Genomic DNA, 72,089 nt, shown 5'->3' on the forward strand with positions numbered 1-72,089 from the left:
CAAGCATGGCCTCAATCTTGGTGGGGTCAGCTTTGAGTTGTCCGTCGGAGACAATGTGACCCAAATAATCCACTGACGTACTGCAGAATGAGCACTTGGATAACTTGACAAAGAATCGGTGAGTCTCCAAAATGGTCAAAACCTGATCGATGTGGGAGCTGTGGGATTCCAACGTCGGACTGTACACCAAAATGTCATCAAAGAACATAATCACCGATTTCCGCAAGAGGGGCTGAAATATGCAGTTCATGGCAGATTGAAACGTTGACGGGGCGTTCGTCAAGCCGAAGGGCATAACGAGAAACTCAAAATGACCGTCGTGAGTGCGGAAGGCTGTTTTGTATGTGTCCGGCTCATGCTTCCGAATTTGATGGTAGCCCGAACGGAGATCCAATTTCGTGAAGAAGCGAGCGACTCCTAACTCATCAAACAGCTCGTCTACCGTAGAAATCGGAAAGTGATCTGACACTGTTGCCTTATTTAAGGCTCTGTAATCGATGCAGAACCGAAAAGTACCATACTTCTTGCGAACCAGCAGGACCGGGGAAGAGAAGGGACTCTGGCTACGCTGAATTACTCCCTGATCCAACATATCCTTAACCTGTTTCTCAATTTCGTTTTTCTGGAAGTAAGGGTATCTGTAAGGGCGGACGTTCACCGGCTTAGAGTTGGGAAAAAGGTGTACCCTGTGGTCAAACTGTCGCCTCGGTGGAAGGCCAGTAGGTAGCTCAAACACCACCATATGCTTGGTGAGGACCTCTGCGATTTCCGGCGGCAATTCCGCGGGAAACTCGACCCCTGGCCGCGGTGGGGTAGAATCAGATTGGGGCGATGTCTCAATCAGTTCATACAATTCGAACACGGACGAATGCGTCATTAAGGATGCGAACGAGGATAGAGACAATTGAGATGGGGCAGTTGTCGTTCCGGAGAGGATGATCAGTTCATTGTTGCAAACAAACTCCATAGACTTCGCAACAAAGTCAGTGGTGACCCCGCCCAAGGATTCCAACCACTCCATTCCTAAAATGACGTCAGGGCCGTGAACCGAGAGGACGTGGAGGTCAATAGAAAATTGTGTCCCTTGCATTGTTAAACGAGTGCCCATGCACATATGGGACCACAACAGGGATTCACCGTTACCAACGTAAACCCAGAATGGTTTGATGGAGGTTAGGCGGAAACGTAGTTTCTTCGCAATCCGAGGGTGTAGGAAATCGTGAGAGCTCCCAGTGTCCACCAAAACTGATACGCATTTTGATCCAATAAAGCCCGAGAGAGTGAGAGACTTGGAGCGACGACGGCCATCAATTGCCAATAAGTGGGACAGGTCTGCCGTTATCACCTCGTCCGGAGGGGTCTCCGCTGGGAGGTCAACTGGGTCATCCTCATCTTCGTTGACACCCATATAAGCCAGAAATCGATGGTTGCAAACGTGGTCAATCGTCCATTTTTCCGGACAATAGAAACATAAGCCTTGTCTCCTGTGCTCTGCCTTTTATCCTACAGATAGGCGAATGACGGGGGTTCCCGAGTCCCGGGAGCGCTGAACAGTTTGCGCGGACATGCTAACCGGAACCGTCGATGCCTGCCCTGTGGGGGGCGCTGCCGGTAACGCCTCGGATTGACGGTTGTCCCGCGAACGCCATTGCCGACGGGAAAAGGGAGCCACCGGTTGGGTCAGCTCGGGTCTGTATGCTGCAAGCTGTACTGCTAGCGCGAATGCAGCAGCTAGCGATGCCGGGCGGTGAAGTAGGACCTCGTCATGGATTGGTTGTTTCAGTCCGACGACATATAAGTCGAGTAAAATGTGATCAGGGACACCAACAGCTTTGTATTGGAGCATCTCAAAAGCTAGTTGATATTCCGATACAGTCCCTGTTTGCTGCAGCTTTTTTAGTAGGCCTACATGGCTGACGTAGCACTGGGGGTCAAAGCGACGACGCACGTCATCCAAGAAGTCGGGCCATGTCACAAATTCGTAGTTGTCGCAATAATTCCATATCCAGTCCGCGACAACAGGTTCAAATAGTATAATCACGTAGTGTAAACATTGGGCTTCCGGTGTTCCCACGTGATCGAAGTACAACTAGATTCCATGAATCTAGTTGTTAACCTCTGTCCCGTCGAACCGCGGGGGTTCCATTCTGACCGTATGCGGTCGCTGATCGGTGGTGGACGCCCTAAAGTGCCCAGTCGTGCGCGGTGGACCTCAACAAGAAGAGGCACTCACCAACTGAGGACGTGAAATTGGTATTCGGTCGGGCGATTGTTGACCGGCCATGTTATAATTCCATGGCTGAGGAACCGATTGCGGCTGTCGAGAGTAGCCCGCCGCTGTGTCTCCCGAATCTGGAAACGCATACTCGGTCGTCGAGCACGCCGTGGGTCTGCCTAGGGTTTGGGAAAACCCGGTAGAGGCAGGTGGTGGCCTGTGCTCTGTCACCGAGACTCTGATCGATGGAGTCTAGACGTGAGGAAATCGCTGTGCTGGGAAGGCCGTGGAGATGGGCGGCGCCGCTTCAGGCGGATCGACGATAGTCGACGCTGGAGGAAGAAGCGAGGGCACCGTCAAACGCGATGTTAATTCGGCGATTACCGCCGTTAGCTGCTTTATCTGCGCGACCAGATCGTTCGCCGGCTGTTTTGGCACCGAGCTCGACGCCGACGATGCAAGGGTTACACCGATCGATTCGGTGCGGCCCACGCCCGAATTGCCTGATGACATGATCGGGGGTGATGAAACACGGAAGGAAGAGAATCAGTGAAAGCACCAGATGTGTCACGACCGCATTTTCTAAGGATAGAAAACACGGTTGATCGCGACTAGGGGAGGATTAAAGAAGCGGGGAAAGAAATAAGGAGAAAAATAAAATCAAGCATTGGTTGCGAGACATGACTAATTAAATGTTGATACATAGAAGAAAGATACTCGATCATGAAGACTCGAGTAATTGTTTGTAAAAATTTCAAAATATCAGAGTTTTGAACAAAATAGACTTGAGTCTTTTAAAATGCACAACGGAAGCAAATGAACGCGGTTCCATGTATGAAGACATGAACCTCCGAGAGTCAAAATCTGACTGAATTAAATGTCTTGTCTCAATAGCACTTCCTCCACCACTTCGCTGCTCAACCTGCACATTTAGAAATATATGCAGGGCTGAGTACAAAAAGTACTCAGTGAACACATTGCCGAAAATTTCACATATACATTTGAAAATATTGTCAAGCCATCATCACAGTAACACTCGGGGTGTTGTTGAAAAGACCCGAGCTTACTAAAAATATCACATTGGACTGCAGTCCCTTTTTCCTGTACTTAGCCATATCTGATCACATTGTGCCGTTGAGATGGTGTTCTCACACGTCACCTTACATACATGTGCCGGGAAGGTGGCCACCTTCCTCGGTCACCTTCTCTGCCCAACATGTCAGAGGTATCCTTGTGCCGGGAAGGTGGCCACCTTCCACGGTCACCTGCTCTGCCCAACATGACAGAGGTAGCTTGTGTACACTAGTCCGAGCGGGGACACCACCCTCACTGGGACCCGAATTCGACTTATATCATCATTCATAATTCACTTGGCCGTAGCCAACAGATAGGCATCATACACAAAATATTTATGGCATGACAACATCACTTGAAACAGCAACGAACATAGGTTCGAGTTTTCATAACATATCACCTCAAAATAATTTGCATTTTTATCCACATTAGTATGTAGGATAAGAAAGTTCACCTTGATCGTTTAGATTCCTTAACTTGAATCTTTCGTTCCGACTTTACTTGCGAAAGCACCCTTTTTAAAAAAAACACAATATAATAATACACTAATTAGACTCAAGAAAAAAACTACTTAAATTAGAATGCATGCACCCTCATTAAAGTCTTTTATCTCGTTTCTCGATTTTCACATATTTTCAATTATTCGGCGGCCTCCCAAGACGTCGCTTGAGACTCCGGTCGGCCGCTTACGCCCATAATTCCTCCGTTGGCTCCTCGTATTTCCCTCCACGATGTCGAATTAAAATCCCAAAAATTATAAAAGTGCACAATTAAATTATCGCAACCATTTCCTCTCGAAAAATATATTTATTTCGGACTTAGGATAAAATTATTCATCCTTTGAAATATTCCGGGATTATTTAAATAATTCATCACAAGTATTTCCCCTCGCAATTATATTTATTTTGAAACTTGGGGTAAATTATTCATACTTCAAAATTATTTCGGAATTTAATTAAATAATTTCGTCACGATTAATTATCGGCCCAAAGATTTATTTAAAAAGCCCCAAAACTTAATTATTTCCCTACCTTATATCCCCAATTTAATTAAGAAGCCCCAACAAAATAAAAAGAGCCCAAACAAAACATTTAATTAATAAGTCCCAATTCTTTTAAAACAAAAGGCCCCAAATTCTTTTTAAAACAAATGGCCCAAATTTTTTAAAAATTAACAAGCCCCATTTTTAACTCCCACATCCCCCCCACGTATCACTCTTCATCTCTCTCTCAATCATTATTCATCTTCTTCCCCCAAATTGCACAAAATAGAAAAAAACCCCTTCTCTAAATTTAGAGTTTCAGCTCCCTCACCCAGCTTCACACCTCGCTGCCGTCGATCAGCCATCCCTCTGGCGTCGCCGTCGCTCCGTCGCCGTCGCTCCACCGCCGGCGTGTTCCTTCCATCACCTATTTCCTCTCCCCCTCCTTTCTCTCCCTCGGCTCCCCCTCTCCTCTCCTACTCTCGGCTATGCTCACGCCGCCGCCGATTCGTCGTCATCGTCCAGCCACTGCAGCCGCTGCTGTCGCCACCGGAAGCCGCGACGCCGCTGCTGTCGCCGTCCGTCGTTGCCGCGCAGTCACCTCGCTGGGAAGACGCTGCTCGCCGGTGGTCGTGCAGCCCCGAACATCACCGCAACTAACCCGAACAACCCCGCACCACCCCGAAACAGCCCCCCCTCGTAAGTTTCTAATTGATTTCATGAATTAAAGTCTGATTCTTGAATTCGGTTCGCTTCGATTTAAACGACTAAAAGATTGATTCCAGATCGTAGTTACTGTTTTGGATTGTGCGATTTGGTTGAGTATAAAAAAAACATGCTATGCATTTCATGGATTGAAGGTTTAGATCGGGAAAGGAGGTTTACCTCGATGACACGATATTGGTTGTGAAATTGTAGGACCGGAAGGAGTAGCCCGCTAGATTTTGTAGACTCAGTTTCTTGGATTGAAGTTGAGAGAATGAAGCTTGTTGTTTTTTTTTTTTTTTTTGTTGATTGCAGGGAACGATAAGAGAGAAGAAGGAATAACTGATTTGAAGATTAATATAGAGGGGGCTGGTTTGGAGGAAAAAAATCTTAGAATTTTTAAATATATTAATTTACTAACTTGGTGACCAAGTTAGATTTTTTTTTTTTTTAATTTCTTTTTTTTTTCCGGTTGTTACAATCTACCCCTCTTAAAAGAAATTTCGTCCCGAAATTTAGGAGTTATCTAGGCAAAATCTCGAGATATTTTTCCTCCGTTTTCTCTTCTAGCTCCTATGTTGCTTATGCCTGTCCGTGGTTTGTCCACAAAACTCTTACTGTAGTAATCGATTTATTCCAAAGTTGCTGCACTTTTCGATCTAGTATTTCCACCGGCTTTTCTTCGTAACTCAGGTTAGTCTCTAGGGCGATTTTTTTTTTGTAGCGAATCACATGTTTTGAGTCGAACACGTATCTTCGAAGTTGGGAGGCGTGGAATACGTTGTGTACGTTCCCAAAGTTGGGTGGTAATGCCAAGCGCTATGCTACTGTGCCCACTTCCTCTAGAATTTCATAGGGTCTCACGCGAGGATATATAGAGTTGATCTAACTGTTTTAACTTTGATCGGAACTGAATTTGGGATTCCAAGAGAAATATTCGAATCGTTCTTGCTTTGTGTAGTCTCCAAGGTAGCCATGAAAATAAAACGATTATAATTATTTCAATTACATGAGTGTTTGGTTCACCACAAACTTTCACCAGTAGCTTGCAACAAAGGTTTTCATGAAGTGCAAAGACTAGGCCCAATTGGGCTCATTATGCTCACTCCCAGAAAAGAAAAAAATACAACGTCAAAGAGCTTGAGCTATACCCATAGAGCTTGGGAATTTATTGTGGGAAAACTTACCAGATGGAATAAATTGCGAAACTGAGGGTATGACGAATAAAAATGCAGATGTCAATAATAGGTTGCCAATAATATAATCAAAATGAACAGTGAAGTAGAAAAGTTTCAAGTATCCCCGGATGATAACATGAAGACCTGAGATGGTTGGTTACAAATGGATTTGAAAAGAATAGGAAAAATAAACAATTGCAATTTGCTCAACAACACTGTGATAGAAGATCAAATCAATGAAATTTTTAGAGTTTGTAAGCAGTTCAGGGAAACTGACTAATAAAGAGGGCAACAAGAGGAAACTAGCCAAGGGAGAAGCAATGTGCCCGCTTTAACATGGAGCTTGCAGAAAAGCTCAAATCAAGAGACAACAATCATATTTGAATTCAGAATATGAGAATATTCATGTAAAACAAATAGCTTGTCAATAAGTATGTCTGAAATCACAAAGGGTCAAATTAAATGGTTTAAGGTCTCACAAGATGGCTACTCCAATATAGTAAGACTGAAAATGATTGGGCTCAAGTGGATTTGAGAAAGAAGAATAACAAGGAACTACCCTTTTTGGTCAACAACATCGTGATACTATATCACGTTAACGAATTTACAAAGTTTATAACCAAGTCACGGAAATTAATTAGTAGAGAAGACAACCAGAGCAAACTAGTTCGGGAAGAGAGCAAATTACTTTAGACTTGGAGTTGCTAAAGAGCTCAAAGCATGATGGAATAATTATAGTGGGATTAAGAAGAAGTGACTATTCTTTATAAATTAATGAGTGTCAGCAAGCACATTTGAAAACACTAAAGATCTACTAATGATCTTTGAAGAATATATTATCATTGAAGAGACAATAGTTTAGGGAAACATGTTCATTATGAAGGCTATAAATAAAGCAGCTCCTAGTATAGAAGTTTGGTGGCAAGAATTCAGAGAGTCAAAGTATTGCTTTTATACAGAACGAGTAAAGAAGGACCGTAGTCACTGGTGGTTATCAGAAAACATGAGGGAGCAAGCTCAAAACTGAAAGTGATTCACAACCTTGACATAGAAGAGGGAAAATAATGGCACATTACCTTGCAAAAGAAGGCATTTAATATCTTAATTCAACAAAAAGTATTTTGATCAAGGGGGTGCGAGAAAATGAAATTCATGGGAATCCAAGTAAGCGTTGCTGATGAATCATCTTGGTTAACTACAATGGTGATACTCCCTTGTTTAATTCCTTATAGGGGATGGTAAATGAGTTATGGGAAACTTTCGTCACAAGCTACTTTCACCTTACGATCACGTCAGATGACCATATGTGGAGATTATGACTCCTTGGTACTCTCGGTTCGTCAGAACTATCATCCTCGTAACACGCCGTTTCTGTTTACTTATTATTGTAAAGCTAGATTCTTTGTTTACATTGTAATCATATTCTCTTGCCATGTATGTGTTCATCGCTTAATTGGATCAAAGGTATAATCCTTTGGAGTGATTGGATTGTCAAGAAAGACAATGGCTAACCCAGATTATTCATGTCATTGGGACGTAAAAACATCGTTTTGTTCTATGTTGGATTACTTTTCTCGTGACGAAACTTTTTTCTTATCGTGTACTTTCTTATCGTCGCTCAAGAAAGCGAGAAATGTTCATACTGTACTTCTAAGTTCGAGTTCATATTGTGTTCTAGAAGGAACGCATAACTAAGTATTCTAAGTTCTTGGAAATTTTGATTTCCCCATTCTAGCAACATGATTTAATTACTAACTCAAAAAGAGATATCATTTCACCAACTCAAAAAGAGATATCATTTCAACAATTGGTACCATACTCATATACTTTATACTTTCATATTCCAGTACCTTTTTCCATTTAGGAAAGTTACTTCTTTTATTCATGCATTCACAGTCTTTAGCCAAGAAAAGACATACTAACTCTTTCTTTAAGCACGCTACCAAATCAAGAAACACCAACTCTTTCTTTAAACTCAGTATTTTCATCTGTTCACTCAAATTAACTGCATGCGTTATTTCTCAATTTCACACTTTTAAATATCTTGACTTTCTTTTGAAAAAAAAACAAGTTACCTTTTTCCTCGTTGAGCGCAATGGGAGGGAAGTGCTAAGAGCATTTTCATCGATTAGACAGTCTACTGGAACAAGTCTAGACCAAAGATTTTCGAAGAAGACTCTCGGGTTCAGAGCGAGAAAGAATGCTCTGATACCACTCTGTCACGACCGCATTTTCTAAGGATAGAAAACACGGTTGATCGCGACTAGGGGAGGATTAAAGAAGCGGGGAAAGAAATAAGGAGAAAAATAAAATCAAGCATTGGTTGCGAGACATGACTAATTAAATGTTGATACATAGAAGAAAGATACTCGATCATGAAGACTCGAGTAATTGTTTGTAAAAATTTCAAAATATCAGAGTTTTGAACAAAATAGACTTGAGTCTTTTAAAATGCACAACGGAAGCAAATGAACGCGGTTCCATGTATGAAGACATGAACCTCCGAGAGTCAAAATCTGACTGAATTAAATGTCTTGTCTCAATAGCACTTCCTCCACCACTTCGCTGCTCAACCTGCACATTTAGAAATATATGCAGGGCTGAGTACAAAAAGTACTCAGTGAACACATTGCCGAAAATTTCACATATACATTTGAAAATATTGTCAAGCCATCATCACAGTAACACTCGGGGTGTTGTTGAAAAGACCCGAGCTTACTAAAAATATCACATTGGACTGCAGTCCCTTTTTCCTGTACTTAGCCATATCTGATCACATTGTGCCGTTGAGATGGTGTTCTCACACGGTCACCTTACATACATGTGCCGGGAAGGTGGCCACCTTCCTCGGTCACCTTCTCTGCCCAACATGTCAGAGGTATCCTTGTGCCGGGAAGGTGGCCACCTTCCACGGTCACCTGCTCTGCCCAACATGACAGAGGTAGCTTGTGTACACTAGTCCGAGCGGGGACACCACCCTCACTGGGACCCGAATTCGACTTATATCATCATTCATAATTCACTTGGCCGTAGCCAACAGATAGGCATCATACACAAAATATTTATGGCATGACAACATCACTTGAAACAGCAACGAACATAGGTTCGAGTTTTCATAACATATCACCTCAAAATAATTTGCATTTTTATCCACATTAGTATGTAGGATAAGAAAGTTCACCTTGATCGTTTAGATTCCTTAACTTGAATCTTTCGTTCCGACTTTACTTGCGAAAGCACCCTTTTTAAAAAAAACACAATATAATAATACACTAATTAGACTCAAGAAAAAAACTACTTAAATTAGAATGCATGCACCCTCATTAAAGTCTTTTATCTCGTTTCTCGATTTTCACATATTTTCAATTATTCGGCGGCCTCCCAAGACGTCGCTTGAGACTCCGGTCGGCCGCTTACGCCCATAATTCCTCCGTTGGCTCCTCGTATTTCCCTCCACGATGTCGAATTAAAATCCCAAAAATTATAAAAGTGCACAATTAAATTATCGCAACCATTTCCTCTCGAAAAATATATTTATTTCGGACTTAGGATAAAATTATTCATCCTTTGAAATATTCCGGGATTATTTAAATAATTCATCACAAGTATTTCCCCTCGCAATTATATTTATTTTGAAACTTGGGGTAAATTATTCATACTTCAAAATTATTTCGGAATTTAATTAAATAATTTCGTCACGATTAATTATCGGCCCAAAGATTTATTTAAAAAGCCCCAAAACTTAATTATTTCCCTACCTTATATCCCCAATTTAATTAAGAAGCCCCAACAAAATAAAAAGAGCCCAAACAAAACATTTAATTAATAAGTCCCAATTCTTTTAAAACAAAAGGCCCCAAATTCTTTTTAAAACAAATGGCCCAAATTTTTTAAAAATTAACAAGCCCCATTTTTAACTCCCACATCCCCCCACGTATCACTCTTCATCTCTCTCTCAATCATTATTCATCTTCTTCCCCCAAATTGCACAAAATAGAAAAAAACCCCCTTCTCTAAATTTAGAGTTTCAGCTCCCTCACCCAGCTTCACACCTCGTTGCCGTCGATCAGCCATCCCTCTGGCGTCGCCGTCGCTCCGTCGCCGTCGCTCCACCGCCGGCGTGTTCCTTCCATCACCTATTTCCTCTCCCCCTCCTTTCTCTCCCTCGGCTCCCCCTCTCCTCTCCTACTCTCGGCTATGCTCACGCCGCCGCCGATTCGTCGTCATCGTCCAGCCACTGCAGCCGCTGCTGTCGCCACCGGAAGCCGCGACGCCGCTGCTGTCGCCGTCCGTCGTTGCCGCGCAGTCACCTCGCTGGGAAGACGCTGCTCGCCGGTGGTCGTGCAGCCCCGAACATCACCGCAACTAACCCGAACAACCCCGCACCACCCCGAAACAGCCCCCCCTCGTAAGTTTCTAATTGATTTCATGAATTAAAGTCTGATTCTTGAATTCGGTTCGCTTCGATTTAAACGACTAAAAGATTGATTCCAGATCGTAGTTACTGTTTTGGATTGTGCGATTTGGTTGAGTATAAAAAAAACATGCTATGCATTTCATGGATTGAAGGTTTAGATCGGGAAAGGAGGTTTACCTCGATGACACGATATTGGTTGTGAAATTGTAGGACCGGAAGGAGTAGCCCGCTAGATTTTGTAGACTCAGTTTCTTGGATTGAAGTTGAGAGAATGAAGCTTGTTGTTTTTTTTTTTTTTTTTGTTGATTGCAGGGAACGATAAGAGAGAAGAAGGAATAACTGATTTGAAGATTAATATAGAGGGGGCTGGTTTGGAGGAAAAAAAATCTTAGAATTTTTAAATATATTAATTTACTAACTTGGTGACCAAGTTAGATTTTTTTTTTTTTTTAATTTCTTTTTTTTTCCGGTTGTTACAAGATGATACGAGGGTAGTCGTATCGGTTCCGGCAGCGCGAGTCGCCGGAGGAGAGTTAGGTTCGTTCGCGGGATCCTCCCGTCGAGCAGCCTAGGGTTCTCAAGCAAGTAGGGTTTATCGAGAGGAACTTTGCGGAAAATTAAAGTGCGGAAAATAGGAAAATTCTGTGTATTGATTTCTTAATCTTTCAATCATACAGAGCCTCCTATTTATAATGCTAAAGACTCTAGGTTTGGTTCGACCTAATTCGATTCGGGAAAAAACCAACAAGAAAACCCGAATCGGACTCAACTTAGAAGATCAAAAATAAAAATTATGCTAATAACGTAAAATAAAATAAAAAGAATAAAAACTACTAAAAGTCTAAAATATCTCTAACTTAACGTGAAACATAATCTTTGAACCACTCGGGTTTCCTTGCGCGCCTCGTCGACCGTCGCGGTTCCTCCCTCGCGACCTCCTCCTCGTCGTTGCTGTCCCCTTCGTGATCTCTTATCGCCTCTGGCAGCTTTGCTTCAGGTTGAGGCAATGCGGTAAGTGTCTCCGTATCAGTCGGTTATAATTGTATTCAACTTTTTCATATTTGACTTATATCTATTCCAATGATATTCATATTTCTTTTTTCTTCAAGACAGATGGATAAAAATTGATTCAAACGTGTCATGTAAGCCAAAATCGATATTTTGTCTACTAAATATCTTTGTAAATCCATTTGACTGTGTTCACCAAATTAGTTCACACTTATTTTCAAATATAGTGGCGTACCTAATTAATTTATATTTTTCTTCCATTAAAACTTGTCCCACCTATTTAGACACAAAAAACATGCCCACTTTCTCGTTTCGCTCGTTTTATAAAACATGCATGTTAATTTCTATTTTTTGTACACTACCTCACAATTTATTTTGAATCATTTTACATGATAATACCCCTAAACTGATACTATTATTTTCCTCAGCCTCATTTCAAATAACACTAGCTCAAAAAAGTCAACTATAAATTTAGTGAAATTTTGATATGCTCTGCAGTTTTATTATGAATACTGTCGTGTATATGAAGTTGTGAGTTGTGTGAAATCGTGTGGATGTAGTAGATGAAAAATCATACGCGACGTAAAGAGTATTTTGTGGACACCTTGCGATTGGTCGACACTCATCACACGTCGTTACTTACTGCACCAGTAATAGAGACATGATGACCACGTGCTTCAGTTACCATCTTCTCCAAACAAAATCATAACTCCATTTTATATATATACATGCAAACCCACACCAAGCTAGGCAGATCAAAAAATTAGAACAAGTTCTCAAATCTAGTACTCCATATATTATTTTTCTCAGCACTACCATTTATTCCATCCCACACTCACAAATATAATTGAGTTATTCTCTCTCTCTCTCTCTCTCTCTTGATATGGTGACATTAGAAACATCTTTACTTCCATCAAAGCTAAGGCTATCCAATTGCCCTTCCTCTCTTCTTATCACAAGGAAAGACAAGAAGAAAGAACTAGTAAGTTTCTCTCATTTTTCTTTTTTTTTTTTTGTATGGGAATACTGGTAGTAAAAACATAAGTTTGGTCAATCCCGTAACTTTAAAAAATAGCGGATTGTATACATTTTTTCAATTGTCCAGTGGCGAAAAATTCTGGCGTTCTACGTGCCTTTAATTGATATGACATGCACATGCGTAAATCTTAAAGATGCATGTGGCTAACAAGGTTCATTAATTGATATCGTTTTAGTTTATAAAATTAAACGCTTAGCGTTCTGTCTGCCACATCAGACATAATTCTTGCCAAATATCATATTACGGCACAATTGAGAAAATTGTAAAAGTTATGATATATGAAATCAACTACGGAGTAGTATTTTCTAAAGTTGTGGGATTGTCCAGAAATTTACCAAACTCCGATGATTTTTCCGACAATTTGTCATTTTTGATTTAATTGTTTTATAAAATTGGTTTGTTGATGAGCAGGTAGCCAGGTTGGTGGGGCCTGCAATTTTTGAAGCATCAAAGCTTAAAGTTGTGTACCTAGGGGTTAACAATAATCAAGAAAAAATGGAGCACCAAAAACTTCCAAGAACTTACACACTCACACACTGTGACATCATCTCTAAGCTCACTCTTGCAATCTCACAAACCATCAACACCTCTCAGGCAACTTTTGAAAACCCTAATTTTAATTTAAATTACACATATAGTTGTAATAATTATGATTTCTCTGGGCTTTTAGGTGCAAGGATGGTACAACAAATTACAAAGAGATGAAGTGGTGGGTGTTTGGAAGAAGATCAAAGGAAAAATGTCACTGCATGTGCATTGTCACATTAGTGGTGGACACTTTCTTTTGGACTTTTTTTGCGAAGCTCAGATATTATATCTTCTGCAAAGAACTCCCTGTGGTAAGTTTCACATATAGGGATTAAACGCTAATTTCTCGTGGATGCTGTGTCGTGTGGTTTGTGATTGTTCTTTGGAAGTTCTTCTTCTACTTAGAGCTGCGGCAAGCAGTGGCAGACGCAGAAAACGATATTAGTAGGGGGGCTCCGTTGTTTTTACTATTGTGTAGGCATAAATTTTAGTAATGTCACATATTTTAAAACTGGAACAAAAATGCAGGAGGGGCTTAAGCCCCTTAATTCTCCCTCTTCAGTGTGTCCAAGACCAGGATGAGGTTGTTTACATGTTGATTTTGTTGCTTTTTATTGGTGCTTTTATATTGTCGGGGTAATTATGGAGAAACACAAAGAATTGTGCAAAGTTAAGGTATTTGGTCCGGACATTAACGTTTCTAACTTTATAACACACATTTATTCCATATTGGGTTGATTATAATTTATATACTCCCCCATGTCCTCATTAAATGTGTCATATTTGACTAGTGCATATTATAAGAAATTGTTTGACTTTGTGAGTGAAAAAGTTAGTGCAATGTGGGTTTGATACGATTATTATTATTATTATTATTATTATTATTATTATTATTATTATTATTATTATTATTATTATTATTATTTAGTTAGTTAATTATGGATTTACATATCTTTTTGCATATCTTTTGTCTTGCTCATTAAGTTAGTATCCGTGGATATTGTTATTTAGTTCGATCATTCAAGAAATATCAATTATCCTTCTATTTTATTTTCTATTACTCTCTTTCCTTTCAAACGTGCAAAACGCACAAAACCCTAATTTTGACGCCGGATTGATCGACGGGGAAAAGCTCCCGTGACGTTTGACGCAAAATCAACGAGTTAAGGAACTTCATCCTTAACAATTGGTGCTTTCATCGTGAGCTCTTCCTCCGAATCGCTGTCTACATGTCGTACGGCTACACCAGATATCAACTCCGGCGGCGGATTACCACCCATGGCAGCCCGTACCTCAACCCCTGCTCTATCCGATCAGAGCGTCAGATCAACAACTATCATATCCATATCCACAGGATGGGAGACTCCACCCACAAAACCATCCCTACCAAGCCCGTCAACCCACTTCCTGGGACCCGCCATGGCTGCGCCAGGAAACTGCGTATCGGCAACCATCGTCCTACGAGCCAGATTTGTACTCACTACTACCGCCCTCTTGTTGGGACCCGCAAAGGTTGTGCACGCAGCAGGGATACTCTCAGCCTTATCAACCGCCTCAACAGCCACATCACACCGCGTTCAGACAATCCACTAGCTGGGATCCACCTGCCTACTTGGAGACACCGGGACAACGCCCCTTCCACGAGGTCTCGGCATACGATCATTCGCTGCCCCCCAACCATAACTCAGGATGGAATCAGCTCGCGCCGCATCCACCTTGTCCAGCCACCACCACGACACATCCGACTCTCGCACAACTTCAACAATTGTTGGAAGCGTGCTACAGGATGGAGTCACACCTTGTTGCAGCCGACCGACGCATCGACAACATGCTTCCTCCCGAGCTGCCTCAACCTGCGCAGCCCTACGACTCCCAAGTTTTCGGGTTTGGGGACCTCGTTCAGCACCTTCCTCCATCAGGAAATAGCAAGCCTTCGCCAGGACCGTCGGGTTTAGTCCCCTACGACTCATTGGCTCCGCCGCAGCAGTCGAGTACAACACCACCACCCTTTGCGCTGCTTCCCGATACCGCCCGCGATCAGCCGCCGCCACCGTCGGCATTGATTCCTGATTGTGATCGAGTTGAGGAAGGCTTTGCTGATTCTGCCAAGAAGATTCCTGTTTCTTCTGTTGGTTTTGGTGGAGTTGAAAAGGGTGAGAAGATAGAGAAGTCCAGTCCGGATTTCGGACGTAAAGAGAAACCGGTTCACGGTTGCATCGAGATTGAGTGTTCGCGACAATTGAATGCTTCTCGATTCAAGATTCCCCAAGTCCAGATTGGTTTGGGTAGTTCCATTATGGACAAGGCATCGCTGAAATTATTGAGTGATTCATCTCATGTCAGGGTTGTCGCAAGTATGAATCATCGATCAACATCGCTCGCCGCCGATGCCCGGTTGATTCCTCCGCAAAATGACACTCTATGCTTGAGCATTCATGGACGCATTGATGCAGGGAGACGCTCAACTCTTCGGTGTATGTTTGACCCAGGAGGATTCCTCGACACTCATCGTTGCTTCATGGTGCCCACCTTGAGGACAAGGTGGATTTCAACCGTGGGGGAGTTGATACGATTATTATTATTATTATTATTATTATTTAGTTAGTTAATTATGGATTTGCATATCTTTTTCATATCTTTTGTCTTGCTCATTAAGTTAGTATCCGTTGACATTGTTATTTAGTTCGATCATTCAAGAAATATCAATTATCCTTCTATTTTATTTTCTATTACTCTCTTTCCTTTCAAACGTGCAAAACGCACAAAACCCTAATTTTTACGCCGGATTGATCGACGGGGAAAAGCTCCCGCGATGTTTGACGCAAAATCAACGAGTTAAGGAACTTTATCCTTTACAGGGTTCTACTTTTATTTAATCTTAATAGTTTTATAATAAAATGTGAATGAGAATAAATTAGTAGAATGTGAGGTCGCATTACTAAAAATGGTAAAAGTGAAATGAGACATTTATTGAGGACTATCCAAATAAGGAAACATGAGACATTTAATGAGTAACGGGGGGAGTCTATGTAACACCCCGAAAATTTGTGACTTATTTTATTTTATTGATGTGGATGTTGAATGGGAAATGTTTTTATGAAATTGAATTTCTATGTGATTGAGTTAATTATGTGAAATTAGTTGTTGTGAGTTATGGGAAATAATGTTATTAAATTTTCAATGTGTGAATTAAATTAAATGTGATCATGCATAATTATTCTAGCCATTTTATTGGAATTTTCGGCCTTCCTATTTATTGGAAATAATATTTTCTTTCTTGGATTTAATTAATTGCTTTGGGATATTTATCCAAATTAAATCCAATTCAAATCTTTCCTTATTTGAACTTTCCATAAATTTCGAACCCTAGCCCTTTTCCTTGTTAAATTTTCGAAACCCTTCTATTTATTAGGAGATGGATTTGTTTTGTGGATTTAATTAATTCTTTGTGTTTATCTTCCTTAATTAAATCCAACCATATCTTACAATATCTTGCCAAATCTCTCCATATCCTATTTTAATTAGGATTTGATTCTTTCTTTCCCTATAAATTAAAACCCTAGCCCCCATTCTCCCTCAATTTTCGTGCCTCCCTCCTCCCTCTCCTCATTCTATCCAAAAATCCTCCATTCATCCTTGTTCTTGCATCCGTTGGAGTTGATTTTCAAGAATTTCCGACGAATCGCATCAATTCTTGTTTCTACCGATTCGTTTTTATCAAGAAAGGTATATTTGATTCACTTTCCCTCAATCTTTCCATTTAATCCTTGTTCTAGAATCCTACATGCATATAGTGAGTGTAGGAATCATAGATCGCAAAATTAATCGGTGGGAATTTGTGTTTGCATGAGAACTTTGATGAATATGCGATTTTGAATGAGTTTATGTGAAGTTTGATTTGAATCTTTGGTGAATGATGTGAGTTTATGTGCAAACATGATTATGAGAACCTTTTTAAGCATGATTGTGTGTTATAAGCATGAAAAATTGGTATTTGGATGAATGAAGAAGAAACCCTAAATTCGAATTTGTGAGCCTGAAATCTGTGACGTTCAAACAGCGGTTTCTGATGTATAATTTACCTATCAAACGATCGAATTTTGACATGCAATTTTTACTGAGTAAACTTCAAGGTGTTTTTTGTGTCTCGTGTGAATTTCAGCCCTTTTTTTTTTTTTATCGAAAATTGAATTTTTAATAAATTTTTGAAGTTGACTGCGCAAATCTGCCAGAAACTCATGTTCTCGCTAAGAATTTGTCGTTTTCTATTTGATCGACCAAATGACCTCCTATTGATGTGATTCTTGAACTATATAAACATTTGAAGTGTCTTCTGAGTCGTGTTAAATTTTCAGCCTTTTTGGGCATTTGATGAATTTATGGTGAATTTTTCAAATGAACTGCGCAGTGCTGCCAGAAATTTTATGTTCCGACCAGAGAGTTTAATATTTGATATGACTGCCTAAACGACGTGATTTCAGTGTGAAAATTTGTATGGATGAACTTGAATGTGTCTTCTGTGTTGTGACCAAAATTTAGCTTCATATGAGGTCGGGTGAATTTTTAGTGATTTTTACAACACGGTCGCGCAGTTCTGCCAGTTTTCTGCCTTGTTAAAATGACACCTAGTTTCAAGTTTAAAAGTATTATATGATGCATATATGTCCAAGGAACGTGTTTAAATGATGTGATCACGTGTGACAAGGTGAAATGTGTTACGGTGTGTCCTTCCATCTTTGTGACGTATGTTGGGTTGGGAATTTGAGAAAAGCTATGAGAGAGAAACGATAGGACATGCATAGTAATAAGTTTTTATGGAAGGCTGACTTGTGTTGTTGTTGACAAGGGTGATTGTGTATTCGTGAACTCGATGAACGAGAGTTGCCATAAGTTGGATTGTGAATTGTTAAGCGAACGAGGTGGGCTTTCTTTAACTAAACTCTTTTATTTTTCCAAAGTATGATTGTGGAGCTATAAGGGTGGTTTAAAGTGTTATGTCATGCCGTGATTGTTTTGATATTGAGATTGTGCTTGATGCGTAGTTCGTTTGAGCTTGCTCCGTTAGGCTATAGAGCTATGTTGAGATTGTGCTTGATGCCTAGTTTGTGAGTTCGCTCCATTAGGCTATAGGGCTATGATAAACGAATTCAGGTCTGAGTAGGGCCGCAAACCTTATCAGGGTGTGTACACAGGAAAGATCGGGAGCCGTCCTTGCAAGTCGGCCGATCTCGTGGGCGAATAGTGTGGCCACACTTTCGTCGCACTATGGTAAGAGGATGTGAATGATTGATTGTTGAGAAAGTGGGGAGATTGTTTTTCCTGGCCAGGCTATGAAACTGTTTTTGTGATACTCGATGATATTTCTTTTCTAAAATGTTAAAACTCGAGTTCACTATGGTATGGATGACATAACTTTTATCAAATATTTTGGCGTGTGTCCACTGAGTATATCAAGTACTCAGCCCTGCATATGTTTTCCCTATGTGCAGGTTGAGCGGTGATGTTGCGGCGGATGTTGAGTTGAGCCTTAAGAAATTCCGGATGCGTCATGTCTTCATACATATGCGTCTCCCTTTGACTCTCTTGAATACTTATTTTTCCGCTGCCGTGTTTGAAATAAATTTCTAGAAGTCTTCCGCACTATTAATACTGTTTTATGACATTAAGTATTTTGAGGCTAAAATATGTTGCTTAACTTTTCAATAAACTAAAATATTTCTTTTTGAAGTTAATTGGGTTTTTCATATTTGCGTCCCCCTTTTCTTCCCCGCTCCTTAGTCCCCCCTTTGTCACGTTTTCACCGTCTTCACTATCCTTAGTAAGGGCGGTCGTGACAGTCTATGACTATTGTCACATGCTACTTTACTCCGATAGAAAATTTAGTATAGTTTAGACATATGTTTAAGTGGTGTATTTAGACAATTTTACAATTATAGAAATATTTTATGTTTTCATTATTTGTTTTCTCTTTCTATAATTGGGATTAGATGAATACATTGCATGAAAATATATCCGGACTACTAAATTTTAACTCAATGGAAATGATCCTTTAAATTGTATGTGTAGTTGCAGCGGCTTAAAATTGTTTTATTAATTAATTAATTAATTATGAGCTGGTGCTTAAGGCATTTGTGGATGGATATGAAAAGTTGTTCAAGAATTACCCAGAATTGGAGGTTGAGTGCTGGGGCCCACTATACTTCCATTAGAACATTCCAGAATTCAACAAGGTTGAGTGCTGGGGCCCACTATACTTGGCTACCGGCGGGCACCACTGCCACATCTACGATGATGTGGAGATGCATCACCAGCCATGTCAGCATTGTTGCACATGTTGCACACCTAATGTCTCCAAACCCACCATGTAGTTAATTGATGTCTCCAATCTCTTTATTTATAAATATGTCCTGTATTTTTGCTAGATTGTGAAGTATAAAAGTGAAATGCATCAAAGACCTATTTTGATTAAAAGTGGGAAAGAAGATAGATATGAGTACGTAGTATATTTGAAATTATGTTTTAAGTGTGAGTGGGAGATTGTTATATTTAGTATGCTAAAAGCATGTGTTTGAGTTGCTTTCTATTGTGAAATCTGATTTCCTTTATATGTGAGAATGGAGTTATTTGTCACTGGTTCGTCTTTTATATTCCAGTTTTATATTGTGCGCAAACAATTCTATATTCTACTATATTATATGCTTTTGGATGGATCCAAGATCACAGAAGATCACTCATTCCTCCGTCCACCGTTAAACTTTTCATTTGTTTTTATTACTTTTGATAATGGACCTCTAATTTCACTAACTTTATCTCACTCGCATTTATTAGTATAAAGCTACTATATAAATTAAGATTCATATTCCATTAACTTTTTCAATCAACTTTCTACTATATTTCTTAAAACCCCGTGTCAGGTCAAAACTCTCCTTTATTGGAGTATGATATTGATGTGGTTATAGCATTGAAATGAGATTAGTCCTCCTTTGTTGATGTCGAAGAGAAATTACAAAACCATATTTTTATGTTTTTATTGTTTTATGTGGATAATATATAGGCATGTATGCTAACCAGTGTTTTAAAAACCGGACCGGACCGGCCGGTTCGACCGGTTCAACCGCGAACCGGTAGGCAGTCCGGTCCGGTTCACCCCTAAAAACCACTAGCACATTGAACCGCCGCGAACCAGTGGAACCGGCCGGTTAGACCGGTCCGACCGTGAACCGGAAACCGGTTTTTCACTTTTTTTCAAAATATTTTTTAAAAATTTGTTGTTGCTAGGACTTGGACACATGACCTCATCTCTAAATACCAACTTCTTTACCACTCCACCACATGGTCTTTTTGAAATATTATGAACATTAATTATCCTTATACATTAAATATGAAATTCTTTTTCCACCGAAACTAATAATTCATTTTAATTTTGTATTCTTTTAAGATAATTCATTTTAATTTTATATTCTTTTAAGAAATTGTTAATTATAATACATTTCTTATATTTTAATTATATTTTTTCAATCACTAATATTTTACAATATAGGAGTTTCATAGAGTTTAATACTAGTTTTTAATATTGTGTATTATAATTTATTATTGTATTCAAACTTAACGTCATTAAATATTCTAATATACTAGTACAAGACTTGTTTTCTATGATAATACTATTAAATGTATAATACTATAATATTTATTGGTAAAACATATAATTAAATTTTATTATTTACTACTAAATAAATAAATATATATGTATAAATAGTGTTCCGGTTCAACCAATGGTTTGACCAGTGAACCTGTTGAACCAGTGAACCAATAACGACGCCGGTTCGCTTGCCGGTCCGGTTTTTAAAACATTGATGCTAACTATACACTTGCTTTTAGACAATGCGAGTTTCGATTGCTTGATACATTGAGTAATGATAATTGGTTTGCAAGAAGAATACAGTGTTGTTGTATAGAATCTTGTCTCGCGTGAGCAGCTCCTCTCAAGAAATTTGAAAAAAAAAATTTATTATACAAAGCTAACCGATTATATTCATTTCTAGTAGTATGATAATAAAAGGTTGACATGTTACACTCTTGAAAAATATATCAATAAGTTATAGAGGTGGACAAACTTAAATTAATTCATGAATATTGTGTATCAAACATGAAGTATAATAAATGCGTATTCAATTTGTTCTATATTAGTTCTTTTCCTTCTTGCATTTTAGGTAGATAACTACAATTGCATGATTAATTCATATATTAATTATATATTTACCTTTGTGTTGTATAGCAAAAGAATTGCATGATTATTTAAAAGTGAATTTCAAATTTATAGTCCCAGTAAAATATGGTTTCCACCTTTCTATAGAAAATGAAAAATATCATCATATTGGAAAATGAAATATTAAACATGTCTATGTTTCAGGGAAAGAAGAGATCTATACTGGAGTACTGATATTTTTTATATTCAGAAATCTAAAAAAGTGAAACACACGATTAATTTAAAATGCATATGTAATTTAAATATGAATTTATAGCTGGCTCTTTGACAATATCAGTGATGCTGTGGTGGTGGCGTTTTTATATCCACACAAGGCCTATTTTCCAGAAATACCTGAAAAATTAATTCCCACACTCTGACAGACACAATGATTATAAAAAGAAAACAATATCCATGCAGCCACGATATAGACTAGTGTCATTATATGTTCCCCATTCCAATAGGTCAGAGCCAGACACGATTTAAATATTTTAATACTACTACTATTCAAGATTTTTCGCTCTTGCTCAATAATTGAACCAAAGCCAAATTTGGAACATGCATGACAATTTGAATCAATATAACAAAGAAAATAATTAGGTCTCTGATAATAATTATTATCAATCAACAAGATCTAGTAATAGTTTAAAATAGTATTAAATGGAAATCCGAGGTTAATTAATTTATTTAAAAGAATATATTAGTCGCTATACTTTCTGCTTCTCAAATGGGCCATATTGATAAATATGTTTCTGAAATGGGCCATATTGATAACTATGCTCGATGATGTAGTAAAGGCTGCACCATTTCCACCTTCAAATAATTGAACAACTTCAGCCATATATTTATTTTTCATGTGTGATACCAAAAACGAACCAATACTAGTGTATATTGTACAGAAAAATTAACTCTTTTATAATACATTGACCTTTTACTTTTTACTATAGATATGTAGATCATACGAGTACATGGTATCAATTAACTTTGAAAATAATTTCATTCTTAGTATTATTACTATAGAAATGTAACAAAACTCCCACTCAATCTCAGTGTTTGAGGTCATCCGCATCTCTGTCTCAATACCATCTCATCCCTTAACTATTCATGGCCTCCACTACACTTTTTACCCCATCTCTTAACTAAGAGATAGCACTTGCAACCTTCCATCTCTTAACCATCTCATCCCTTAACTATTCATTCAATTTCATTTTTTATTTTTATTTTCAACAAATTCAATTAATAAAAAACACTTCATTAAAAAACAGAAAATTACAATTTAAAATCCTAAAAAAAAACAAAAAAAAACACATAATTAAAATTTTAAAAAAAAGATATAATTTAAAATACAAGAAATTAAAAATTGCACACTTAAATTATAAAAACTACTCCGCCGGCGAATCATCCCCAGAAGGCGGTGGCGGTGCACCCGTTTGAGGCGGAATACCAAGTTATCTTGCCAGAAATTGGAGAGGAAAGAGATGATATGATAGTGATGAGAAGAAAAAAAATATGAGAGATAGTGTGTTTGTGTGTAAAATGAAAGAGGTAATGTGAGTATTTATAGAAAAAGAAAAAAAATTAAATTCAAACGGTAATATTACCGTCTTAAAATTTTAATTTTTAATTTTATTTTTCGGAAAAATCGATTTAAAAAAAATATTTATTGCCTCAGCATGACGACGCTCACTCGTGGGCCGGCTAGTGGGCGTCACGCCTCGCGCCAGAGCTCGCCAGCTTCATCGAGGCGGAGGGACACGCAACGCGACGGGAGGGTTGCATTGCTATCTCGATGCTGGCTCGTCTTGTTAACATTGCAATCAAACAGCCTTATTCACAAGTTGATGGTGTGAATGGAATACATGATACTGCAATGAATAAAGTAAAGATCCTAGAATGCAAGAATGGTATGCCTCCAGTGCACAACACAAATCCTAGCTGGAAAGACATTCTTGTTGGTACTAGAGTGAAATGAGGGACCACAAACACAACTGTTGAACAACACCTAAGGCTAAGAAGATAGAGAATCGTTGCCTAGTTACTGTTACAACAGTTTGTCTGTAGTGATCTTTGTTGTGTAGCTAACTAGGTCAAAACTCATTTTGTAAACAATTGAGGAACGATTTGAGTAGCAAGAACAATCGGTTGAAGATTGGAATGAAATTGTAAAGGAAATTTTATTCACTGGAATGAGAAAAACGAGAGCGAGAAGATGAGCTACAGTATATCAAACTAACTACTGAAAAAAGCTATTTAACAGAAACTAAAACTAACGGCTAGTTTCAATCCTACGGCTAGGATTAAAACTTGACTAACAAACAGATCTAACGGCTGCCGGAAACGAGTTGTCATAACAGCCGAGCTGCCGAGCTGCCGAGCTTGACGAGCTTGACGAGCTTGCCGATCTTGACGAGCTTGCCGAACTTGCCGAGCTTGACGAGCTTGCCGAACTTGCCGAGCTTGGCGAGCTTGCCGAACTTGGTGCTTGAGCCATCACAATCTACCAACAAACTCCACCTTGATTGCTCAATCACCAACCAAACTCTTCCTTTCCAGTCCCACTAGTTTCAAACATAGCAGAAACTTTTCCTTAGGCAATGGTTTAGTTAACATGTCTGCCGGGTTCTCTGAAGTATGAACTTTGAAGACTTTCACATTGCCTCTTTCAATCTCCTCCCTGATGAAGTGATACCGCACGTCAATGTGCTTTGATCTCTCGTGATAAGCTTGATGCTTGGCCAGAAATAGGGCACTATTATTGTCACAGCCAACTGCTATCGCCCCTTGCTCAATCCCAAGATCAGACAACATTCCTTTCAACCAGAAACTTTCTTTGATTGCAGCAGCAAGTGAGATAAATTCTGCTTCCGTTGTGGAAAGTGCCACCACACTTTGGAGACTTGATTTCCAGCTAATAGCAGACCCAAACATTGTGAATATGTATGCCGACTGAGACTTCCTGTTGTCTAAGTTACCAGCAAAGTCCGAGTCACAATATCCCACAATAGCATCAGCTCCACCTCCATCATTCACTCCATATAGAATGCCTACATCCCCAGCACCCCTTAGATATCTCATCAACCATTTGAGAGCAATCCAATGTTCTCTTCCATGATTTGCCATAAACCGGCTGACAACACTTGTGGCTTGTGCTATATCTGCTCTGGTGCTGATCATAGCATACATAATGCTCCCTACTATATTAGCATAGGGTATCTTCATCATTTCTCTGGACTCAGCCTCACTGTTGGGCCTCTGATCAGCCTTGAGCTTGAAGTGCATTGCTAGTGGAGTAGCCACTGCCTTCATATTCTCCACCTTGAACCTTTTCAGCAACTTTGATATATAATCAGATTGTGTGAGCCATAATTGTCTTTTAGCTCTATCTCTGATAATGTTCATGCCTAAGATTCTCCTTGCTGGCCCGAGGTCTTTCATTTCAAACGCAGCATTGAGTTCATCCTTCACTTCTTGCACTGCCTTCCTGCTAGCTCCACCTACTGACACCACAGATGCAGGACCCCACAAGTCACTATGGGCATAATCAAGAGTGGATGTGGAAGTGTGCTTGCCTTTGGGATAGGGCTGTTTCTTGGACTTACCCAAAATGCATTCCTCACATGGAGTAGTGTCCATCTGCCCAGAACTTTGTATAATCCCCTTCTTGGCCAGCTCCTTAATGCTTCCCTCAGCTGCATGAGCAAGCCGCATATGCCAGATTTTGAAGTCATCAGCCTTCACAATATTTGCCTGTGCAGTAGGGATTTCAACACTAGCCAGTAGATAGTACAAGCTTCCCCTCCTTTCAGCTTCCATCACCACTCTTTGATCCTTGGAAACTGTCATTTTTCCCCCAGTAGAGCAGAATGTATATCCCTTGCGTTCAAGAAGCCCAAGTGAAATGAGATTCCTCTTGATATCAGGTATATATCTCACTTCACTTATAATCTTCACAGATCCATCTTGCATTCTCAGCCTGATCTTGCCTATACCTTGGATGGTACAAACTTGGTTGTTGCCCAATATAACCGATCCAGTCATCTCTTGGATCTCCTCAAACCAGCCAAGATTCGGACTCATATGCAGACTACACCCCGAGTCCATGATCCAAGATCCTCCCAGACCACCCTCCATCACATTCAGAATTTCTGGCACATCAGTTTCCTCAACACAGTCAGTGGATGGAACACGGTTTCCACCACCATTTGCTTGCCTTCTTTTCCATGCGAAGCAATCCTTTTTGAGGTGACCCGGCTTCTTGCACCAATGACATGAGCGGGTTTCCTTTTGATTATTTGATGGAGTTTTCTGATTTTCTTGGCTCGGCTTCTGAAACCTCTTGACTCCCTTGAACTTCTTGACATTTAGGCTCTCAGCCATAGCCTCTGGATTCTTAGAGCCTGACTTCTGAATTTCTTTTGCTCTTATGGCCGACTGAACTTCAACAAGGGTGATAGTACCCTCTCGGCCATACAATATAGCATCTCGTAGCTGATCGAATGACTTCGGCAGAGCATTCAAAAGTAATATTGCCTTATCTTCATCCCCTATCGAGGCGTCGATATTTTCAAGATCATCGACCGCCTTATTGAAGTCTTCAAGTTGCTCCAATATCCCTTTATCATCCAAGAATCGATAGGAGTATAACAGCTGCTTCATGAGCAGCCTATTGGCCAAGGACTTAGCCATGTACAAGTCTTCGAGCTTCGCGATTATTCCGGCTGCAGTCTTTTCTTTTGCAACCTCTCGAAGAACTTTATCCCCGAGGCATAGCACAATTGCACTATGAGCTTTCGCCTCGATCTCAGCTCGTTTAAGGATCTCCTTTTCGTCAAGATCCATCTTCTCCCCTTTCTCCGACTTGTCCTCCTTTCCGCCCGCCTCCAACGCCGAAGCAAGGCCTTGATGAATCAGCATAGCCCGCATTTTCATCCGCCATAAGCCGAAATCATTCCTACCCGTGAATTTCTCGGCCTCAAACCTAGAAGCCATAACACCCTCCAATCTCACCACCGAAAGAACAAATCAGAAATCAATCGCGCCTCCCGATTCCCACAGACGGCGCCAATTTGTAAACAATTGAGGAACGATTTGAGTAGCAAGAACAATCGGTTGAAGATTGGAATGAAATTGTAAAGGAAATTTTATTCACTGGAATGAGAAAAACGAGAGCGAGAAGATGAGCTACAGTATATCAAACTAACTACTGAAAAAAGCTATTTAACAGAAACTAAAACTAACGGCTAGTTTCAATCCTACGGCTAGGATTAAAACTTGACTAACAAACAGATCTAACGGCTGCCGGAAACGAGTTGTCATAACAGCCGAGCTGCCGAGCTGCCGAGCTTGACGAGCTTGCCGATCTTGACGAGCTTGCCGAACTTGCCGAGCTTGACGAGCTTGCCGAACTTGCCGAGCTTGGCGAGCTTGCCGAACTTGGTGCTTGAGCCATCACAATCTACCAACACATTTAGTCTAGATGATTCCATTGCCTAGTATATAAGCCATGTAGCAGCAGTTTTAAACAAAAATTTCGAAAAACATTATCAATTCGTTGTGTCTTCTTCGTGATAGTTTTTAGTGCTACATTATTTTCGTCTTCATAAATGAGTTTTCAGCTTTTCTTTTACGTCTCGCCGAGACGAGTCCGAGCCCGCATCGAGATGGCGATGCGGATGCTCTCACCATTGATTTTCTCATGATCATGTAGAATGGCTTCTCCTAATGCACGGGCCAGAAAAGAAACTTTGCCAACTGCATCATGAGAGAAACAATATTTCACACTTATCAATTAATCAGTGGACATTGATGACATGAGGCAGTACAATCTGGAAAATCGCAATAGTGATTCCTCTGCATGTATCAAGATTCAAAAAGCTAAGCAGTTAATTCACAATGCCTTTAAGCATCAAGATATTTGTTTGCTTAAATTAAATTATAAATCAAATTAACAAAAAACCACCATAGGAAACAAGAATTAATATAAAATTCCACGGTTCCTCAATATATCCCACGGCCACCACATTACACAAAGACCAGTTCCCCAATAAATTGATTATGTAATTAACTCTGAATTATTAGCATTACAAAGAAGTCAAGAACATTGAAAATGATTATAGCTTTGTGCATTATGTAGTTAGGGTTTGCGGATGGGCCTGCAAATCCTGGCTGAATAGTGTCAAATTATTGGGCTTGGGGACTGGAACTTTTGAGTTGGGCCATTAGTGATGAGGTGTTGGTTTAAGCTTGGTTAATATTGGTGGGAAAAATGGACACTAGAAAAAGAAAGCTTGTTTCCACGGGGTGTGATAAAAACACATAGCATTTCTAGTTACTTGTTAAATAATACTCCTACTACTTATCTTTTAAGAGTAATTATTTATATTTAGAAAGAGCCGTTGGCCATAACCGCTTTTTGGTTATTGTAGTTAATTAGGATTGTGAAGATGGAATCCACGAGCTCGGCGCTGCATGACAAGTTCGGTATTACATATCGGTTGTTAGCCGAACTGAATCGAGTTCGGTGATTAGCCGAGCTTCATCGAGTTCGGTGATTAGCCGAGCTTAATCAAGATCGGCGAAGTAGCCGTTGTGAAGTAGCCGTTGCTCAGTCATAGCCGTTGAAGTATTAGTTAATTTTCGGTTAGAGTTAGTTTGTAACTGCAGTGTGTAGTTAGTGAGCTGTTGAGCGCGGTTTTTTGTAGTAGTCTAGCTCAGCTACATATACTCTACTTCTACTTGAAGAGAGAGTAATCCATTGTATCAAGATCAATATTCAATAAGAGTTTTTCATTGTTTTCTCAATATCGTGTGTTACTCCATACTTATCACAAATCAAGTTCTTCATTCATTCTTGCAATTGTGGCTTGTTCATTCCTGATACGTCTTGATTTTATAACAAGTGGCGCCGTCTGTGGGAACGAAGAACAAAGCTTAGGCAATTGAAATTGTTTCCTGGCTGTTTTGAGGTTATTTCTGCTACTGCACATCATCCGTTTGAAGAATGGCTACTGCAAGGCTAGAGGCTGAAAAATTCACCGGTTCCAACGACTTTGGACTTTGGCGAATGAAGATTCGTGCAATGTTGATCCAGCAGGGGTTGTCTGCTGCCCTTGAAAAGAAAAAGGAAGGTGATGAAGGGAAGGCCGAGTTGGATGAGAAGGCTGCGGCCAAGTTGGCAGAAATTCAAGCTAAGGCTCACAGTGTTGTGATCCTTTGTTTAGGCGATAAGGTGCTACGAGAAGTGGCAAAAGAAACCACTGCAGCAGGCGTGATAGCAAAATTGGAGAGTCTTTATTTGACTCGCTCTCTTGCTAACAGGTTGTGCATGAAGCAGAGGTTATACGCCTATAGATTCCAGGAAGATAAAGGCATTTGTGAACAAATGGAGGAGTTTTCGAAGATGATTGATGATCTTGAAAACATAGATGTCACTATAGGAGATGAAGACCAAGCTATCCTGCTGCTCAACGCGTTGCCAAAGAATTTTGATCATCTTCGAGATGCGATGGTGTATGGGAGGGAGAAAACCATCACCTTATCTGAAGTAAAGGCCGCATTGAGAGCAAAGGAATTGCAGAAAGGTGCTTCAAGATCTCAAGAGAGTGCAGCTGAGAGCCTACACATCAAGAAGTTCAAGAAGCCAAAATTCAAGAAGAAATTTGAGATTTCTAAGCCTTCAAGCTCTGAAGTAAAGGAGTCAAGATCCTGTTTCTGGTGTAAGAAACCAGGACACCTCAAGAACGATTGCTTTGCTTGGAAAAAGAAGCAAGCATCTGAGGGGAAGAAACTGAACAATGCGGATTGTGTTGAGCGAGTAGAGCTTCCAGAAATCATGAATGTAATGGATGGTGGAGTTAGCGGATCTTGGATAATGGATTCGGGGTGTAGTTTTCATATGTGCCCACATGAACATTGGTTCCAAGATCTAAGTCCTGCTACTGGAACGGTGCTCTTAGGGAACAACCAAGTCTGCAATGTTAGAGGAATAGGAAAGATAAAATTCAAAATGATGGATGGATCTGTGAAATTGCTCAGTGATGTGAGGTACATTCCTGAGATTAAGAGGAATCTCATATCATTAGGCTTGTTGGAAGTAAAGGGGTTTTCATTCTCATCTCATGAAGGCAAGATGATGATCAAGAAAGGAGATCAGATGGTTATGACTGCAGAAAGGAGAAACAGCCTGTACTATCTGATTGGAGAGGTTGTGATTGGTGATTCAAATGCTGTGGCTGCTGAAAACTTGAATCTATGGCATCTACGGATGGGACATCCAGCTGAAGGAAGCCTCAAAGAACTAGCCAAGAAAGGTCTTATTTCTGGAAACACATCAAGCAACCTTGGTGCCTGTGAACAGTGCATCTTGAGCAAATCAAAGAAGAAGCCATATCCATCTGGTATGCATTTATCTACATCTCCTTTAGAGTATATCCATGCTGACTTATGGGGGCCAGCTCCAGTAACCACTCTTGGTGGAGGGAAGTACTATCTGGCAATTGTAGATGATTATTCAAGGAAGCTATGGGTTTATATCCTAAAAGAAAAATCAGACACTTTCTCTAAGTTCAAGAATTGGTGCTTGGAGGTAGAGCTTGAGAAAGACAGCAAGGTGAAGTGTCTTAGAACAGACAATGGAATGGAGTTTCTTTCTAGAGATTTTGATGAGTTTTGTAAGGAGAAAGGGATCAAGCGTCATAGGACAGTACCCACAAATCCCCAACAAAATGGGGTTGTTGAAAGAATGAATCGAACAATCTTGGAAAGAGTTCGGTGTCTCCTTTTCGCTTCTGGTCTGAGCAGTAAATTCTGGGGAGAAGCAGTTTGTACTGCTGCATATCTTATCAACAAATGTCCCTCTTCTAGCCTAAAGTCAGATACACCAGATTATAGGTGGTATGGGACTCATGGTGACTACTCAAAGTTCAGGGTTTTCGGATGTGCAGCATATGCACATGACAGAAAGAGTAAGCTTGAGCCTCGGGCAATAAAGTGTGTGATGCTGGGGTATCAGAAGGGGGTGAAAGGTTATAGGCTATGGAGTGTTGAGCCTGGTAATCAGAAGGTTGTATTGAGTAGGGATGTGGTTTTCATTGAAGACCAGATGCCTTACTTGAGCAAGGGAAAACAGAAAGATCAAATTCCCTATGATATGTTTGAGGTGGAGCTAGGGAAGCTAAGCCTGAATCCATCTGCGCGTGACAGTGATTCAGAGAGTGATGAGCTCAGTGATGAGCAACAAGGAGACTCCATTTCTGATCAAGGTGGAGTAAATCCGCAGTCTGCTGATGGCAACCTAAGGAATTACCAACTTGCTAGAGACAGAGTAAGGAGAGAAAATATAAGGAAGCCAGCTCGGTATGCTGAAGCAGATGTGGTATACTATGCATTGTGTGCTGCTGAAAATCTGGAGTATGCGGATCCTCAGTCTTACAAAGAAGCAATGGTGAGCAAGGACAGAGAAAGATGGATAGAGGCTATGAATGAGGAGATGAACTCTTTACTCAAGAATAACACTTGGGTTCTTGTGGATAAAAGCAGCTTGAAGCAAGAATCTAAGGATAGAAAACTCATAAGTTGTAAGTGGATCTTCAAGAAAAAGGTGGAGACAACAGATAAAGGTAGGATCAGGTTTAAGGCTCGGTTGGTAGCTAGAGGCTTTACACAAGAAGAAGGTATTGATTTCACAGAAGTATTTGCTCCAGTGGTAAAGCACACCTCAATAAGGATTTTACTTGCTGTTGTGAACCACAGAAACTGGGAATTGCAGCAGCTTGATGTCAAGACTGCATTCCTTAATGGGGACCTTGAGGAAACCGTCTTCATGAGTCAGCCTGAGGGATTTATAAAGAAGGGAGAGGAGAACAAAGTCTGCTTGTTGAAGAAGAGTTTATATGGCTTGAAACAAAGCCCAAGGCAGTGGAACAAGAAGTTCAATGAGCAGATGGTTATTCATGGTTTTCTCAGGTCTGAGTATGATGATTGTATATACATCAAGAAGGCTGGAGATACTCCTGTAGCATACCTCTTGCTCTACGTAGATGACATGTTACTAGCTGGTCCATCTGTGGCTGAAATCCAGAAGATCAAAGCTGATTTACAGAAAAGTTTTGAAATGAAAGACTTGGGTGAAGCTAGAAGGATTTTGGGGATGAATATCTTGAGAGATAGGAGCAAGAAGTTACTGTTGCTATCTCAGTCAGAGTATATTGAGAAGATCTTGAAGAAGTTTAACATGGAAAATACTAAGGCAGCCTCCACTCCTCTGTCACAAAGCTTCAAACTGTCAAAGGAGCAGTCTCCGAGAACTGAGCAAGAAGTTTTGGAGATGAAGCAAATTCCTTACTCGAATATTGTTGGAAGCGTCATGTATACCATGATTTGTACAAGGCCAGACCTTGCACATGCCATCTCAGTCACAAGTAGATACATGGCTGATCCGGGAAAGGAGCACTGGAATGCACTCAAGTGGACTCTCAGGTACTTGAAGAGTTCTAGGAGCTGTGGGATCTTGTTCAAGGGAAGTCATAAGGAGGGTGAGGAAGCTGTTCAAGGGTATTGCGACTCTGATTATGCAACTAATCTGGACAACCGCAAGTCTCAGTCTGGATATTTGTTTACTTTGTATGGTTCTGTTATAAGTTGGAAGTCCGGCTTACAAAGTGTTGTGGCTTTATCCACGACCGAAGCAGAGTACATTGCACTCACATCAGCTGTGCAAGAGAGTTTTTGGATACAAGGTGTGATCTCTGATTTTGGGATAAATCAAAGAACTATGGTAATTTTCTGTGATAGTAGTTCTGCAATTTGCTTAGCTCGGCATCAGTATTTCCATGAGCGTAGCAAACATATAGACGTTCGTCTTCACTTCATCAGAGACGAGGTTGAGAGAGGAAGAGTGAAAGTGTTGAAGATAAGCACTTTGGACAACCCGGCTGATATGCTAACAAAATGTCTTGGCAAAGACAAGTTTGAGTATTGCAAGGATCTTATAAGTTTGAGCAGTGGAGGAGCTGTGGATTCAGGTGGAGAATTGTGAAGATGGAATCCACGAGCTCGGCGCTGCATGACAAGTTCGGTATTACATATCGGTTGTTAGCCGAACTGAATCGAGTTCGGTGATTAGCCGAGCTTCATCGAGTTCGGTGATTAGCCGAGCTTAATCAAGATCGGCGAAGTAGCCGTTGTGAAGTAGCCGTTGCTCAGTCATAGCCGTTGAAGTATTAGTTAATTTTCGGTTAGAGTTAGTTTGTAACTGCAGTGTGTAGTTAGTGAGCTGTTGAGCGCGGTTTTTTGTAGTAGTCTAGCTCAGCTACATATACTCTACTTCTACTTGAAGAGAGAGTAATCCATTGTATCAAGATCAATATTCAATAAGAGTTTTTCATTGTTTTCTCAATATCGTGTGTTACTCCATACTTATCACAAATCAAGTTCTTCATTCATTCTTGCAATTGTGGCTTGTTCATTCCTGATACGTCTTGATTTTATAACAAGGATGAGTAGGAAGTCCTCGAGAGTTTGTTTAGAAAGGTTTCTCTTCTCCCCTTCCCTACATATTCTACTTCTTCTTGGATTAGTTGTATATATTCTAGAGAAAATTGTACTATCAGTTTCTCAATCATTCAATCATAGTTTTCATTGTTTCTGATCATCAAAACACTTCATTCTTACATTACTTTACTTTTTGTTATTTGGTGTGTTCTTGCATCTTGTTGCTGATTCTACAACACATACTACATCTAATGTTTGAAAAACAGAAAATTGCTTTTTAATGAAATCATAATTTATCACAAAAATTTCAAATTAAGCAAATTGGAAAAGTAAGAGAGAGGGACGGAAAAGGTAGTGAAATAAGTACTAGTGGATTTTGCCCACAGGGGCAGATCTTGCTGCAATGAGCCTGACTTCAAATCCCATTGCTGTCGTTTAGTTGCTTCCATCTCTCAGGCACAAGTGTGAGGCCTTGGGAGATGGGCTTCTGGCAGCTAGTGGTTAAGGTCTCCCCATTAATGGGCTATTGCGTACCCTGATTGAACCCCCTCACATGATGTCGGGCCGGAGTGTGGACTATCTAAACTAAGCTAAGAAATCAGCAATTCAACTAAACTAAACTAAGAGAGCAGTGACGTTAAGCGCCTATGAGAGTTTCCTACCTAAACTACGAGAATGGTAGCGTTAAGCGCTGCTTTCTTCATTCATGTTGGTCCCTTTATATAGGGAGGCCTCAAGCTCAAATCCCTAGGGAATGCTCTTCATGATTTGATGTTTGTACCCTTAAAATATGATCTTTTAAATCTGCTCATTTTTCCCCGCCCCGGGTAATTTGTGTGCGTTCCTGGGTTCGCCAGATTTTTCACGCACCTGCTCTCCTGATAATTCTCTTTGACCTAGCGGATTTTTGACACTTTTTACTCCTTTTCTGCTCATTTTGCATCTGCTCGGTCAATTTGCAGCATTTACTTAATCCAGTCAATATCTGCACACTTAATCTCAAATTTGCGCATTATCTCCCCAAAAAGGCATGTAAGATCACCAAAAACCAATGCATGAAACGAGCCTTATCAGCGCACTCTTGGTAAATCGGTTGATGAGTCCGCGAATTTCTGATGTTAGTAAATGCTGGTAGAGAATAAAGACTACGACACAAAGAATTTACGTGGTTCGATTTACTGAAGTAAATCTACGTCCACGGGAAGAAGGGAGGGCAAGATTGTATTGCTTGATCTGGGATTACAGCTTACAACACAGACTTGCTATATGATATTGTATCTCTAGAGAGCTTAACCTTTTTCTATCAGCTCTAAGTTCTATTTATATATTGAACTAAGATCGTGGCTTGCATCACCACCCTAAGTCGTGGATGTCGTGTAGGTCATGGCCTAAGATCGTGGATGTAGCGTAGGTCATGGCCTACGATCGTGGCCTGAGTTGACACCACGTGGTAGTGGGTGTGTTGGAAGTTGGGGAAATCCTGTATGGGTCCACTAACTCCTTATTCGGTCGAATACTGAGACCGAACTGCTTTGGTTGCCGATCTGAGAGTAGAGCTTGATGCCGACCTGAGAGCAGAGCTTGATTAGTTGGCTTTTACCGAGCTGTAGGCTGAGGCCGAACTCCTTGTTCGGTCGAATACTGAGACCGAACTGCTTTGGTTGCCGATCTGAGAGTAGAGCTTGATGCCGACCTGAGATTGGTTGGCTTTTACCGAGCTGTAGGCTGAGGCCGAACTCTTTGGTAATGCCGAACTCATACTCTTCCTTGGGCTACTCTTTGGTAATGCCGAACTCATACTCTTCCTTGGGCTTTGGGCTGATGGGCCGTCATTGCTGTTGGGCTTGTTTAGTACGCACCCCATCACTACCCCCCCCGAAGGGCGAAGTGAATCACTTCGGCAAAGTGAGTCACTTCGGCATTCTGGATAAAGGCAAGGGGGAGGCTGATGTCAGGGGACGTGCCTTGCATTAAATGCGACAGTAAAATCCGGCCGTTGAATCCTGAAAAGGTGGGATTCGAAACGGTGCGACGATTTTGAAATCTTCGCCGAATCTGATAAATACCTCCTTTCTTCATCATTGAAGCACTTTTGCGACTGCTTCTTCTGCACTCTCTCTTTTTTGCGAAAATTCTCTCTCCGCTTTCAAGAATTTCTTCAGACTTTCTTCACCTTCAAAAAGTAAGAAAAATGTCTTCTTCTTCTTCTTCGGAGTCGGGTAGCGGTAGGAGAGGCGGTAAGGGGTCTTCTGGCCGGAAAGAGTCCGGGGAGAAGACCGTAGAGTATTTCCATAGTATTTTGAGTAAGGATACTGTGATATCCCTACCCGAAAAATACTTTTTTCCTGGGGGGAAGGCGGTGGTACCTGACGGTGATCATAGGGCTGACTCCCCGCCGGAGGGTTACGCCACCGTGTACGAGGCCTGCTTAGAATGCGGGCTTCGTTTCCCCCTCCCTTCTGCCTTTATAGACTTACTAGATTTTTTTCAGCTTCCTTTAGGCCAGGTGACTCCGAACTCTTGGAGGCACTTGTCGGCCTTCGCTGCCGAACTCCGTAATTTAGGAAGGGATTTGTCTTTGAAGGCGATCCTTAAATTCTTTCAATTTAAGAGGAAGGGGTCTTGGTTTTACTTGATCCCTGTACAGCCCTTTAGGGCCTTTTGTAAAACGAAGTGGCCGAAGTGGCAAAATCGCTTCTTCTATTATGATAGGACCGCGGCTCCTAGTTTTCCCTGGAGAGGGCCGAAGTCCGTTATCCGTCATCCTCGGCCTGAACCGTTGGACGAGCTCGATGGCGAGCTCAACAAGATTCCCATAGTTAGGAAACAATACACGGAGTCTGAGCTCGTCAAGGGCGACGTCGTGTTCGACATCTCGTCTTCGGACGAAGAGGCCGAGGGTGAGGATTTCTCTTCATCTTTATGCTCTACTGCTTTAACGAAGAAAACTAACCTTGCTTTCTTGCTTTTTGGCAGTGTACATGCTGAATAAGGCTATCCGAAAGTCCTCCGAGCTTGTGGAGCCGGAGAGGCAGAGAGCCCCTCGCTCGGCGTCTGAAGCCGAGAAGAATCCGAAGAGGCAAAAAACCTCTTCTTCGGATCCGAAAGAGCCGGAGCCGTGTTCGGCTAAAGGGAAGGGGAAATTTCATGAGTCCCCAAGAGTGCCGGGGAAAGACCTGGTCATCTCCGAGGTGGTTGCAGACATCCCGGAACACGTCCCTGAGCCTTTTCAATGGCCGACGAATTTTGTGGAGGTAAGCTTTCTGACTTGGCTTCTTTTCCACATTTTTTGATGGCCATTCTGTTGAGTTTTTTCCTTGTTCATCTTCAGAGAGCCAAGCTCGTCTCCGTGGAGCTCTCCAAAGCATCCCACGACTACGAGGAGATGCAGAAGAAGTTGCATCTTGCTCGTAGTCTGGCCGAACAGGCTGAGGCCAAATTTGAGAGGGCCCGAGCTGCTAGGATCTCGGCTCAGGATGAAGCCCGGTCAGCCAAAAACCAGCTCATCATCCTGCAAGAGCAGACGAAGCACCGGGAGGCTCAGAAGGAGGCTGCCGCCGTGGCTGCCCAGGGGGAGGCTCTCCGTGTTTACACGGAGAAACTCTTTTTGAGCAGCCAGTTCTCGGCCTTTGTCGGTAGTCTGGTAAGGCTAATTACCGATAAGGGCGAGCAGGGGGCCGACGTCGTGCTGCCTCTGTACAGCCGAGAGATAGCTGCTCGGCTTCAGAATCTGCCGCTCCTTGAGGAGCTCGCTTCATCCTCGGTCCTGCTTTCTGCAGACCGAGTCCGGAGTTGTCGAGCTGATCGGGACGAGAACCTGGAGGCTATCTTTGCCTCCGTGGGACCCGTTTCACCCGCTTCGACTTACAACGGAGAGGGTGAGGCCGAGCCGCTGGAGCTGGAGGCCGAAGTCGAGCGGGCCGGGCATCCGGAGAAGGAAGCCGATCAGGAGGCGGAGGCGAGGCCGGCAGGATGCGAGGCCGAGGCTGAGGTAGCTCAGGAGAAAGAAGCTGAACCAGACCGAGGATCCGGAGACGAAGCTGGCGGAGTATGATTTCGTCTCCCTTCTCTTAGTCTAGTTTCTTCCTTGTAAAATGGCCTTGAAGCCCTCCTAGTGTAAAAAATTTTCCTTGTGAATGAAAAATTCTCTACACTTGTCTTCGTATAGCTTTTCGTACTCGCCTTTATTCCTGTTGTATTTTACTATCTGCTCGGTACAGCTGCCGAACTAATATAGCTGCTTTGTACTCAAGGAGATGGAGATACTTCACTGGAAACGGCTGTACTCTTCGGCTTTAGACGAAGCTGAGAAAAGAGCTATAGCCGATCAGACGAAGAATGACGAGCTTCTGGCTCGTTTAGTGAAGCTGGAGGCCGATAATAAGGACTTAGAGTCCGATAAGAAGGATCTGGAGGCCGAGCTGAATACGACCATTGCTGAGAGGACTGTGTACGAGGATTACATCCGTGTGCGCGGGGGAGTGACCATATCAGATGTTCAGAGTCGAGTTGACGAACTGTGGGAGGAATATCATGTACTCCGGAGGAACAATGCGCTGGAGAGCTCGGCTTGCCAACAAGTTGTGAAATCATTACGGCGCTGGGCTTCTCGGTACGACATCATTCTTTCCCGGCGTCCCGCAATCGAGAGATTCCTTAGGCATTTCCCGCCAACAGATGCTCGCACTCCAGATCAAGCCTCTGGTTCCCTTGTTCAAAATCCTACTCCAAGTCAACAACGAACTCCGGAACAGCCGGAAACGTCAAGACGAGAACGGGCTCAGGAGCAACCGGAATCGTCAAGACAGGGACGGACTGAAATTCGCCGAGGAGTTGTGACTATGAGCGAGCAAGATCAGCAGATGCTTATTGCAGAGACTCTTCATCGCCGAGGGGTTAGAGCTTCTGGGGCTCGCGGAAGAGGTGTTGGGTCGAGGATAGCATCTCGTCGACCTGCTTATTCTTCATCTGCTCGGAACAACCGAACTCGGCTTCCAGAGGATTTTGCAGATAGGTGGCTTAACTTCAGCAACCCTGGACAGTAGAATAGTCCTTTGTAATAGCGTAACGCCATTTTGTAGGGTAGCTGAGTTGTATGCCGAACAAGATTTGAAAAATGAAATTTTGTTTTCGCTTCTAACACTGTATTTACAGCTTAGCGAAAAAATTTCATCGTACTTGTCCTCGGTCTTATGAAGTAAACTTCTTTGACCGGACTTGGTCCTTGGTCTTGTGAAGTAAACTTCTTTGACCGGACTCGTCTTTGGTCTGATGAAATAAACATCTTTGACCGGACTCGTCTTTGGTCTGATGAAATAAACATCTTTGACCGGACTTGGTTTGTGTTCTAATTTGGCGATTTTTGTCGCCGGGATCGAACTTTCCCTTGTCCTAATTCGGCGAGTTTTATCGCGTGGATCGGACTTTCCCAGTTAACCGAAGTGGTCTTATGCAGTAAACCTCTTTGACCAGACATGGTCGTCCCCGGTCTTATGAGGTAAACCTCTTTGACCGAACTTGGTCGTCCTAATTCGGCGAGGTTTATCGCGTGGATCGGACTTTCCCTTATTGCAGTTCGTTTCAGACGAAGTGCTTATTTCTTAAGCCGAATTGTGGTCTTGTATCTTCCTGAGAAGCTTGGACTCACAATCGTTGGCTTATTGCAGTTCGTTTCAGACGAAGTGCTTGTTAAGCTGAATTGTGGTCTTGTATCCTCCTTAGAAGCTTGGACTCACAATCGTTGGCTTATTGCAGTTCGTTTCAGACGGACTGCTTGTTAAGCTGAATTGTGGTCTTATATCCTCCTTAGAAGCTTGGACTCACAATAGTCTTTAATAATCGATCTAAAAAGGGGATCAGTCTTTAAAGAACGATATACCTTGGTACCATTTGTAAGAGACGACAAGCACATAGAGACAAAACACATAGAGAAAAAATGAAAAAAGATGAAGGAAAAAAAACTTTAAACTTTTTTTTTTTAAAAAACGACAAGTAAAAGGTACAAGTAAGAAACAAACAAATAAAAACATATACCCCTATGACCGAACTAGACACGAGACGGACTGACCGGACTTTTGTCTCTTACAAGTGGAACTTCTTGAGGTTGGAGACGTGCCATGTTCGGGGTACTTGTTCTCCTGACATGTGAGTCAATTTATAAGACCCTTTGCCGAGGACTTCTGACACCCGATATGGACCCTCCCATGTGGGTTCGAGTTTGCCCAGCTTTTCTGCTCGGCTTACTTCGTTGTTTCTCAAGACGAGATCTCCCACTTGAAATTGAAGCTTTTTCACCCTTTGGTTATAATACCGGGCTACTTGCTCCTTATACTTGGCTGCTTTTATGCACGCCAATTCTCTTCTTTCTTCGGCGAGATCTAGTTCTGCTCTCAGTCCGTCGTCATTCATTTCTGAGGAGAAATTTAGAGTTCGGGGACTGGGTACGCCGATCTCCACCGGAATTACGGCTTCAGTGCCGTACACCAGACTATACGGAGTTTCACCGTTGGAGGTTTTGGGTGTAGTTCGGTAGGACCATAGGACTTGAGGGAGATTTTCTACCCATTGTCCTTTGGCTTGTTCTAACCGAGCTTTTAACCCTTTCACCAGAATCCGGTTCGTTACTTCCGTTTGTCCGTTTGCTTGGGGATGGGAGACCGAAGTGAACCGCTGTTGAATGTTCAGCTCTTGGCACCAATTCTTGAACGTCTTGTCGGTGAACTGAGTCCCATTGTCCGAGATGAGGATGTGGGGTATGCCAAATCGGCACACTATGTTCTTCCAGACGAAGTCCAATGCCTTTGAGCTCGTTATCGTAGCTAATGGTTCAGCCTCCACCCACTTCGTGAAGTAGTCCACGGCAACGATAAGGAATTTCATTTGCCGAGGAGCTTGAGGAAGTGGTCCCACTATGTCTATGCCCCATTGCATGAAAGGCCAAGGGCTTTGCATAGTGTATAGATCGGTCTGCGGCATCCTTGGGACATTTGCATGAATTTGGCACTTCGTACACTTCTTGACGAGCTGCACTGCCTCTTGTACCATGGTTGGCCAATAATATCCCCATCTCAGAACTTTTTTAGCTAAAGCTCTGGCTCCGATGTGGCTACCGCACGATCCTTCATGAACTTCTCTGAGGATGTAGTCCGTCTCTTCTGGTCCTACGCACCGCAATAACGGCTGGAGGTAAGACTTTCTAAAGAGGACTCCTTCATGAAGTTCGTACCGAAGTGCTCGGCAAGTGATCTTCCGAGCTTCTCTCTTATCCTCGGGCAATTGTCCTTGATCCAGATACTGCAAGATCGGCGTCATCCAGTTCGGCGAGCTGGATACTGAATGTACCTCGGCTTCATCAATGCTTCGATGCATTAATTCTTCCGCCTTTGAGCTCGGATCTGAGGCCAACTTACTTAAGGTATCTGCTCGGCTATTTTCCGCTCTGGGAATGCGGATTATCCGAAAATAGGAGAAACTTCGGCTGATGCTTTGCGCTTTGTCCAAATACTTCTTCATTCTCTCGTCACGAGCTTCACTTGTACCCAACATGTGATTTACTATGACTTGTGAATCACAATGGACTTTGAGAGATTTGACGAGCAGACTTTGCGCTAACTGGAGTCCGGCCAGGAGGGCTTCGTACTCGGCTTCATTATTAGTAGTGGGGAATAGGAACCGAAGTGAGTAGGTTACCTCGTGTCCGTCGGGAGCGACAAGTAGAATACCAGCTCCACTTCCCATCTTGTTTGAAGCTCCATCTACGAATCCGCTCCAGCAGTCCGGCGGCTCTACTTCGGATTCCAAGGGCTGTGCTAGTTCGGCATTGGCAGAATTCTTCTGTTCGGCAATAACAGGAATTGCTTGATCGAACTTTGCTTCTGCAAGAAAATCTGCCAAGGCTTGTCCCTTGATGGCTTTCCGAGGTAGATATTCAATTGTGTGCTCTCCCAACTCTATAGCCCACTTGGCGATTCTGCCTGATGCTTCTGGTTTGGTCAACACTTGCCGAAGTGGCAGATCAGTTAAGACGCATACCTTGTGAGCATAGAAGTATGGCCGCAGTCTCCTTGCTGCATTTACTAATGCCAGAGCAATCTTTTCCAGAGGTTGATACCTGGTTTCTGGACCTCTTAATGCTCGGCTTGTAAAATAGATGGGAAGCTGCTTTAGGCCTTCTTCTCGTACAAGCACCGCGCTGATGGTTTGATCCGATGCCGCTAAGTATAAGAATATTACTTCGGCTTCGGTTGGAGCAGAGAGAATAGGAAGCTCGGCTAGATAACTTTTGAGCTCGTCAAAGGCCTTTTTCTGCTCGGCTCCCCACTCGAACTTTGGTGCCTTTTTCAACACCTTGAAGAATGGCAGTTGCTTTTCGGCTGCTTGGGAAAGGAATCGATTCAGTGCGGCTAGACATCCGGTTAGCCTTTGCACGTCATGTATGGACTTCGGCATTGCCATGTTCTGAACGACTTGAACTTTTGAGGGGTTTGCCTTGAGTCCTTCCTTTGAAACCCAACAACCCAGAAACTTTCCCGAATCTACCAAAAAGGTACACTTTTGGGGATTAAGTTTGAGGTTGGCTTTCTTGAGCACGTTGAGAGTGGACTTGAGGTTGTGCTCGTACTCCGAAGTGCTTTTGCTTTTGACGACTATATCGTCAACATACACTTCGACCTCCTTTCCAATCAGGTGCCGAAAAAGCTTGTCTACCATCCTTTGATAAGTGGCTCCGGCATTCTTTAAACCGAATGGCATCTTTTTATAAGCGAAAATGCCGAAATCAGTAATGAAGGCCGTTTTTGAAGCGTCAATCTCATCCATTAAAACTTGATGGTATCCTTTGTATAGATCAAGAAAACAAAAAATTTCAAAGCCTATCAAAGCTTCTACTTTTTTATCTATGTTCGGAAGGGGATAGCAATCTTTGGGACAGTGCTTATTTAGATCGGTGAAATCTATGCACATCCGCCATCCTCCTTCCTTTTTCTTGATCATGACAGGATTGGCTACCCACGAAGGATACTTCACTTCGAATAACACATCCGCCTTCAATAATTGACGGACTTCGTCATGGATGACTTGACTTCGTTCTGCCGCAAAGAGTCTTTGCTTCTGTTTTACCGGCCGGACCGAAGGATCAATATTTAACCGATGAGTGATTACCTCGGGGGGCACTCCGGTCATGTCCAACGGAGACCATGCAAATACGTCTTTATACTCCTTGAGGAGCTGGATGGTTTTTTCCCGAAGTAGAGGCGTTCCCGCGAAGCCGATCTTAACCGTTCTGGATGGATCGTCTTCGTACAGCTGAACTGTCATTGAATTCGGCTCCGGTATGACTTCGGTCATTGCCTCTGACTCCGGCTGCTGTGATTGCTATGCTTGGTGGTGCCGATCTGACTGCTCGGCACTTCTAAGCGCAATTTGCAGACATTCCTTTGCTCTCTTTTGGTCACCTCGGATGACCGCTATCCCTCCTTTAGTAGGGATCTTGATGGTGAGGTGATAAGTGGAGCAAATGGCCCGAACTGTGTTGAGCCAGTCTCTTCCCAGGATGACGTTGTACGGGGACCGAGCTTTCACCACGAAAAACTCAATCATCGTACTGGAGCTAGTAGGCGCTTTCCCCACCGTGATCGGAAGGCTGATAATACCTTCAGGGCGGGTGTCCTCCTGGGCGAAGCTCTTCAGGGGAAGCGGAGCCGGACTGAGCCGAGCTGGGTCCACTTCTAGTTTGTCGAAGCACTCTTTAAAAAGAATGCTGACTGACGCTCCTGTATCCACAAACACCCTGTGGATCAGTTTGTTTGCCACTCCGGCTTGGATGACAATGGCGTCTTGGTGAGGAGAGATGGCCGGGACGGGATCAGCATCCGAGAACGTAATCACTTCGTCCTGCTTCAGCCTTTTATGCGTTGGCTCCTCTCGATTGGAGCCTCTGCGCTCTGACTTCAGGGACGACTTGGTCTTCCCGGCAGGGAGAGCGTCAATAGTCAGGATTACTCCATCATATTGCGGCTCGTCATCGTCTTCGGGATCCGGCTGCCTTTTCGGATCCTGAGGAGCGCAGTTCGCACCTCTCTGCTTCTTATTCTTCTTTGACTGCTTGCTTTGGTATTTTTTCAATGTCCCTGCCCTCACAAGAACATCGATACCTGCAGCCAAGTTTCTGCACTCCTCGGTATCGTGACCGTGGTCTTGATGGTAGGAGCAGTAGTTATCCTGGGGTCGGCGCGCGGCTGATTTCGTCATCCGCTTCGGCTTTTCGAACAGGTCAGAGTGCAGTTCGAAAATTTCCGCTCTCGGCTTGTTCAGCGGTACGAACTGAGCGGACGGCTTCTCGGGATTGAGACGGGGTCCCAATCTGTCTTGCACCGGAGTCCTTTGAATCCTTTCAAAAGGAGTTCGGCGAGGATGTCCCTGATCGCCAAAAGGAGTTCGGCGAGGATGTCCCTGATCGCTATGATCGGGCTTCCTCCTGTCTCCTCGGGATGAGCTGTCTAAAGACCGTTTGCGACGGTCAGCCTCATCGGCACGGGAGAACTGGTCCGCAATGTCCCACATCTCTTGAGCTGATTGCGGACTGCATTCCACGAGCTTTCTGTAGAGAGCTCCGGGCAGGATTCCATTTTGGAATGCCGAAATGACAAGTAGATCGTTGAGATCATCTACTTGTAGGCATTCCTTGTGGAATCTCGTCATGAAGTCGCTGATCCTTTCGTCGCGACCTTGACGTATAGAAAGCAGCTGAGCCGAAGTGATCCGGGCTTCCGCTTTCTGAAAGAACCTCCTGTGGAAAGCATCCATTAGATCTCGGTAAGATCTAATGCTGCCTTGGGGGAGGCTATCGAACCACCTTCTCGCGTTCCCGATAAGCAGCTCGGGGAACAGCTTGCACATGTGGACCTCATTGAGACCCTGGTTCGCCATGTTATACTGATAGCGTCCCAGGAAGTCATGAGGATCCACCAACCCGTCATAAGTCATCGACGGAGTTCGGTAGTTCTGTGGAAGGGGAGTTCGGGTGATATCGTCCGAGAACGGAGTCTTCAATGCTCCGTACATGGCGAACCCGACATCTCTTCGGTATGGAGGAGATGGAGATCTCCTGTGATTCCGGTACCGAGGAGGAACAGGAACATGTCGGGGTTGAGGATTCTTCTTCCTGGAAGACACGGCACTACTGCGGTAGTGACTTTCATGTCTGGATGAGGAAGGAGAATCCACCGTTTTCGTCTTCGGCTCTTGGCTCTTTTGCAGGAAGGCTAAGAACTCATCCTGCTTCTCAGCCAAGAACAGCTTGACAGCCTCATTCAAATCAGGCTGCTGGGAAGACTCGGTGTGTGGACCTTTTGAGCGGCTAGTTTCTTCATCGTGAAAACTGGAAGTAGATGTCTCCCGAGGCTGTTTTCCGGACTTGCGGGCTGGACTAGCTTCCTCATGGTTTTCACGAACGGTATTACGGGTAGTATGTGATCTGGTATGCATTTTTTTGGGGTGGAAAAAGGGTCAAAAATTCGCTTTATCACAAATTTTGTTCTCTGTTTCCCACAGACGGCGCCAGTGATGAGTCCGCGAATTTCTGATGTTAGTAAATGCTGGTAGAGAATAAAGACTACGACACAAAGAATTTACGTGGTTCGATTTACTGAAGTAAATCTACGTCCACGGGAAGAAGGGAGGGCAAGATTGTATTGCTTGATCTGGGATTACAGCTTACAACACAGACTTGCTATATGATATTGTATCTCTAGAGAGCTTAACCTTTTTCTATCAGCTCTAAGTTCTATTTATATATTGAACTAAGATCGTGGCTTGCATCACCACCCTAAGTCGTGGATGTCGTGTAGGTCATGGCCTAAGATCGTGGATGTAGCGTAGGTCATGGCCTACGATCGTGGCCTGAGTTGACACCACGTGGTAGTGGGTGTGTTGGAAGTTGGGGAAATCCTGTATGGGTCCACTAACTCCTTATTCGGTCGAATACTGAGACCGAACTGCTTTGGTTGCCGATCTGAGAGTAGAGCTTGATGCCGACCTGAGAGCAGAGCTTGATTAGTTGGCTTTTACCGAGCTGTAGGCTGAGGCCGAACTCCTTGTTCGGTCGAATACTGAGACCGAACTGCTTTGGTTGCCGATCTGAGAGTAGAGCTTGATGCCGACCTGAGATTGGTTGGCTTTTACCGAGCTGTAGGCTGAGGCCGAACTCTTTGGTAATGCCGAACTCATACTCTTCCTTGGGCTACTCTTTGGTAATGCCGAACTCATACTCTTCCTTGGGCTTTGGGCTGATGGGCCGTCATTGCTGTTGGGCTTGTTTAGTACGCACCCCATCATCGGTCTATAATTACTCAAATGGCGGTGTTCCCTCACAGAGTCCTTGGCAATCCCGTCACGAAATCCATGGCGATGTGCTCCCATTTCCATTTAGGAATCTCTAGTGGTTGTAACTTCCCATATAGTCGTTGATGTAGAGCCTTCACTTGCTGGCAGGCTAGACATCTCTCAACAAATGACGCTATATCTCTCTCCATACCATTGCACCAAAAGGACTTCTTCAGATCTTGATACATTTTCGTACTTCCTGGATGGGCGGTATAAGGAGTCTCATGTGCTTCACTCATAACTTCGTTTTTGAGGACATGCATGCTCATTTAAACACAAGTGTTATGAGGTGAAATTGTGTATAATTATTATGAAATTTCAAATTTTATTGGTGAATAACCCACAAATTAAATAGTAAAATGATCGTCTCTTTCTAACAATTTACACAACATAAAAATCCCAATCCCTCCTGTTAAAAAGAAAGCAATTGTCGGAGATGAATTTCTGTTTATACTATTTACTTTATTTTTCTCAAGCTAATACACAATATTATTAATAGTTGTGCATGATACAATGTATAAGCAATCTTATTTACTTCTCAATATTCTTGATATGATCTTCCCCTCGATCATCGTCATGATATTCTGGGTCACAATCACAACTTGAGGAGAAGGGAGAGAAAGACCAATTCCGCCCATCCTAATGCTAATTGCTTTTTGTTTTTTGATTTGGTCTATAGAAATGAGCTCTATTTATAGTTTTTTATTGGTGTGAATAATTCTGATTATAATTATTTTACGTGGAAATTTTAGTTATGTTTTAGGGTTTGGCTGATCTATCTATACAGTTGGTCAATTCCCTACAAATAGTAGTAATTAATTACTTGCATTTTTGAGTTCAAAACTACAGTTGTTTTCATGTTACGTGCTGCTTTAATATGTTATTGACTTTATTGCATAGTAGTATCTGATAAAAAGCAAGCATTTTCTTTGAATTTTGAAACATATACTGTTGAACTGAATATGACTCGGGTGCCGTTAGGATAAATAGGGAGTCCACGAGAGTTTGTTAATTTAGAACGGTTTCTCTTCTTCCCTTCCCTACATATACTACATCTTCTTGGATTATAGTTGTATATATTCAAGAGAATATTGTATCAGCTTCTCAATCATTCAATAAGAGTTTTCAATGTTTCTAATTATCAAAACGCTTCATTGTTACATCACTTTACCTCTTGTTATTTGGTGTGTTCTTGCTTCTTGTTACTATATCTTACACTAATGTTTGTAAAAAAGAAAATTGCTATTTCATTAAATCATAATTTTTATAGTTAAAGAATCTAATGGGTGAACTAAGAGTGTCCACAGTGGTGCCGCCGCCGCGACGGACCACTGCTAGATGGGTATAGCGGGGGGCTCAACCTCATTTGCGGCGTGGAAGGGGCGGCCCCAGCGGAGATCTGGCGACCGTCGGTCGGAAAATTTTTATTTATTTTTTCTTTATTATTTTCTATAGATACAACCTATTTCTTATTCATTTTTTTCATTCCATTTCAATCTCCAATCTAAAATTTTACTCAAATCCTCTCTCATAAAATGGATATTTAAGTGTTGTGTTAAGTGTTTTTATTTAATTTTCGTTGTATAATTTTCCCTTATTTATAATACAACGAATATTTAGTGTTATATTTTTTTAAAAAAATTTAATGATGTTTTTTCTAATTATTTTTATTGAAAAGTAAAATGCGGAAAATAAAAGATTATTGCGGAAAGTAAAAGACGAGGAGAACTTTAAAGACTACATTGTGAATGACTTGAATTAATTCTCTCAATGGTTACACAACCTTTTAAAGGCTCTAATTCTAGCTATACATGGAAAATATATTCTAATTCCATAAATATATCATTGATTTGATTTTCCATAATCTTTAATTGATTTCCTTCATTATTCTTGCCATAACTTCATCTCTTGCCTTCTTGTTCTCCAATCAATTGATTTCCTTATTCCAACACTCCCCCTCAAGTTAAGTATCGAGTTTTTCGACACTTAACTTGCACGATCTTCAGTTTGATAAATAGTTTATACTCGTATTTAAGAGTTCTTCAATTTCTATTGATAGTTTATGCTCGTATCATAGAGCTTCTTCAATTCATCATTGATAATATATACTCGTATCAAAGAGTTATTTTTTCTTCATTGAAAGTTTAGACTCATTTCAAGGAGCTTTTCATTCATCATTGAAAGTTTAAACTCGTTTCAAGGAGTTCTTCAATTTTTCTTCATTGAAAGTTTAGGCTCTTATCAAGGAGCTCTTCATTCATCATTGAAAGTTTAGACTCATTTCATGGAGCCAATCTAGACAATTTTAACTCATGTCCGAGAGCTTGTCTAAACAGTTTTTACTCATATTTAGGAGCTATCTTAGATAGTTTTTGCTCGTATCTAGGAGCCATCTTAGACAGTTTTAACTCATATCAAGGATCCATCTTAGACAGTTTTGACTCGTGTCGAGGAGCTAATTCTGACAGTTTTGACTCGTGTCGATGAGCTAATTCTGATAGTTTTGACTCTTGTCGAGGAGCTAATTCTGACAGTTTTGACTCTTGTCGAGGAGCTCATTCGGACAGTTTTGACTCATGTCGAGGAGCTAATTCTGACAGTTTTGACTCTTGTCGAGGAGTTAATCTAGACTGTTTTTGCTCGTATCTAGGAGCCAATTCAGACCATTCTCGGTCCGCTCCAAACTCATACTATGAGTCCATTATTTTCATTTCTTTTCTTTCTTGAGCCTAATAACTACTTGGCTCAAATTTCTTTCTCCTTTTTGAAGACCCTAACAATGAAGACGTGAAACCATCAGCCTCCTTTATGTTTCTTCATGGGTCTTTTCTTGGTGACATACTCTCAATCCATGCCACCTCCGACGAGTAATCGCCGAACTCTGTGTAGCCTCTGCTCCTTATGTCATTATTCTCTGACAATACTTTTGGTCGTCCATCCGAAGTCTGCTCATTTCTCGACGGTGAGAATTCTCCCGTCACTCCTTCAATCCAGTTTCTATTTCTTCAACAGCCGACGTTTCGCGGCCATTGTGCGTCCCCCATCTTTGTGTAGCGACACTATCTTCTCCCATTTAGTTTAAGAAGGCCTCATTTTCTATTTATTGGCTTTGGCTTTTTCCGCCGTTGTTCCTTTAACATCATCTTATGGAAATGGGTTCTCAACGTCCTCTCGACGACATCCCATTCCCACCAACTCTTCACAGCGGCTGTGTGGCGACATTAGTTCTCTCCCCCTCGCTGCGCAGACGTTGGCTGCTCCGCCTCCATCCTCGGTAATTATCTCGTTGATTCGGAGATTGAATCGTTTGGCAGTGGTTGATATCTCCCCCTCGGCCAAACGCTTCATCCATTATAACATGAGTTCCCAGCTTCTCACGGCTGCCACCTCTTCGGCAGTAGCTTCTCCTCTTTCGGTCGGCTTCTGCTTGTTTCTCCATCGTCGACCTCTTGCGTTTTCTGCTGCCTGCCGAAGCGGCTTCGGTTGGCCTTCTCTAGATGTGACGAGACAGCTTCACTGTTGTAGCTTTGGCCTTCTTCTCCAACACAAATTTGGAGAGGGATTGTTCGGTCGAATACTTCCTCTCCCCCTCTGCCGAATAAACCAATGACTCCTCTGTTTTTCGGCTATGCGACGCTGCTCCATTAGTGACCACCAGCGACTCTTGACTGTGGTTGTTCTTCCATAGATGGTTCTTTTCTCAGTTTGAAGAGGAATCCTTCGGTTGTGTGCTTTCTCTCTTCTCGGCTGGATAATTGACTAACTCCATCTTTGGAGCCATCATCTCTTGCTTGCTGCCTCCTCTTGATTGACGATCCCCACCGGCGGCCCTGTTCGAAGCAAGTTCTCTGGGCTCCATTGCCGCTCGAACAGAACAGGTGGTCATATCGCTGTTTGTCAGGGTCTCCGCTGCTTGTGGTCTGCACCGTTGTCCGTACCTGCTGCTTGGTGTCCAGCGCTGCTGTCCGAGGAAACGAAGCTAAGCCATCTCTCCTTGATGAAAGTTTGATTGAGTCTTCTTAACTTGATTTTTTGCAAAGCAGCTCATTTCATTCTCTCCTTACTCTCTTGCTCTCGGCCTTGAATGTGAAAAAGAGAGTATGTGGTAGTGTAAAATTTATTTCTTCACCAGCAGAATAGCGTGATGATAATTGGTGCAACCTTTTTGGAGATTTTGGGGTTCAAGGATGAATACCAATGATAATTTTTTTGTATTTTTTTTGTTTTGAACAAACTAACGAAGGATCGTTAGCTGCTCTGATACCATGTTGAAAAGTAAAATGCAGAAAATAAAAGATTATTGCGGAAAGTAAAAGACGAGGAGAATTTAAAGACTACATTGTGAATGACTTGAATTAATTCTCTCAATGGTTACACAACCTTTTATAGGCTCTAATTCTAGCTATACATGGAAAATATATTCTAATTCCATAAATATATCTTTGATTTGATTTTCCATAATCTTTAATTGATTTCCTTCATTATTCTTGCCATAACTTCATCTCTTGCCTTCTTGTTCTCCAATCAATTGATTTCCTTATTCCAATAATTTTCTTCCAATAATTTTATTCTAGTCAAATTAAAATATACCAACAATTGATAAAATAATGTGATTTGTGGTTGTGGCTGTGGTGTGGCTGTTATTAGGCTAGACAAGTTTTTGTAGCTGTAGCGTGGTTGTTCCACACCACTGTGGACACTCTATGTGACGCCCCAGATTTTATTCCTTTTAGTTGGATTTAGTCGAATTTAATAGCTCGATTAATTCTCGTTTGGAGGACGTAGAATTTTCATTGTAATATCCGGCGTTGGAATAAATCAAGCTTATTGAAAGAATTTGAGTACAAAAGAAAAGTTTCAAGAATAAAAGTAATTAGGATACTTTTATTAAGGAAAAGTGAGTGCATACAAATAACTCTACATCCAAATGCTTAATTAAGGAAATACTACACCCCACTTCTTGAGCTACAAATTCAAGTATTTTATCTACTTCAAAACTAGGATGAGTAGGGAAGTAGGGCAAAATGGTGAAGCAAGCCAATCTCTCCACATTTTCCTCGGTCTTGGAGAAGCCACAAAGTGCCAAAGAGATGACCTTGCACCTACAAAGTTTACACCAAAAATGGGTAAGTTTGGAACTCACAAATAAAGGGAAAAGAGGCACAAGCTCAATTAGAGATGAGGAATAGTAGAGCTATATAGGTCAACCATTAGGCTGCAAATTAGAGCTGGGATCAGCCCTTTTGTTATCTTCTCAAGTTTCACCAAAGTGTAAATTAGAGCAAATAGGCATGGTAAAAGGAGCCAATGTATATGCTTAAAATAAGCATAGACCAGAGCCAATCTTTCCCACCATCCAAGGCTGAGGAAACAGCCAAGGAAGGTCAGTCTTTTATTCACCAATTTAGCATGATCAACATTGTTATAAAGCTCAGAAAGGGAGCTAAATAGTAGCCAAAATTAGGAGCTAAATGCCCAAGATTCTGCCACAAGAGGCCAAAGCATTTTGCCTATAAATACCACCGTCCCCTTCCCCACTCCACAACTACATTCTGTCAAAATTTTCGCAAGGCAAGGAGTGCGACGAAGTGAGGGACGACGGCAAAGAGGGCAGCCAAGAAAACCAAGAGAGTTCACCAAGTGAGGTAACTTCCTCAACACCATATTGCATCATATAGAATAGCCGTAAGTAGTTAAGGACTTAGATTTCTAGGACTCGCGAAATAAGGTAGAACTTAGAAACGACCATTACTCAACAAAACGAAACAATGCATAAACCACATAGGCCTCACGAAACAAACAATGAGAACTTAAACATAGAACGAGGATATCAAGGCTATCAAATCTCTCCCCAATGGATGATGGAAATAATTTCACATAGCTACTTCCACGATTCCTGAAAATCGAGCGGGGAAGGGGGGAATGACTTAGCTTAGGGAAGGAGTCGCCGAAGCAAAGCCGAGAACGGTAGATGGCGATGGCAGCGAAGCGAATCCCCGAGGAGCTGAGTAGGTGGCGAAAGCTCGATGAAAGAGAGAGAGCTCGACGGGAGAGAACGATGTGAGAGAGGGAACCTGCACAGGCGGAGCTCCGAAGCCCCGATGAGGTAACGGTGTTCTCGCCAAAGCGAGGAGACGCCGCCGCTTCCCCGATTCGGTTGTGAAGACGCTGAATTCGGAAGAGGAAATCAATTTTGGGAATGTAATTGAGAGAGGGAGAGAGAGAGTCGACGGATGGGGGAGTATAATGGTGAACCGCCTATTTCTTTTGTTTGGGCCAATGAAATAATTGATTTGGGCCACAAGGGAATAATGATTTTATCTTGGTTTTGGGCCAAGTTAAATGAGATGGGCCGATTAAATTTTGGGCCGAGGGAGTTTGGTTTGGGATGGACTACATAAATTATTTTGTTGGAATTGGAATTTAATTTTTATTTGGAAAAGGATCAATTTAAGAAATTAAGCCTGGAGCTTAATTGAAAGAGATGAAGCGAAGACGCGAAGGGCAGACCGGCGTCGCCCAGCAACGCCATGGGCGGCCTTAAGAAACCTTAAGGAATCGTAAAATCCGAAAGAAAGGATTTAAGACACATTTTAGGAATCCATATTTAATTAAGAGAAAATAGAATTTCTCCAAATTAGTGAGCGGAATAATTTAAGTGCCGTCGTATAGTAAAGCTGATTTAGGATTTAAGAAAAATCCTATAAGTCGAGAGTAAGAGATATGATGCATGCATTCTTTTCTCAGAAAAAAATAGTTCAAGTACTAATTAGCGTGTTACACTATTTATTTCTAAAGGAGAATTTATTCGAGGGCAAGTGAAGCCAAACGAGGATTTTTAATCGGAGATAAGCATACCAGGTGAGCTTTCTTTTAATATCCAACACTATAGTGTGGATATAAAACAAATGTTTGAAGTTATGAAATACCTTTTTCTCAAAATAGATATGTGATCATTTCTTTTAAAGTTGTTGTCATGCCATAAAATATTCATTTTCGAGACCTGTCTGTGAGGGCTAACGAATTCAGTTCTCAATAGGACCGCAAATCCTATTCGGAATGACGTGCACGAGCGTTGTGACCCATCCTAGAGAGAGGTTGGCCGGCGAGGGTGCTTGTTGAAGGCGGCCACCTTCACGGCACACTGGATTCTCTGACATGGTGGGTATATCAAGAACTTAGACTGATCAGTCAGACTTTTAAGATCACAAAAGAATTTAGTATGCTCGGGCCTTTTAAGAAAACCCCCGTGTGATACTGTTGATGGATGACAACTTATATTTGTATGTTTTGTTTTCGGCACGTGTCCACTGAGTACTCTTGTACTCAGCCCTGCATGTATTTATAAATGTGCAGGTTGAACGTCAAGATGGAGAAAAAAAATAGATTGGAGTCGATGCTATTAAATAATTATGTGGATTTCTTGACGATTCGTGTCTTCATACACGAAGTAGTTCAGTAGGGACCTATTCCGCTGTGTTTTGTTAAAATAGAATAGTAATGTCTCATCATCAAACTCTGATTCAGTTGACATGTCGCATTATTCTACGCTGATAATTGTAATCAAATACGTGACTGTTATTTTGTAATATCACATTTGGCCTTCGGCAAGTTCTTCAGATTCTACTCATTTTCTATCCCCGCTTCTTTAATCCCCCATTAGTCGCGAATTACTCAATCTTGTTATCCTTAACGAGAATTGGGTCGTGACACTCTAAGTTTCAATAAAAAAATACTTCATCCGACCACCATTTAACAAGCTCTTTTAACTAGGCACGAGTTTTAAGAAATTGTTTAACTTTGTGAAGAAAAAAAATAAAGGGAGTGAGAAAGTGAGGAGTAGAATTCCATTAAAAGTATAGTTTATATTGGGTTGTGTGAGAGATATAAACCTAAACCCTAAACCCTAAACCCTAAACCCTAAACCCTAACCTAACCCAACCTAAACCCTAAACCCTAAACCCTAAACCCTAAACCCTAAACCCTGAACCCTAAACCCTAACCCTAACCCTAACCCTAACCCTAACCCTAACCCTAACCCAAACCCTAAACCCTAAACCCTAAACCCTAAACCCTGAACCCTAAACCCTGAACCCTAAACCCTAAACCCTGAACCCTAAACCCTAAACCCTAAACCCTAAACCCTAAACCCTAAACCCTAAACCCTAAACCCTAAACCCTAAACCCTAAACCCTAAACCCTAAACCCTAAACCCTAAACCCTAACCCTGAACCCTAAACCCTAAACCCTAAACCCCTAAACCCTAAACCCTAAACCCTAAACCCTAAACCCTAAACCCTAAACCCTAAACCCTAAACCCTAAACCCTGAACCCTAAACCCTAAACCCTAAACCCTAAAACCCTGAACCCTAAACCCTAAACCCTAAACCCTAAACCCTAAACCCTAAACCCTAAACCCTGAACCCTAAACCCTAAACCCTAAACCCTAAACCCTAAACCCTAAACCCTAAACCCTAAACCCTAAACCCTAAACCCTAAACCCTAAACCCTAAACCCTAAACCCTAAACCCTAAACCCTAAACCCTAACCCTAAACCCTGAACCCTAAACCCTGAACCCTAAACCCTAAACCCTAAACCCTAAACCCTAAACCCTAAACCCTAAACCCTAAACCCTAAACCCTAAACCCTAAACCCTAAACCCTAAACCCTAAACCCTAAACACAAACCGTCTGAGCCACGAACCACTCCCCCACCGCCTGCCTGTCCCGTCGAGCTAGTAAAGGCCCCGTCGGTGTTCAGCTTCACCCAAGGATCGTCGGGTGGATGCCAAAGCACTTGCAGGGACCTCAGAACTCGCTGGCGAGGAGGAATCGAAGGCATGAAGTCAACAGCCGGAGAGCAACCACGCCAATGAGTGGGGACGAGCACGCCTGCCGCCACCAAGATCCGCAGGTGCCGAACAACCTACCAAATAACATGTGAAGAACGAAAAGAAATGCCGCGATGCTTGCAGCTATTCCTCTCCGTCCAGATAAACCAGTATACCAAACAGGGAATGATGAAACTAATGTGCAAGGCAGTGGCCCTGTGAGAGGACCTCCACCAAAAACCTAATCTAAGTGCAATGTCAGTGCACGTGTGAATGTGTGTGCTGATGTAAGGGAACCAGCCATCAAAGTAATCCCAAACCGATCTCGCCAGAGGACTCGACACAAACAAATGCTGAAACGACTCGACTGAAATAGAAGAGACACAACAGAGACACTTGGATGCAAGAGAGATACCACGGGCCTGAACATAACACTCAACAGGGAGCCTGTGGAGGAGGAGGCGCCAGATGAAGACAGAGATGGTAGGGGTCAGCCCAGCATTCCAAACCATGCGAAGTCCGAAATGTCTAGGGGACCGTGTCCGAATGAGCTCCCAGGCTGAGGCCGTCGAGAACTCGCCATCGCCAGTGAGGCTCCATCGCATCACATCCCGCCTGCCCACCTCAATCGGGACAGCCCTGATAAGATCCAACACATGCAAAGGCACACCATACAAAGCCAGATAATCATGCAGTTTTTCAACATGCCAAGTATGATCATGCCAGAACCTAGAAACCTCAGCAGCAGGAAGATCAGTCCCGGGCGGACAATAGGTCCTAAGGGGGAGATCCCCGACCCACACGTCATCCCAGAAACTAATCCGCCCTTCGCCTAGGGACCACCTAATGAGACCATGAACCTGACCCCTAATGTCCGTGAGACGATGCCAGTTTAGGGTTTAGGGTTCAGGGTTCAGGGTTGTTTTTTTTTTTTTTTTTTTTTTTTTTTTTTTTTTTTCCTCAAACACCATCACGGCGGGGGGTTAAGGCGGACCCCCAACCTGTATATATCAAAAATCACCAAAAGAACATACATCAGACGAGCCCAAAAGTGACTCGGTCCGCACGAGAGATACAAAACACAAGAGCTAACAAAGCTACTATGGTATCCCCACAGACCGGGTACTAACCATCTAACTAAAGAGAGAATAAACATAACAAAGCTATACATCATAAAAAGGACAAGGATGATGGCCAAAAGCGGGCCAAATCCAAAGGAAATAAAAAAAACCATAAATCAAAACCACGAACCAAGTGAAGTAGTCATCCATCTCGATATCTGAATCTGAAGTTCGGATAGCCCAACTGGTCCATCCTGACGAGCGACTTCAAATACCGAGGTGCTGAATCCGCATCGAAGAAGGTGATGGCAGGGGTCTGGACCCCCCTACCTGCCAAAAAGTCTGCTGGTCGGTTGCCCTCTCGAAAGATGTGAGAGAACATGAACTGTATCTGTGCGAGCAAAGTACGAATGCGAGCCATGTGATGTCTCACATCCGCTGCTCCTCTGCGTCCTGAAGTGAACACCGCGACCACTGCTGCGGCATCCATCTCGACCCAGACATGCGAGGAGAACTGCATAGCCAGTGTCAGCCCGTGAAGAAGAGCTAATAGCTCCGCCTCGAAGGCCGACCCAGCTGCGAGAGGCGTACAAAAGGCCCCCAGGAGAGAACCGTCTGAGCCCCGAACCACTCCCCCACCGCCTGCATGTCCCGTCGAGCTAGTAAAGGCCCCGTCGGTGTTCAGCTTCACCCAAGGATCGTCGGGTGGATGCCAAAGCACTTGCAGGGACCTCAGAACTCGCCGGCGAGGAGGAGCCAAAGGCATGAAGTCAACGGCCGGGGTGCAACCGCGCCAATGAAGGGGGACTAGCACACCCGCCGCCACCAAGATCCGCAGGTGCCGAACAACCTGCCAAATAACATGTGAAGAACGAAAAGAAATGCCGCGATGCTTGCAGCTATTCCTCTCCGTCCAGATAAACCAGTATACCAAACAGGGAATGATGAAACTAAGGTGCAAGGCGGTGGCCCTGTGAGAGGACCTCCACCAAAAACCTAATCTAAGTGCAATGTCAGTGCACGTGTGAATGTGTGTGCTGATGTAAGGGAACCAGCCATCAAAGTAATCCCAAACCGATCTCGCCAGAGGACTCGACACAAACAAATGCTGAAACGACTCGACTGAAATAGAAGAGACACAACAGAGACACTTGGATGCAAGAGAGATACCACGGGCCTGAACATAACACTCAACAGGGAGCCTCTGGAGGAGGAGGCGCCAGATGAAGACAGAGATGGTAGGGGTCAGCCCAGCATTCCAAACCATGCGAAGTCCGAAATGTCTAGGGGACCGTGTCCGGATGAGCTCCCAAGCTGAGGCCGTCGAGAACTCGCCATCGCCAGTGAGGCTCCATCGCATCACATCCCGCCTGCCCACCTCAATCGGAACAGCCCTGATAAGATCCAACACATGCAGAGGCACACCATACAAAGCCAGATAATCATGCAGTTTTTCAACATGCCAAGTATGATCATGCCAAAATCTAGAGACCTCAGCGGCAGGAAGATCAGTCCCGGGCGGACAATAGGTCCTAAGGGGGAGATCCCCGACCCACACGTCGTCCCAGAAACTAATCCGCCCTTCGCCTAGGGACCACCTAATGAGACCATGAACCTGACCCCTAATGTCCGTGAGACGATGCCAAATAGGACTATCATGCACAGAGTAAGGAGAAATGAAAGCACGACCAGCATGGAAACAATACTTGCGCATGGTGAACTGCGCCCAAAGTGAATCCTGCGCGAGAAATCTCCACCAGAGCTTGATGCTGAAAGCTTTGACGACCTCGCGGAAACGACGGATGCCGAGGCCTCCCTCATCCAACGGCAGACAAATCTTCTTCTTCCAGCTAACCCAGTGAATCTTCCTCTGCTCCCCAACCGTGCCCCAAAAGAACCGGGCCAAGATCTGCTCCAACTCCCTCATCCAATACTGATACGGCTTCAGGACCTGGAAGATGTGAAGAGGGATGGTTACAAGGGTGCTCTTGATCAGAGCGAGGCGCCCTCCAAGAGAAAGATGTCTGTGAGACCAGCTGTGAATCCGGTCCACCATCTTCTGTCGGATATCTAAAAGGTAGCCGGCCTTCAGCCCCCCCTTATAGATAGGGACACCGAGGTAGGTGAAAGGGAGAAATCCCTGCTGGAATCCACTCGCCTCTGCCACCTCAGCCGCCCAAGCGTCGAACTTCTCGAAGAGGTAGAAATGACTCTTTCCCCTGTTCACCATCTGACCCGACACGGCAGAATAGTGCTCGAGACAATGAACCAGCCTCTCCACGGACTGTCTGTGCGCCCTGACAAAGATGATAACGTCATCGGCATAAGACAAATGGGATATGGCCGGCGCGCGCCTAGCACATCTATACTCCATATCGGGATGTGTGTCCACAAGCCTGTTCAAGCTCCTCGAAAGATAATCTGCAGCAAGCACGAACAGCGACGGCGATAACGGATCTCCCTGGCAAAGTCCCCTCGTAGACTGAAAGAAACCTGCCGGAGCCCCGTGTCGGGTCAGATGGTGAACAGGGGAAAGAGTCATTTCTACCTCTTTGAGAAGTTCGACGCTTGGGCGGCTGAGGTGGCAGAGGCGAGTGGATTCCAGCAGGGATTTCTCCCTTTCACCTACCTCGGTGTCCCTATCTATAAGGGGGGGCTGAAGGCCGGCTACCTTTTAGATATCCGACAGAAGATGGTGGACCGGATTCACAGCTGGTCTCACAGACATCTTTCTCTTGGAGGGCGCCTCGCTCTGATCAAGAGCACCCTTGTAACCATCCCTCTTCACATCTTCCAGGTCCTGAAGCCGTATCAGTATTGGATGAGGGAGTTGGAGCAGATCTTGGCCCGGTTCTTTTGGGGCACGGTTGGGGAGCAGAGGAAGATTCACTGGGTTAGCTGGAAGAAGAAGATTTGTCTGCCGTTGGATGAGGGAGGCCTCGGCATCCGTCGTTTCCGCGAGGTCGTCAAAGCTTTCAGCATCAAGCTCTGGTGGAGATTTCTCGCGCAGGATTCACTTTGGGCGCACTTCACCATGCGCAAGTATTGTTTCCATGCTGGTCGTGCTTTCATTTCTCCTTACTCTGTGCATGATAGTCCTATTTGGCATCGTCTCACGGACATTAGGGGTCAGGTTCATGGTCTCATTAGGTGGTCCCTAGGCGAAGGGCGGATTAGTTTCTGGGACGACGTGTGGGTCGGGGATCTCCCCCTTAGGACCTATTGTCCGCCCGGGACTGATCTTCCTGCCGCTGAGGTCTCTAGATTTTGGCATGATCATACTTGGCATGTTGAAAAACTGCATGATTATCTGGCTTTGTATGGTGTGCCTCTGCATGTGTTGGATCTTATCAGGGCTGTTCCGATTGAGGTGGGCAGGCGGGATGTGATGCGATGGAGCCTCACTGGCGATGGCGAGTTCTCGACGGCCTCAGCTTGGGAGCTCATCCGGACACGGTCCCCTAGACATTTCGGACTTCGCATGGTTTGGAATGCTGGGCTGACCCCTACCATCTCTGTCTTCATCTGGCGCCTCCTCCTCCAGAGGCTCCCTGTTGAGTGTTATGTTCAGGCCCGTGGTATCTCTCTTGCATCCAAGTGTCTCTGTTGTGTCTCTTCTATTTCAGTCGAGTCGTTTCAGCATTTGTTTGTGTCGAGTCCTCTGGCGAGATCGGTTTGGGATTACTTTGATGGCTGGTTCCCTTACATCAGCACACACATTCACACGTGCACTGACATTGCACTTAGATTAGGTTTTTGGTGGAGGTCCTCTCACAGGGCCACCGCCTTGCACCTTAGTTTCATCATTCCCTGTTTGGTATACTGGTTTATCTGGACGGAGAGGAATAGCTGCAAGCATCGCGGCATTTCTTTTCGTTCTTCACATGTTATTTGGCAGGTTGTTCGGCACCTGCGGATCTTGGTGGCGGCGGGTGTGCTAGTCCCCCTTCATTGGCGCGGTTGCACCCCGGCCGTTGACTTCATGCCTTTGGCTCCTCCTCGCCGGCGAGTTCTGAGGTCCCTGCAAGTGCTTTGGCATCCACCCGACGATCCTTGGGTGAAGCTGAACACCGACGGGGCCTTTACTAGCTCGACGGGACATGCAGGCGGTGGGGGAGTGGTTCGGGGCTCAGACGGTTCTCTCCTGGGGGCCTTTTGTACGCCTCTCGCAGCTGGGTCGGCCTTCGAGGCGGAGCTATTAGCTCTTCTTCACGGGCTGACACTGGCTATGCAGTTCTCCTCGCATGTCTGGGTCGAGATGGATGCCGCAGCAGTGGTCGCGGTGTTCACTTCAGGACGCAGAGGAGCAGCGGATGTGAGACATCACATGGCTCGCATTCGTACTTTGCTCGCACAGATACAGTTCATGTTCTCTCACATCTTTCGAGAGGGCAACCGACCAGCAGACTTTTTGGCAGGTAGGGGGGTCCAGACCCCTGCCATCACCTTCTTCGATGCGGATTCAGCGCCTCGGTATTTGAAGTCGCTCGTCAGGATGGACCAGTTGGGCTATCCGAACTTCAGATTCAGATATCGAGATGGATGACTACTTCACTTGGTTCGTGGTTTTGATTTATGGTTTTTTTTATTTCCTTTGGATTTGGCCCGCTTTTGGCCATCATCCTTGTCCTTTTTATGATGTATAGCTTTGTTATGTTTATTCTCTCTTTAGTTAGATGGTTAGTACCCGGTCTGTGGGGATACCATAGTAGCTTTGTTAGCTCTTGTGTTTTGTATCTCTCGTGCGGACCGAGTCACTTTTGGGCTCGTCTGATGTATGTTCTTTTGGTGATTTTTGATATATACAGGTTGGGGGTCCGCCTTAACCCCCCGCCGTGATGGTGTTTGAGGAAAAAAAAAAAAAAAAAAAAAAAAAAAAAAAAAAAAACAACCCTGAACCCTGAACCCTAAACCCTAAACCGGCATCGTCTCACGGACATTAGGGGTCAGGTTCATGGTCTCATTAGGTGGTCCCTAGGCGAAGGGCGGATTAGTTTCTGGGATGACGTGTGGGTCGGGGATCTCCCCCTTAGGACCTATTGTCCGCCCGGGACTGATCTTCCTGCTGCTGAGGTTTCTAGGTTCTGGCATGATCATACTTGGCATGTTGAAAAACTGCATGATTATCTGGCTTTGTATGGTGTGCCTTTGCATGTGTTGGATCTTATCAGGGCTGTCCCGATTGAGGTGGGCAGGCGGGATGTGATGCGATGGAGCCTCACTGGCGATGGCGAGTTCTCGACGGCCTCAGCCTGGGAGCTCATTCGGACACGGTCCCCTAGACATTTCGGACTTCGCATGGTTTGGAATGCTGGGCTGACCCCTACCATCTCTGTCTTCATCTGGCGCCTCCTCCTCCACAGGCTCCCTGTTGAGTGTTATGTTCAGGCCCGTGGTATCTCTCTTGCATCCAAGTGTCTCTGTTGTGTCTCTTCTATTTCAGTCGAGTCGTTTCAGCATTTGTTTGTGTCGAGTCCTCTGGCGAGATCGGTTTGGGATTACTTTGATGGCTGGTTCCCTTACATCAGCACACACATTCACACGTGCACTGACATTGCACTTAGATTAGGTTTTTGGTGGAGGTCCTCTCACAGGGCCACCGCCTTGCACATTAGTTTCATCATTCCCTGTTTGGTATACTGGTTTATCTGGACGGAGAGGAATAGCTGCAAGCATCGCGGCATTTCTTTTCGTTCTTCACATGTTATTTGGCAGGTTGTTCGGCACCTGCGGATCTTGGTGGCGGCAGGCGTGCTCGTCCCCACTCATTGGCGTGGTTGCTCTCCGGCTGTTGACTTCATGCCTTCGATTCCTCCTCGCCAGCGAGTTCTGAGGTCCCTGCAAGTGCTTTGGCATCCACCCGACGATCCTTGGGTGAAGCTGAACACCGACGGGGCCTTTACTAGCTCGACGGGACAGGCAGGCGGTGGGGGAGTGGTTCGTGGCTCAGACGGTTCTCTCTTGGGGGCCTTTTGTACGCCTCTCGTAGCTGGGTCGGCCTTCGAGGCGGAGCTTTTAGCTCTTCTTCACGGGCTGCCACTGGCTATGCAGTTCTCCTCGCATGTCTGGGTCGAGATGGATGCGGCAGCAGTGGTCGCGGTGTTCACTTCAGGACGCGGAGGAGCAGCGGATGTGAGACATCACATGGCTCGCATTCGTACTTTGCTCGCACAGATACAGTTCATGTTCTCTCACATCTATCGAGAGGGCAACCGGCCAGCTGACTTTCTGGCAGGTAGGGGGGTCCAGACCCCTGCCATTTCCTTCTTTGATGCGGATTCAGCGCCTCGGTATTTGAAGTCGCTCGTCAGGATGGACCAGTTGGGCTATCCAAACTTCAGATTCAGATATCGAGATGGATGACTACTTCACTTGGTTCGTGGTTTTGATTTATGGTTTTTTGATTTCCTTTGGATTTGGCCCGCTTTTGGCCATCCTCCTTGTTCTTTTTTTTTTTTTTTTTTTTTTTTTTTGATGTATTGCTTTGATATGTTTATTTTCTCTTTAGTTAGATGGTTAGTACCCGGTCTGTGGGGATACCATAGTAGCTTTGATAGCTCTTGTGTTTTGTATCTCTCGTGCGGACCGAGTCATTTTTGGGCTCGTCTGATGTATGTTCTTTTGGTGATTTTTGATATATACAGGTTGGGGGTCCGCCTTAACCCCCCGCTGTGATGGTGTTTGAAAAAAAAAAAAAAAAAAAAAAAAAAAACCCTAAACCCTAAACCCTAAACCCAAAACCCTAAACCCTAAACCCTTAATCATCCAACCAAGCTGCTCTAGTGGCTTGGGACTTGATATCAGGGAGCTTTCACTTCCTAGGAGGTCGCAGGTTCGAATCCTAGGAAGTGCAGATTTGGGGATTAATTTCTCCTTGGGCCTGTGGGCCCAGAATGACAACGAAGCGCACCTACGGGGTAAGACGCTTCACCTCCAACTGTTAGGTCGGGGGTCCGAGTCACATGGGAGGGTAGATGGGGAACCATCGTCGATCCTCTTAAAAAAAAAAAAAAAAAAAAAAAAAAAAAAACCCTAAACCCTTAATCTCACAAAAATCCCAAATCAAAAACCCTAATTGAAAGGGGATTTCGATCGGAAGAAGAAGGAGCTTCCTTCAGCAGCGCCTCCTCCTTCGCCATCCGTCGGTCGCTGCTCCGCTCGGCGCCCTCCTCACGCCGCTGGATACTCGTTTCTCCTGCCCCATCCTCCCTCTCTTTCCATCGACACTTCCTCGAATTTTTCCCTCAAGTCCTCAAATCCCTAGTTGAAACAAAAACAGCGCCTCCTCCTTTCCTCTCTCGATTCGCCGCCGTCATCTATTCTCGGCGCTCGCAACACCGCTGCCTTAGCCCAGCAGGGCTCCTCGTCGCTTCGCGAGGCTTCTGCCGTCGCTGCTGTTCGGCGAGGCTCAAGGCGTCGCCACCGCTGTTCTTTATATCCATTTTCTCGGCGTTTCTCCAACATGAAGCTAAGTTCTTTATATTGTTCCTCAGTAGCTACGGTTGGTTGTTATCTGGTGAACTGAGTTCGATTTGGAGGGATTCTGCTCTATGCCCTAGCTCCATTTATCATGTAGCATGCTATAAACAAAGCTTAGGCAGTAGCTTTGTGAAATTATAATTCTTGGATTTGTTCACTGTGGTGGAGTTCCACATGGTTGCTACTGATTTTGGCCTATGAGGGATGGGAAAACTTGGCCTTCCAAGACATGGGCCTGTTGCCTTGGGCCCGACAGGTTGATCGGATAGGGCCGCGGTGGGGATTTGGTTTGGGCTCGGGAGAAAGAGGCCCAAAGTATAGCTAAAAGAAGCCTTTAGTTTCTTAGCCTTATTGGCTTATTCTTGAACATTTTTTTGTAATAGTATAGTATTCCTTTTAGATTAATTGTATTATTCGAGATGTATACGAACATTTTAGTTCGGGAGAACTACTTTATTTCCTTGTACAATGTTCACATATTTCATAACAAAAAAAAAAAAAAAAAAACCCTAAACCCTAAACCCTAAACCCTGAACCCTGAACCCTAAACCAAACCATATCCAAGCCCCTTGGCCTAGCGGTAAAGGGTGCTGGATACCGCGTCCATCCTGAAGGTCTCGAGTTCGAACCCTAGGTGGCGTAATTTGTCTTTCCTCCTTGTTATAGGAGTTGATTTGTAATTTCCTCCTTCATATATATGATATAAATATATGAAGTTAATTTTAAAAAAAAAAAAAAAAAAAAAAAAAAAACCCTAAACCAAACCATTCATGCCCTTGCATGCAAATCACACACACTAAAAACACACAATGCTCTCTAACCCCTTGAAATTTCCAAATCCGATTTCGTCTTTTTTTCACGTTTTTTGTTCTTGTTTTTTCCGTTCATCTTCTTCGTTTAAGTCTTAGAAGTTGTTCTACCGTTTTTGTTTTTGTCGTCGTCGTGTTTTTGGCCATTTCCGGCCACTTTGATTTTCGTCTCTTTCTCTCTCTATAATTCCGTCACCTTCTTCCATCTTTTCCGGCGGGTCTGGCCGCCTCCTTGTCGTGTCGTGTCTGGTCTAGGGGTCTGCAAGGCGTAAGGAATCGTTTGGTGTATTCTGATTGAAGTTTGGCCGTGATCGGAAAAACTCGAGCTCGGCCGTCAATGGCGGATTCACCGGAGCGTCGAGTCCGGGCCTCTCGGCAGCGGCAAGCCTCTGATTCAGTACGTGGGAGGGATGCTGATAACATTCCAAGAAGAAATCAGGAGCGTTTTTTAGAGTGCCAGCTGAATTCGGATGCCGCCGACGAATTCTTTTCAGAGGCCTCCGTCCACTCCATGACTGAGGAAGAGCTTGAAGAGGACGATTTGCTCGATGATGAAGAGGAATATCGGAGGGAAATGGAAGATCAACGCCTGTCCGACGTAAAAAATGGACATTATGAAGATGAAAGACACCCGCCGATTTTGACGACGGCGTCGGTAAAGCAGGCGGTTGACTTCTCCTCTAGCTCGTCTGCTGGAGCCCTTCTGTACCAGGATCACCTTTTGGCTGAAAATCCATGTCTGGAGCAGGTGCTTGATCGCGAAAATCTTGGCTTGGGCGGCGACGCATCATCGATCAAGGTAGGAAACGGCTCTGTTTCGGTGATGGTGAAGCAGCCTTTTTCTGAAAATAGCATGGCTGATGAGACTAGCATGCAAGCTTGCATGGGGAGTGGACATACATTAAATGCAAAGGTTGATTATTCAGCTTTTGGAAGTACCAAGAATCAAGGTAATATTCCCTCTTTTATGGAAAAGAAACAGCTTTTGGCAGCTGGGTATGGGCGTCTGATTGAAGAAGATTCGGCACTCCTCGATCCCGCTGAGATTCGATCCATGGATCTCCTACCAGCTGCCCTCTCGGAAGAAACCTTTCATCTCGATCTCTCGGAGACTCGAACTCTCGTCGACCAACCTGTGAATTTGGGCTCCGCCTCGGCCCAGGTAACCTCCTTGCTGGATCATTCCCTCTTTAATACACCCTCTCCTTTTAATTCCCAGCCCTTTAACCAAAATTTTATCCCTCAGCCCAATTGCAATTCAAATATCCCCCAGGCCCAGGCCTTTACCTATCCTGTTAACCCTCAGCCCAATTACAATTCAATTTCCCCCCAGCCCAAAAAAACTCCTCACGTCAATTCCCCACAACCCAAACATTTGCAAATTAAACCCAAACATGCAGCCCTTTTGAAAATCCAAAAAAACACCCCCCCTCTGCTTCGTCAATCTCAGGCAGTTTCTACCGCCGGAAGAGACCTCGCCGTTGCTCTTTTTTCCGGCCAAAAACACAGCAACCACCCAGATATCTCTCCCCTCCCACAACCTCTTCCCATCAATGCTGTTCCCAGCCTGAACATGGAAGCTTTTCCGCCGATAATCCCCCCGAAAATCCCTCCAGTAGCTTCGACTTTTGTTGCTCCCCATGTCTCCAAACATGCTGCTCCCTCTTCGGTTGTTCAACAGCCTCAAACACCGAGCCTCACTGCCAATTATGCCTCTTCTTCACCTCTGTCTTGGGCTGATCGGCTGGAGGCAGAAGCTCACATGGAAAAACAATTACATGGTGAAACATCAATGGGACAATCATCTCATTCGGCTGAAAATCATGGAGACCGATCAAACGTTGTTTTTGGGAGGTCTATGGCTGATGTTTTAAAAAAGGGACAGCCGGCTGAAGGTCCGATTCTTTTGGATCGAGAAAAGGCGGATAAACGAGGCGAAGTCCGCATTGTCGAAGGTAAACCTTGTTTATTTTTTTCGGCTAATGAGACTTCTTATCTTGCAGGCCGTATAGGACCTGCCATCGTCGGAAAATTCTCTCACTCCATCCCTCCTTCCCACCAAATTCAAAAGGCCCTAGGTAACCTCAAACTTGTGGGTTCTCTTTCTTGGAATTTCTTAAATGCTAAGCATATTTTTATTCAACTTTCCGACATGCGTGACTATGTGAAAATTTTGAATGGTCCTAATAACTCGCCTGTTTGGTATGTTGAGCATCACCCTATGCGTGTCTTTAAGTGGACCCCCGATTTTGACCCCTTTTTTGAAATCCCTATTGTGGCTATTCGGTGCAATATTCTTGCCTTACCTGTGCATTTATTTGAGGAGTCCTCGTTGATTGCTATTGGTGAGATGCTTGGTAAGCCTGTCCAAGTTGATCGGGCTACTATTACTAGATCTCGCGTCTCCTTTGCTCGGATTTGTGTCGAGGTTGATTTGTCGCGCCCTATTCCGGAGGAGATAGATATTGACATTGCAGGTAAACATGTGACACTTAAGGTGAAATGGGACAAGATCCCGTTGTATTGTAACGAGTGCAAGCATGTGGGGCACACGGCGATGTCATGCTACGCTTCGGGGAGGCGGCCTATGCCTCCCAAGAGGGACTACTCCCAAAGGCCGAACCCACAGAACCGGCCTCCTCCCAACAGAGAGGGAGAGTCGCATCTGGCAGGCCCTAGTAGACAGCCTCAGGGCCCGAGGTACCAGCCTTTTGCTAGCCAGCCTACAGAGAGGCCACCCCCGGAGGTTGGACAGCCACGGCGTCAGGAGAGGCGCAACCAGGGCGTGGTGATCAGAGACCCGGCCCCTGGCCCCGTCTCACACCATGGGCCTTCTTCAGCAGCCGCAGAGGGTTCACAGGCTGCAGGGGACGACAGCTTCGTCATGCCTAAGAAGAAGAATAAGGGCAAGAAGAAGTATAAGGGCAAGAAGAAACAGGCGAAAGCCACCTCGGCGCGGACAGTGTCGGACGGAGAGAGATATCAGGGTATGGAGGGGGATGATTCCTCGTCAGGGAGAGAGCGGGTCTCTAGGTCCAGATCGCCATCTATTACACGCGGCTTCGGGTATGGACCTCTAGCTATGGTTTTGCACGGTGATAACATGTTCGGGGCCTTGGAGGATTTTCCCTCGGATGATGCTGAGGTTGAGGTAGATAGCGATGACCACCGGGATCATATGATTTGTGAGGTACCGAACACGAGGCTCGAACCCGACGATCCGGTGCTGCAGTACATTGGACCCACTTCCCCTCCCGCAGAGGGTTCATCGAAGAAGGCGAGGCTTTCGGCCTCGGGAGCCTACTGAGTTTCCCATGTCTTCTCACTTCATGATCTGGAATGCCCAGGGGATAGCGAACACTGCTACCCAGGGCACTTTCAAGAATATTATCGATATGTACAGTGTTTTGTTTGCCGCGGTGCTTGAGCCCCAGACGAATCCCCAGCCTTCTTTCTTTAGTAGGCGATTTGGGTTGCAGTTTAGGTGTTCGAACACAAACGGCAAGATTTGGATCTTCTCTCACAGGGACTGGCAGGTCGAGGTCATTGATGACTCTGAGCAGGTCCTTCACGTCCGAATTTCTGCTGCGATATTTCCTTTTTCAATCTATCTCTCCGTAGTGTACGCTAAGTGCTCGAGGGAGGGGAGATACGATCTGTGGAATAAGCTCAGGGACATCTCTCTAGCCACTGACGGGGCCCCCTGGCTTGTTGGTGGTGACTTCAACATCTTCTTGTTGGAGGAAGAGAGACAAGGCAGCACGACAGACAGGCACGGAGAAATGATGGACTTCGCCGACGCCGTAGCAGACTGCCAGCTACTGGACCCAGGCTTTGATGGCCCACCGTTCACATGGACGAGGAGTGGGCTCTGGGAGAGATTGGACAGAGTTCTTCTCGGGGAGCACTGGACGACCGCCTTTGCGGCTACTAGGGTGACTCATTTGCCTAGGATCTCCTCAGATCATGCCCCTTTGTTAGTGCGGTGCCAGCTCACGGCTCAGATTCCGAGGCCTTCGTTTAGGTTTCAGAACATGTGGGTTCGGCATCACACTTTCAGGGATGAGATTGCCAGAGTGTGGACGGCGGAGACGGGCTTCTTCGGCATGCTTAATCTTCAGTTCAAACTCAGCAGAGTTAAGGGTTTTCTCAAGGGATGGAACAGGGAGGTCTTTGGGAACATCTTTGAAAAGCTGAGGGAGGCAGAGGAGGCGGTTGCCGCTGCGCAGGCGGCTTACGACGGGGACCCGACAGGAGCCCACAGGAGTGAGCTTAGCCGTTGCACCGCCCTCTACGTACTCCGCACTAGGATGGAGGAGGATTTCTGGAAGCAGAAGGCTGCCATTCGGTGGGCGGCAGAAGGCGAAAGGAACTCCAAATTCTTCCACGGGTGGGTGCGACAGAAGCGGGTGAAGTCCCGGATTCACGCCATTCAGGCAGGAGGACAGACTCTCACGTCGGAGGAGGACATCAGACAGTCGGCGGTTGACTACTTCCAGCGGCTTCTCACGTCAGACGTTGAGCACTTGGAGCAGCCGGACCTTGATCTCTTGCGCGGTCTCCCAGACTCCGTGGACCGCGAGGGCCTCTGTGCAGTACCCGACTACGATGAGGTGAGGGCGGCGGTCTTTGGCATCAGTGGGGACAGCGCCTCGGGACCGGATGGTTTCTCGTCTCTTTTCTTCCAGCACTGTTGGGACATCGTAGGAGCAGAGGTGGTGGCAGCGGTGGCGGACTTCTTCTCAGGAGCTCCCATGCCCCGCAGCTTCACGGCCACGACCATCATTCTCTTGCCGAAGAAGGCAAGCCCGGCGACCTGGGCAGAGTACAGGCCGATCAGCCTTTGCAACGTGACCAACAAGATCATCTCCAAGATCTTGACATCGCGTTTGGCGCCGCTGCTTCCTCAGGTTGTGGCGCCGAACCAGAGCGGTTTTGTAAAGGGTCGCTTGCTTAGTGATAATGTGCTCTTGGCTCAGGAATTGATTCACGATATCGGCAGGTCGCTCATTCAGAAGGCAAAGTCGCCTAATCTGGCCCTCAAGCTAGATATGGCTAAGGCCTATGATCGAGTGCAGTGGCCTTTCCTCCTCCTGGTGCTTGAGAGGATGGGATTCCCGCCGGGGTGGGTGAGTATGGTGGATCGATGCATCTCTTCTTGCTGGTTCTCAGTGCTCGTGAACGGGGCTCCGGCAGGTTTCTTTCAGTCTACGAGGGGACTTCGCCAGGGAGATCCGTTATCGCCGTCGCTGTTCGTGCTTGCTGCAGATTATCTTTCGAGGAGCTTGAACAGGCTTGTGGACACACATCCCGATATGGAGTATAGATGTGCTAGGCGCGCGCCGGCCATATCCCATTTGTCTTATGCCGATGACGTTATCATCTTTGTCAGGGCGCACAGACAGTCCGTGGAGAGGCTGGTTCATTGTCTCGAGCACTATTCTGCCGTGTCGGGTCAGATGGTGAACAGGGGAAAGAGTCATTTCTACCTCTTTGAGAAGTTCGACGCTTGGGCGGCTGAGGTGGCAGAGGCGAGTGGATTCCACCAGGGATTCCTCCCTTTCACCTACCTCGGTGTCCCTATCTATAAGGGGGGGCTGAAGGCCGGCTACCTTTTAGATATCCGACAGAAGATGGTGGACCGGATTCACAGCTGGTCTCACAGACATCTTTCTCTTGGAGGGCGCCTCGCTCTGATCAAGAGCACCCTTGTAACCATCCCTCTTCATATCTTCCAGGTCCTGAAGCCGTATCAGTATTGGATGAGGGAGTTGGAGCAGATCTTGGCCCGGTTCTTTTGGGGCACGGTTGGGGAGCAGAGGAAGATTCACTGGGTTAGCTGGAAGAAGAAGATTTGTCTGCCGTTGGATGAGGGAGGCCTCGGCATCCGTCGTTTTCGCGAGGTCATCAAAGCTTTCAGCATCAAGCTCTGGTGGAGATTTCTCGCGCAGGATTCTCTTTGGGCGCAGTTCACCATGCGCAAGTATTGTTTCCATGCTGGTCGTGCTTTCATTTCTCCTTACTCTGTGCATGATAGTCCTATTTGGCATCGTCTCACGGACATTAGGGGTCAGGTTCATGGTCTCATTAGGTGGTCCCTAGGCGAAGGGCGGATTAGTTTCTGGGACGACGTGTGGGTCGGGGATCTCCCCCTTAGGACCTATTGTCCGCCCGGGACTGATCTTCCTGCCGCTGAGGTCTCTAGATTTTGGCATGATCATACTTGGCATGTTGAAAAACTGCATGATTATCTGGCTTTGTATGGTGTGCCTTTGCATGTGTTGGATTTTATCAGGGCTGTTCCGATTGAGGTGGGCAGGCGGGATGTGATGCGATGGAGCCTCACTGGCGATGGCGAGTTCTCGACGGCCTCAGCTTGGGAGCTCATCCGGACACGGTCCCCTAGACATTTCGGACTTCGCATGGTTTGGAATGCTGGGCTGACCCCTACCATCTCTGTCTTCATCTGGCGCCTCCTACTCCAGAGGCTCCCTGTTGAGTGTTATGTTCAGGCTCGTGGTATCTCTCTTGCATCCAAGTGTCTCTGTTGTGTCTCTTCTATTTCAGTCGAGTCGTTTCAGCATTTGTTTGGGTCGAGTCCTCTGGCGAGATCGGTTTGGGATTACTTTGATGGCTGGTTCCCTTACATCAGCACACACATTCACACGTGCACTGACATTGCACTTAGATTAGGTTTTTGGTGGAGGTCCTCTCACAGGGCCACCGCCTTGCACATTAGTTTCATCATTCCCTGTTTGGTATACTGGTTTATCTGGACGGAGAGGAATAGCTGCAAGCATCGCGGCAGTTCTTTTCGTTCTTCACATGTTATTTGGCAGGTTGTTCGGCACCTGCGGATCTTGGTGGCGGCGGGTGTGCTAGTCCCCCTTCATTGGCGCGGTTGCACCCCGGCCGTTGACTTCATGCCTTTGGCTCCTCCTCGCCGGCGAGTTCTGAGGTCCCTGCAAGTGCTTTGGCATCCACCCGACGATCCTTGGGTGAAGCTGAACACCGACGGGGCCTTTACTAGCTCGACGGGACAGGCAGGCGGTGGGGGAGTGGTTCGGGGCTCAGACGGTTCTCTCCTGGGGGCCTTTTGTACGCCTCTCGCAGCTGGGTCGGCCTTCGAGGCGGAGCTATTAGCTCTTCTTCACGGGCTGACACTGGCTATGCAGTTCTCCTCGCATGTCTGGGTCGAGATGGATGCGGCAGCAGTGGTCGCGGTGTTCACTTCAGGACGCGGAGGAGCAGCGGATGTGAGACATCACATGGCTCGCATTCGTACTTTGCTCGCACAGATACAGTTCATGTTTTCTCACATCTTTCGAGAGGGCAACCGACCAGCAGATTTTTTGGCAGGTAGGGGGGTCCAGACCCCTGCCATCACCTTCTTTGATGCGGATTCAGCGCCTCGATATTTGAAGTCGCTCGTCAGGATGGACCAGTTGGGCTATCCGAACTTCAGATTCAGATATCGAGATGGATGACTTCTTCACTTGGTCCGTGGTTTTGATTTATGGTTTTTTTTATTTCCTTTGGATTTGGCCCGCTTTTGGCCATCATCCTTGTCCTTTTTATGATGTATAGCTTTGTTATGTTTATTCTCTCTTTAGTTAGATGGTTAGTACCCGGTCTGTGGGGATACCATAGCAGCTTTGTTAGCTCTTGTGTTTTGTATCTCTCGTGCGGACCGAGTCACTTTTGGGCTCGTCTGATGTATGTTCTTTTGGTGATTTTTGATATATACAGGTTGGGGGTCCGCCTTAACCCCCCGCCGTGATGGTGTTTGAAGGAAAAAAAAAAAAAAAAAAAAAAAAAAAAAAACCCTGAACCCTAAACCATCCAAGCCCCTTGGCCTAGCGGTAAAGGGTGCTAGATACCGCGTCCATCCTGGAGGTCTCGAGTTCGAACCCTGGGTGGCGTAATTTGTCTTTCCTCCTTGTTATAGGAGTTGATTTGTAATTTCCTCCTTCATATATATGATATAAATATATGAAGTTAATTTTAAAAAAAAAAAAAAAAAAAAAAAAAAAACCCTGAACCCTAAACCCTAAACCCTGAACCCTAAACCCTAAACCCTAAACCCTGAACCCTAAACCCTGAACCCTGAACCCTGAACCCTAAACCCTAAACCCTAAACCCTAAACCCTAAACCCTAAACCCTAAACCCTGAACCCTAAACCCTGAACCCTGAACCCATTTGGCCCGCTTTTGGCCATCATCCTTGTCCTTTTTATGATGTATAGCTTTGTTATGTTTATTCTCTCTTTAGTTAGATGGTTAGTACCCGGTCTGTGGGGATACCATAGTAGCTTTGTTAGCTCTTGTGTTTTGTATCTCTCGTGCGGACCGAGTCACTTTTGGGCTCGTCTGATGTATGTTCTTTTGGTGATTTTTGATATATACAGGTTGGGGGTCCGCCTTAACCCCCCGCCGTGATGGTGTTTGAAAAAAAAAAAAAAAAAAAAAAACCCTGAACCCTGAACCCTAAACCCTAAACCCTAAACCCTAGAACCCTAAACCCTAAACCAAGTAAACCATTCATGCCCTTGCATGCAAATCACACACACTAAAAACACACAATGCTCTCTAGCCCAAAAAATTTCCAAGTCCGATTTCGCCAATTTTAGAGTCTTTCGTTTAGTTT

At 44.1% G+C, this 72,089-nt stretch overlaps 1 protein-coding gene across 1 annotated transcript; it reads left to right on the forward strand.

Annotated features, from left to right (window-relative positions):
- Positions 1-11,312: 11,312 nt before the first annotated feature.
- LOC121793744 (protein STAY-GREEN 1, chloroplastic-like) lies at positions 11,313-19,004 on the forward strand. Its single transcript, XM_042191778.1, has 5 exons — positions 11,313-11,582; positions 12,140-12,561; positions 13,030-13,212; positions 13,289-13,457; positions 18,636-19,004. Exons 2-5 carry the CDS (start codon positions 12,463-12,465, stop codon positions 18,638-18,640), a joined length of 456 nt encoding a protein of 151 aa, XP_042047712.1. The 5' UTR covers positions 11,313-11,582; positions 12,140-12,462; the 3' UTR covers positions 18,641-19,004.
- The last annotated feature ends 53,085 nt before the right edge of the window (positions 19,005-72,089 follow it).

This window comes from Salvia splendens, chromosome 3 (genome assembly GCF_004379255.2).
Source record: "Salvia splendens isolate huo1 chromosome 3, SspV2, whole genome shotgun sequence".
In the NCBI taxonomy this organism is placed as follows: Eukaryota; Viridiplantae; Streptophyta; class Magnoliopsida; order Lamiales; family Lamiaceae; genus Salvia; species Salvia splendens.

Coding starts and splice junctions, on each gene's coding strand:
- LOC121793744 (XM_042191778.1), top strand. CDS start 12,463: ATGGTGACATTAGAAACATCTTTACTTCCATCAAAGCTAAGGCTATCC. Junction 12,562..13,029: donor AAGACAAGAAGAAAGAACTA/GTAAGTTTCTCT, acceptor GTTGATGAGCAG/GTAGCCAGGTTGGTGGGGCC. Junction 13,213..13,288: donor AAACCATCAACACCTCTCAG/GCAACTTTTGAA, acceptor CTGGGCTTTTAG/GTGCAAGGATGGTACAACAA.